The sequence below is a fragment of the Sebastes umbrosus genome, chromosome 7, assembly GCF_015220745.1.
Source record: "Sebastes umbrosus isolate fSebUmb1 chromosome 7, fSebUmb1.pri, whole genome shotgun sequence".
In the NCBI taxonomy this organism is placed as follows: domain Eukaryota; kingdom Metazoa; phylum Chordata; class Actinopteri; order Perciformes; family Sebastidae; genus Sebastes; species Sebastes umbrosus.
In genome coordinates, this window is record NC_051275.1 from 34,416,466 (window position 1) to 34,470,604 (window position 54,139).

At 37.7% G+C, this 54,139-nt stretch overlaps 2 protein-coding genes across 3 annotated transcripts; both read left to right on the forward strand.

Annotated features, from left to right (window-relative positions):
• The first annotated feature begins 7,147 nt into the window (after window positions 1-7,147).
• Window positions 7,148-18,915, forward strand: LOC119490962 (scavenger receptor cysteine-rich type 1 protein M160-like). The gene is made up of 12 exons (XM_037774515.1): window positions 7,148-7,216; window positions 11,264-11,308; window positions 11,386-11,685; window positions 12,999-13,313; window positions 13,412-13,714; window positions 14,141-14,455; window positions 14,523-14,828; window positions 15,580-15,894; window positions 15,977-16,282; window positions 16,492-16,821; window positions 17,847-17,941; window positions 18,132-18,915. Exons 1-12 carry the CDS (start codon window positions 7,177-7,179, stop codon window positions 18,237-18,239), a joined length of 2,778 nt encoding a protein of 925 aa, XP_037630443.1. The 5' UTR covers window positions 7,148-7,176; the 3' UTR covers window positions 18,240-18,915.
• Window positions 18,916-20,789: 1,874 nt separating this feature from the next.
• On the forward strand, window positions 20,790-47,754 carry zgc:162698 (uncharacterized protein LOC560165 homolog). 2 transcript variants are annotated; one of them, XM_037776039.1, is made up of 21 exons: window positions 20,790-21,010; window positions 23,398-23,470; window positions 23,630-23,727; window positions 25,159-25,275; window positions 25,369-25,425; window positions 26,918-26,980; window positions 29,090-29,146; window positions 30,596-30,731; window positions 31,055-31,119; window positions 32,483-32,666; window positions 32,770-32,869; window positions 34,197-34,290; window positions 35,467-35,544; window positions 38,409-38,517; window positions 38,614-38,672; window positions 40,641-40,744; window positions 40,863-40,936; window positions 41,201-41,262; window positions 42,426-42,478; window positions 42,571-42,601; window positions 47,065-47,754. In XM_037776039.1, exons 1-21 carry the CDS (start codon window positions 20,876-20,878, stop codon window positions 47,104-47,106), a joined length of 1,791 nt encoding a protein of 596 aa, XP_037631967.1. In that variant the 5' UTR covers window positions 20,790-20,875; the 3' UTR covers window positions 47,107-47,754. The 2 variants fall into 2 exon arrangements, with proteins under 2 accessions (XP_037631967.1, XP_037631968.1); XM_037776040.1 differs by having other exon boundaries at window positions 25,369-25,416; window positions 26,915-26,980.
• The last annotated feature ends 6,385 nt before the right edge of the window (window positions 47,755-54,139 follow it).

Consider the following 54,139-nt stretch of genomic DNA (forward strand, 5'->3'; position numbering starts at 1 on the left):
CTCCTATAACTTCTCATCTGAGAGCCAGCCGCTCCATCTCACTGTCTCAGGTAACTTCATAGACAATCTGAGTCAAACAGGGAAATGTGACACTGACAACGCACGCAGGCTTTAAAGTATTATTCATCTGAATCAGATAAAACGTCATGAGGTGCCAACTGTTTACATGCATGAGACAGCAATGTCTTCATGTTGTTGTTCAACACTTCAGCCCCCTAGTGTTGTATTAACGTATTGCTCTGCTAGTTGTAAACTAGTTGAAACCGACTTCTTCTCAACATGCAGCTTTACAGGACTAGTTTGTTTAATTCAGATAAAAGTTCTGCAGATATGTGTGACAAAATCATCTCATATCTCAGGTCCACTTACAGACGTCTCTTTTTCTGTGATACTATAGTCTGATTGCTATCAGCCTAATTTGTACCCGTATTCCTGTATACTGGAAGACTTGTGCACAAATGCTGTTCCATGCAAACACCCAACCCGGACAGCATTTAAACAATTACAGATGTTATATTGTTCTGCATGTACCAGTAGTGTGTGAAATGAATATTAGTATAATAGCTTACAATGCTTTATTTAGCCCCTTTTATCCTCCCAAAACATTGTATTCAGTTTCACTATTCTGTGTTTCTCAGTGCAAAATGCATAAAATGAACTCTCTTAATTGAATAAATAAGTCGCCTTTCTCTTACGAGCCAATCATTATCTTCATTACAATAATATGAAGAGGAAAACATTCCTAAATAAAAATCCTCAGAAATCTTTCAAACTTTATGACACTCTTCATCTTCATCACTTTCAATGTAAAGCAATATTTAGACGTGGCATGAATGCAAACAAAGTTCATATAAAGACACAGATGAACACAAGAGTGTCGGCACCAATTTCAGTCAGGAAACGTGATAGTTAACAGATTGTGAAGACAAACAGACTGAAAAAACACTTGTTCACTGTAAGATTTAGATGATAGAGCAGTCCACTCTCAGCTCTACATGATGTACTGTCACATTTAGTGAACACTAAATTAAAGTAGATGCATTTCAGATTGTCAGTGTCAAAAAATAACAATTAAAGATATTTTTTAATGGCATCTGTGTTTGTTTCCATCCATCCATCCATCTTCAACCGCTTATCCGGGATCGGGTCGCGGGGGCAACAGCTCCTGCAGGGGACCCCAAACTTCCCTTTCCCGGGCCACATTAATCAGCTCTGACTGGGGGATCCCGAGGCGTTCCCAGGCCAGTGTGGAGATACAATCTCTCCACCTAGTCCTGGGTCTTCCCCGTGGTCTCCTCCCAGCTGGTCGTGCCTGGATCACCTCCCAAGGGAGGCGCCTAGGGGGCATCCGTACTAGATGCCCGAACCACCTCAACTGGCTCCTTTCGACGCAAAGAAGCAGCGGCTCTACTCCGAGTCCCTCACGGATGACTGAGCTTCTCACCCTATCTCTAAGGGAGACGCCAGCCACCCTCCTGAGGAAACCCATTTCGGCCGCTTGTACCCGCGATCTAGTTCTTTCGGTCATGACCCAGCCCTCATGACCATAGGTGAGAGTAGGAACGAAGATTGACCGGTGGATCGAGAGCTTTGCCTTCCGGCTCAGCTCTCTTTTCGTCACAACGGTGCGGTAAAGCGAATGCAATACCGCCCCTGCTGCTCCGATTCTCCGACCAATCTCACGTTCCATAGTCCCCTCACTCGTGAACAAGACCCCGAAGTACTTGAACTCCTTCACTTCGGGTAAGGACTCATTCTCTACCGGGAGTAGGCAATCCATCGGTTTCCTGCTGAGAACCATGGCCTCAGATTTAGAGGTACTGATCTTCATCCCGACCGCTTCACACTCGGCTGCGAACCGATCCAGTGAGTGCTGGAGGTCGCAGACCGATGATGCTAACAGGACCACATCATCTGCAAAAAGCAGCGATGAGATCCTCAACACACCGAACTGCAAACCCACCTCCCCCCGTCTGGGCCTGGCTCCGGACGTGGGCCCCGGGTTTCCTCCGGGCCAGGTAACTCCTCCTCTGCCTCGTTTTATGTTTGTTTATTCAACTAAAATTTCCATTTAACTCCTGACAGTTATTTTAGTGTTAATAATATGTTTAATAAAAACAGAATAAATATTGAGCATTACTTTTATGTAATGGTTTAAAGGGACTTAAGGCAGCTTTACCTTTAATTAAAATGATCTGATGTGATGATTTTGAATCTGTTTCAGCCTCTCTAACCGAGTTGATCATCAGACTTGTTGTCCTCCTGCTGGGTATGATGTTACTCATCACTGCCCTCTGCTTCAGCTCTAAGGTACTGCACATCCTTATTCAGAGGACGGTTGGGTTCAATTGAGAATTTAGCAGAATATATTTAGTTAGAATAGTCCAGTCAGATGTTGAAAAGGTGTAAATGCTTAATGTAATCTCTACACCTCCCATGTGTAACTACTAGAGTTTTGCACAAACCCGAAACGAGACCCAAACCCGACCCAGACCCACTCGGTACCGCTGAATTTTGGGCCTGAACCCAATCCTAGACAGAGGCTGCATTTAAATGTTTTATTCTTCAAAGACAAATTGCTTTGTGGTACACCACAAATATAGATTATTTTAATAAATATTTTATATATGTTATATGTTATTCCTATATTTCACTATTTCATGTCTTAGATTATCATTGTTTTACTTGTGTTATTTTCTTTTTATACATATTTAATGAGCATTGTGGGAGGGAGCCTGAGATCTAAGATTTTCATTGCTGTTGGGACTTGTCACTCAAAGCCATTGAACTCAGTTTCCCAGAATCCTTGAGCCCTGAACTCCACCCATGGACTCAACACAAGCACACAGCTAAGCACAGGACTGTTTAACTTTGCCATTGTACATGTATTGATGTGATTGATGTATTCACTGAGCTTTATTGTTGTGATATCATCTTAGTCAGGATTTCATGTAGCTGGTTTCAGCACAGTTGATGAATTAGTTATGCTTCATCCAAACACAGAGTCTCACATGTACACTAACAGCCTCTCTTACTCAGCGCATTATCCTACACATATTACCATCATGTATACTCTGAACTGGCTTTAAACAGAGCTAGCTTCAAAGTTCACGCTCACATGTTGCTTTGTTCTGATCTGATCTGAATTTGACATTAATTCTATTGATATTAACAATTAGCTTTAATATTTGCTAATAACCAGACCTGCTCCTACCTGCGTCCCCAACATAATGGTGCCCCGTGTGCGGCGTATTATCTTTGGCAAATATTCATATTTGTGCAATATTAATTTAGAGCAGACGTTTTAGTCAAAAGCAAACATTATACAGTAGATTCCACAAAAGTGTTGCAGTAGAAGTCCTGCTGTACTTACAAACAAGTGCATTGTGGTGATAATTGATTTATTCAAATGCAAACAAAGCAATTTGAGGGATTTGTGTTAGTTATTGATAACTACCACTTTAAATGTCATAGTGTTACTTTAAGAACTCTGGAGGACTTGTAAGAATACTGGACACAGAGGCACGTGTTTTTTTTTTCAGATTACCTGTCTCATGCACTACTGTCAGGATATAGTGACCGTTTTATAAAAATAACTTGTTTTAATCACATTTACTCCATTTCTACCCACTGCAGCTTTAAATGATGTTAAAAACATCACCAGGGTGCAAGATGTCAGTATATGATTATCACTTGCAGCTTCGTGTCAGCAAAGGCTGGCACTGATGTTAAGAGAGAAACCACATGATGAAGAGATTAAAAGATGAAGAGGAAACTGCAAATCTAACCAAAGAGCAGAGCTGATAAGTCGTAACTCTTAAGACATGCTACTATAACTGATAAAAATAATTCTGATTGCTGACGCACGCTTACACACTCTGTTGCTTTGTTTAGTTTAGTTATTCAGTTAGATTAATATTGTGTGTTTCACCTTTATTAACTTGTAAATAAATGCTTGTGGCATATACACACTGGCCTGTTCAATGTTGCATCAGAGTGGATACTGCCAGCCTCTGCTGTGACAAGGACTAAATCCTTCAACTTTTACTAGCCATTGATATTGGTTATAGTTATTAATCTAATTATTAATCGGAGTTCCCAATTGATAGTTTAGTATACTTTATGAGACTATTTTATGAGACTACATTAGCATTTTCTCTTTGTTACAAAAAGTGGTGCCCCGAGGTGATTTAATGTAAATTAAATCAAATTATTCAATATAATCAATAATTACTTTGATAATTACTTATGACTTCTGATAGCTATATTAAATGCCTTTTTGAGCACCAACATGATTGTGGTGCCCCGTTATTATTTATATATATATATATATATATATATATATATATATATATATATATTTATAGGTGATTTTATAAATATTAATGTCATTCATTTTAATATTTTTGGCATCACTGGGCAAAAATTCCATAATGACCTTTCATCATTTTGTAATTCAGGTGTTCTGAGAGATAACTAGACTTCTGCACCTCCTCATAGCTCTGTTTTCAGGATTTAGAAAATCTATCCCGTGACGGGAGACTTTGACCAATCACAGGTCATTTCAGAGAGAGAGAGCGTTCCTATTGGCTGTGCTCTGGCTGGTGGGCGATGCTTGGTATTCCCTCAACTGATCTCAACATGGCTGCCGGGTCACAAACTTTCTCATTTTACAGCTAAACAGTACACTACAAGATGTTTCTGAAAACATCTGAGGAGAGAAATAGACATTACAGTAACAGATTATTGATTCATATTTTATCAGCGCTGCCTAGTTTGACCGTTTGGTCGGAGTTGGCGAGTGATTGACAGCTGCTCAGAGTCGGCAGACTCCAGATCAGCTCTGATCGGCTGTTTTCCTCCGGCCTGTGAAATCTTGCAGATGCCGTTAGGAGCACCGGAGGACACAGAGACACGTGTGTTTTTTTTCAGATTACCTGTCTCATTCACTACTGTCAGGATATAGTGACCGTTTTATAAAAATAACTTGTTTTAATCACATTTGCTCCATTTCTACCCACTGCAGCTTTAAATGATGTTAAAAACATCACCAGGGTGCAAGATGTCAGTATATGATTATCACTTGCAGCTTCCTGTCAGCAAAGCGTGGGCACTGACGTTAAGAGAGACACCACATGATGAAGAGATTAAAAGATGAAGAGGAAACTGCACATCTAACCAAAGAGCAGAGCTGATAAGTCGTAACTCTTAAGTTTCAAAAGCTTCAGTTTGAGTTCAGGACGACCCTTCACACTCTGAAGATGAAGCTTGACCATGTAGTCAATGTAACCTAGTCAAACTGTCAGAATTTGATGTTAATTCAAGAGCTCCTTTAATTAATTAAGATAAAAAACTCAATAATGTTGAACTCAGTAAGAGCCAGACATGCTACTATAACTGATACAAATAAATTCTGATTGCTGACGCACGCTTACACACTCTTGTTGCTTTGTTTAGTTTAGTTATTCAGTTAGATTAATATTGTGTGTTTCACCTTTATTAACTTGTAAATAAATGCTTGTGGCATAAACACGCTGGCCTGTTCAATGTTGCATCAGAGTGGATACTGCCAACCTCTGCTGTGACAAGGACTAAATCCTTCAACCTTTACTAGCCATTGATATTGGTTATAGTTATTAATCTAATTATTAATCAGAGTTCCCAATTGATAGTTTAGTATACTTTATGAGACTATTTTATGAGACTAAATTAGCATTTTCTCTTTGTTACAAAAAGTGGTGCTCCGAGGAGATTTAATGTAAATTAATAACTAATGACTTGTGATAGCTATATTAAATGCCTTTTTGAGCTACTGCACCAACATGATTGTTGTGCCCCTTTATTATTTATATAGCTAATTTTATTAATATTAATTTAAATTATTTTAATATTTATCTTTGATATTTGCTAATAACCAGACCTGCTCTCCGAGTCAGGTTTCTTTTCCTAGTTCCCACTGTTGTTAGTTACCTTGTGTCTTTTCTACTTTTTCTTTTCTTAAAGCTGACTCGGTTTAAACTGCTCAGAATTCCAATGTACTGAGGTACAAATGGCAAAAACACCCTCTTGAATCTGGAATTAATGCTCTGGACATCGTATTTAGCACCTTTAAGTTATTATTTGAATATTTTCCCCTTCAGGCTTCCTAAATGGTAGAAACACATCACACTTTTGCTGGAACACAGTCCAGTTCCAGTTAATAAATGTAACTGTGGTACCTGACATTTACTGATGTTAAAAATAGCACCAGGTTGCAAGATGCCAGTATATGATTATCACTGGCAGCTTCCTGTTAGCGAATCTACTGACGCTGACGTTAAGAGAAAAACCACATGATGAAGAGATTAAAAGATGAAGAGGAAACTACACATCTAACCACAGAGCAGAGCTAATAAGTCTTAACTCTTAAAAGGCTTCAGTTTGAGTTCAGGACGACCCTTCACACTCTGAAGATGAAGCTTGACCATGTATTCAATGAAGCTTGTTGAGGCCGACGTTCTTCACTTATTCAAAATCAAAAAAGAGATAAAAGAATAAGGTTAAATGTGATAATTCAGCACAGTTATTATATTTACATATATGTTTCCCATGATCACCATAGCAACCTACAGTATCACTGAAGAAATAGAATTACTGCAACAGGAAGCATTATTTTCAAAATAAAGAGCCTGGAAATTGTCTGTATGCAAGTACAAATATATATTTTAAGTGCTTTTAAATACAGTATGTTTCTGATATGAATGTGTAAGGGGGAAGTGATAATAATAATACTATTAATAATAAAACATTGCAATGAACTTTTAAATAACTGAGTGTTATCTGACGTTTTGTCTGTGAACAGGTTGTACCTCATGGATCATGTTTCAAACTGGAAGCAAGATTAAACCTATTTTATTGCCTTTGTTTCAGGAAACTTTCTGCCAAATGCCATGTGTCTTCTTGAGTATTAATATTAAGTTTTATTTGAATTTATATATTTCACCAAATAGATCTATAGTCTCAAAATAAGGTACTGCAGGCCGTGAGAGGCAACAGCCTAAACTACAGCGTTGTGATGACCTGATAGAGGTGAACAGGAAATATGTATCTCTCAGGGGGCTGGACCTGACTCTTGGTCTGATAAAGAGACAGAGACAGCAGATGAAGAAGACACAGTGACAGGCACATGGAGTGGACATGGATCACAGAGTGCTGATTGTGCTGCTCTGGACCTCAGGTAGGACTCTGATTTAATGATGGACGTTTGAAACTCTTAATAAGTGAGGCAGAGAGCTGAGAGAAGCTGTGTGCTTTCAGGATGTTTCTATACTTGGTTAGAGGCAGAGACCAAATAGCATGTGTTCACTCAGGTCTGAAACTCACGTTGTCTCTGATCCAGCGTGCTGGGTGTGGTGGTACTGATGTCTCTGAGTGGGTCATATTCTGAAGAACCTCTGGACAGGATGCACAGACCGACGGTCCCTATAATATTAATATTACAGGAGAAACATACTGTATTATAATCAGATCTAGAATCAGAACACAATGTACATTACTATATGATATGATCAATTAAAACTAGATAAAGATTTATTAAATCAAAAGGTATAAATACAATACAGATGACAGAGACATCAGTTAACAGGACAATTTTTGTTCAATATTAGGCTATTATAATATTAATATTCATATTATTACATATTATATCAAATGGTGTTATGTAGTAGTAAAATAAATGCAAACATAAATAAATTTACTTAAAAATGAAAAAAAAAAAATAACTACAAAATAATTAGAACAGACGAGTGAATAAATAAGGGACTTAATACAAAAACAAATAAAGAAGCAAATTTAAACAAATATCGATTTATGTCACATTTTATCAATTCATTAATGGCTAAATTTATTTTGTGATTATTTTTACTATTATTTATTGATTGATTTGAGTGAACAAAAAAAATTATATTAATGTATTAATAGTGTCCCTTTTATTTATTTTTCTTGCATTCATTTATTTATGCATTTGCATGTATGTATTTATTATAATTATTTCATATTATATAAAAGGGTGTAAAGTAGCTCTTAAATTCACTATAAAATCAGTAAACCCTTCCACTTATATTCTCAGTCCCTGTATATTTGATATTATAGGAATATTGGGGCGTGAAACTAAACGGAGTTAAAAACTGAAAAGTAAAAAACAGGCTTAATAAGAGATTAAACTTATATAGCGCTTTTAAAGATCTCAAAGACGCTTCACACTTTCGGGGGGAAACGGTGTGAGACAAACAGGAGACGAACGACAAACACAGGCGACATACAGAGGCCCACTCTCATACATACACACGGACAAATGGGTAAGGGGAGGCGGGCTACAAGTAAGCAGAGGACAGAAGATGGGTCTTGAGGCGGGACTGGAAGAAGCTGAGGGAATCGGAGTCTCTGCTGAGTTTTGGGAGGGAGTTCCAAAGCTCGGGAGCTGCCCTGGAGAATGCTCTGCTTAGTTTCTGGTGTTTTATTCATGACGTCCTCAGAATCAGCAGCTGTCAGTTCTTTCTCTGCACAGAGTGTTTGTTTCTATCTCTTACCTCCTAGAGTAGATGTTTAGGACGCCGCAGGCTCATGAAGCCAGCAGAACGGCCACATCGCAGTCAAATGCATCAGCAGCGCCAAACGCTTCATTTTATAATAGCTTTCATTTATTTGTTCATTTATTTGTTTGAATTTCTTTTAAAATGTATGTATTTGAATGCTCTGACCCCATGACTAATGTTGAGTGACAGCCCCATTATTTGCATAATGAGGCAGAAATGCATAAAGACATTTAAAAAGAAATGTGTAAAGAAAAGAATACAGAAATAAATAAGTTGGGGAAATAAATAAGGGGTGAAATGCAAAGGTGAAATCATGCATAAATAAATAAATAAATGCATAGATACATAAATAGATAGACATTTAAATATAAATATAAATGTGTATAGAAATAAATGCAAAAATAAAGAAATAAATGTAAAATTTAATAAAATGTAAATATAAAAACATAAATAAATAAAAGGGAAAATAAAACAGCACAGGAAATAAGTAAGAGAATTATTGCAAATATAAATAAATAAAAAAGCAAATTAAAACAGAAATATCAATTTATGTCACATTTTTATCAGTTAATCAATGGCTACATTTATTTATAATATTATTTTTCCTACATTTATTGACATATTTACTTGTCATGTCATGAGGTCAAAATATACAAATACATACATTTAGAAATAAATATAAAATAAATGAAAAATAAATATAAAATAAATGAAAAATAAATATAAAATAAATGAAAAATCAATAAATAAAAAATCAGTGCAAAAATAAATAAACAAGAAATAAACGCAAAAATAAATAAAGACATTCAAAATTAATAAAAAATAAATGCATAAATAAATACAACAGAAGAGTAAATAAATAATCTAGAATCAGAACAGAATGTATTTTACTATATGATATGATCTATTAAAACTAAGATAAAGATTTATTAAATCATACATTAAAATACAATACAGATGAGAGAAACTTCAATTAATAGGAATATTTTTTAATTATTCTCGTTCTTCTTCTTCTTATTATATCATATTATATAAAGGGTGTAAAGCAGGCTGTTTAAATTCACTATAAAATCAATAAACTCTACTATTTATATTCTCAGTCCCTGTATGGATATTATTTGATATTATAGGAATATTGGGGCTTGAAATGATAAATCAGGATGAGCCAACACACGGCTCGGCGTTGGGGAGGAGGGTGAGAACGAGGGTGCTGCAATTGATCAATACAATGTTCACCTACTGTTTGTAAAATAATCAGTGAACCGTTCATCATACTTCTTTTATTTTAATTTGTGAACAAACATAATTAATGAAACATTATTTAAAAGTTTTCTGAATCTGCTCTTTTGATTTACAGAATATGATTTTACAGGGCAAATATTTCCAGAAGAATTAAATGTTCAGATGAAGGCTTTGAAATGTGTAAATAATAAAATAATAATTTAACTAGAACAAGTTTTCTCTTTAAGCTTTTTGGGCGTTATCATGATGGTCAAACATTATGTTAAATTACATAGTTTTAGATCAAAAGCCTTCATTGTTTTCTTAATTCTTAATCTCCATTAACAGAAAACATTGTGGACTTCACTAATGTCTAAACCATGGCTACGTCCCTGTATGGAATAGTTATGGCTCGGTTACACATTGTTTTCACTAACTTTCAGCTTACTATGACCTTAATCAGAACTGAATGCCAATCACAATGTCACTGTGCTGTGTGGACATATTTATGTACCCAGAACTTTGGTATAAACACAGACACACACAAACAATAGTCTGGTATCACCCTCTGGTGGCTACAGCTAGAAATACAAGGAGGCCAAGATGTCTGTTTACTTGCTGTTAACAAAGTAAAAGCCCCAAACAATTACACAGTAATTCATTATTGTTGTTAACAACAACATATTTCACTATTTGTTACAGTATTAGTACTATTTTACTTTAAAATTCAATAAACAAATTAAACCGTAAAGCATTTATTTTCTTTTGACCCTGTTAAGATCTTCTGAAATATTTGAGAATCTGAAATCAAATAAAATATATTTGATTATAATTATATAAGAATATATCTATTAATAAACAGTTGTTTAGGGGAATAAAGGTGGAACTCTCATTTAATTTAACTATATTATTAGTTACAGGTAATTTACAGAATAGCTGGCTGAACAACTGTTGTGTTTGATTTAAGTCTATACACTATATGTATGTATATATACACACACACACACATATATATATATATATATACATATATACAGTTCATATATATATGTATAAGTATAAATATTAAGGTACACACACATACACACACACACACACTAGTCTAATTAATTAATTAATTAATTAATTTGTTTCACAGATTATCTGTCTCTCCACTGTCAGGATATAATGACAATTTTTTATCATATTTGCTCAAAGTTCCTGACTGCAGCTTTTCAGGAGTAACATTAAGAAGTAATCCACTCTAAATGATTCTCCAATTGAAGAGATTGGGGACAAAATCCACAGAGCTCCAATGCAACCTGACCTGATCCTGATAGGACCCTGCAGGGAAGCCCAACAAAACTACATTTGGCAAATCTGTGACAAATATTTAGAAATGTGTGACGGGATGCTTCTACTGCAACCTTTCTGCCTGACCTGTCCAGAGCAGGACAACTCATTATCACCCTTTGCATTATCTCTTTTAGGATTCTCCCCAGGTCTCCAGACAGAAGAACATGATGCTTTCAAAGGTAAACAGAATACAAATATACAAAAGAAGAATTACACAAGAGATTATTTTACTAATTACTCTCTTACCTGTGTTCAGTGATTGATGATATCCGGTTGGTGGGAGGATCCAGCCGCTGTTCTGGTGATCTAGAGGTGAAGCACCAGGGAGATTGGAGAGGAGTGAGTGACCGTTACTGGGACCTGAAGTCAGCAGACAGAGTTTGTAGACGTTTCGACTGTGGTTCTGTGGTTCGGACTTCCTCAACAACACGTCTATTTCAATCTACATTGATGATCCCACCTTCCTGTCTTAAGTCTGAATCTAGACTGAAGAAATGTTTAGAAGAATGGTCTCCAAATCAAAGTTTCCTTACCATTTTGAAGATCATCTGCTCAGGTAACAACATCAGTATCCACAACACAAAAACACAAATCCAAAGAAAGCTCATCAGTGGGCTTGTTGCTGGAGGCTCATGGCTCCAAACCTTCCATACTGATATTCCTCTTACAGCAGCCACCAGTAGGGGACTGTCACTGAACTGACCTTCTTCCACTAGTGGAGCTGGGTGGGACACCATGACTCTTACAAATGGTGCACACTTTTGGACAGTCTCTCAGTCCTCCAAGGCATTCCTGGTGTTGCACCTGGTTGTGCACACAAAACAATGTCTGATCTAGTGTGTGTGTGTGTGTGTGTGTATGTGTGTGTACCTCAAACCTCTGTTGAGGTAAACTAAGACTATCTTTAGAGTTGACAGAACAGGGGTCAATGGGTAAGAGGACAAAGTCTCAAAAACTGGGAAAGGAAATGTCAAATGCAGGAAAAGGAACAGTACTCAGAAACATGTACTGACAAACAAGGACTGAATGATCCTTAATGAACCAACACCTCTCATAATCTCAACAAAACTATCCTCACCAAATGGGCATACACAGTAGGACTACTGCATTGATTGTAATGTGTCAGTGTATTCTTTGCTATGCCCTCTCTAACTATGAAGCAGGGACTCTCTGTCTGTCTGTGTTATTTGTATATCTCGAGAACAACTCATCTGATCTACTTCACACTTGGTGGTTGTATTGCTGGGGACCCAAAGGAGTGCTTTTTCAAATTTGGTGCAATTTGGACATCAATTTTAATAAACAAACACACAGGCTTCAGGGCTCTGCAGATTGAGACGAGCATGCAGCTGAATCTGCAACGCAGCCAGTAACAATTCTCTGTCAGGTAAATGCAGTACTACAATGTTTTCCTCTGAAGTAGAAGTACACAGTAAGTACTATACAGTTGAGATATGTTTTAAGTGTTTTGGGGTCTTTTGTAAGATACTTTGGGGTATAATCAGTTAGAATATTAACATAATTCAGTATTGTTCATACAGAAACATCATAATAAATCTATATCTGTTAGAGGGTCAAGTCAGCCGCTGGTGTTTTTTCCCGTGAACCAGAGTGTATTTCACTAATGTTTCTGAGTCGCCATAACTTGGGTGTGTGACGCAACTATGTGATGGCAGGTGTTTTACTCAGGACCCAAAGAAGCTCAGAGTCGAGTGTGAAGTTTGGATGAGCGGTTCTCGAGAAAGCTGCAAGCAGCAACACCACAGACCAAACATTCAGCCCGTTCTAAAGGACATGTTTTGAACGGGCGCTGCACTAGTACTTCATCTCTCTGTCTGCATGTTTCTCTTTCTCTCTCTTCTTCTCCAGACTCTGTCAGGCTGGTGAATGGGAAGAGTCTGTGTTCAGGCAGACTAGAGGTGAAGTCCAACCAGTCCAACCAGTCGTGGTCCTCAGTGTGTGAAGATGACTTTGACCTGCAGGATGCTGAGGTGGTCTGTAGGGAGCTTAGCTGTGGGGCTCCTTCAGTCCTCCAGGGGGCGCTCTATGGAGACGTGGAGGCTCCAGTGTGGACCAAAGAGTTCCAGTGTGGAGGCCATGAGTCTGCTCTCCTGGACTGTGACAGCTCAGACTCAGATAGAAACACCTGCTCACCTGGCAAAGCTGTTGGACTCACCTGTTCAGGTAGAAGAGGAGCTGTAGCTTTGATTTGATTTGATTTGAGTTTCTATTTTAATAAATGTGACTTCATCTGTTTTCACCAATTACTCCTGTCTGCTCAGAGCTCCATAATGTCCGGCTGGTGGGAGGATCCAGTCGCTGTACTGGTGAACTGGAGATGAAACAACGGGGATACTGGAGACCAGTGGATGACAGAGAGTCTGACTGGAATCTAAAGACAGCAGATGAAGTGTGTAGAAAACTGGACTGTGGCTCTGCTGTTTCAACAGGGTGGAGAGAGAGTGACCTTGACAAACGTATATGGTGGATTAGATCAACTTGTCTTCAGTCCAAGTCTGCAGTTAGGGAGTGTATATTGACACACTCTGACACTTCCCGTTCCAACCTGGAGATCAACTGTTCAGGTAACAGCAGCAAATCCATCAGCTATAACTGTAATCTCTACAGTCTTTTCACTTACATTTACATTTCACGGATGTTTTCGTCCAAAGCAACGTACAAACAAGGTATCATCCAAGCCACAGTAGATCAAGGAGAAGTCATCAAGAAGAAGTGCTCCGTTTGACTTTCCACCTGACACAAGTGTCACGTTGTTGTAGGAGCATGCAGCAAGGCAGAAGTGCATAAGAAATGAAAAGGCAGCATTGAGTTAGAGATCTTATTCAGCCATCAAGGGAGAACACAGCAGAACAGTCTGGATTGAGGTTGTCTGCCTTGCAGTGCCGGTGGGACTAGTTGTTGTTCACTGGCTGATTGTAGAGAATGAGAAGGTCAAAAACCTGAATAAGAGAGTTCATGTTGTAATTATCTCTGTCGCTGTCTTTCTTCAGAATCCGTCAGGCTGGTGAATGGGAAGAGTCTGTGTTCAGGCAGACTGGAGGTGAAGTCCAACCAGTCCAACCAGTCGTGGTCCTCAGTGTGTGAAGATGACTTTGACCTGCAGGATGCTGAGGTGGTCTGTAGGGAGCTTGGCTGTGGGGCTCCTTCAGTCCTCCAGGGGGCGCTCTATGGAGACGTGGAGGCTCCAGTGTGGACCAAAGAGTTCCAGTGTGGAGGCCATGAGTCTGCTCTCCTGGACTGTGACAGCTCAGACTCAGATAGAAACACCTGCTCACCTGGCAAAGCTGTTGGACTCACCTGCTCAGGTAGAATCTCTATTCTAATGCAAGTTACTTTACTTCTTTTACTAATTACTCTCTCGTCTCTGTTCAGAGCCTGATGACGTCCGGTTGGTTGGAGGAGCCAGTCGTTGTGTCGGTACGCTAGAGATGAAACACAAGGGAGAATGGAGACCAGTGGCTGATGACTTCTTCTATAAGTGGGACCTGATGTCTGCAGCTGTTGTGTGCAAACAGCTGGACTGTGGTTCTGTTCTTTCAACAGGAAGAAGAGATGATTCGTACCAACGACATGCATGGATGATCAGTTCTTCCTGTGGTCAGTCTGAGTCTTCAATCAGGGAATGTGTATCAATACGGCCTGGTTATCCCTTTGACGTTCTGAAGGTCACCTGCTCAGGTAACACTATAAATGGCAATAACTTTAACAGGAATCCTTATAATCTCTTTCCTGTCTGTTCATTGGACTAGTAAAGAAATAGCTGTCATTTTGAGGAAAGAGAAAATTAGGTAATCTTTTATTTCCAAGCATATGTTGTCACGGCAGTACTGGTGAAAGGATTTGTTGTCGTGAGTTGAGGCCTGAACCAACACGGAAACAGTCCTGTTTTAAACAATGCAGGGAGCTGGGTTGGTGAGGTGTGTAGCTTCAGGCACTGATGAGACATGAAATACAATCTAAGAAGTCCCATTTTGTTGTGATGATCACAGGGAACACAGTAGTAATTCGGTGTTGATGTTACGGGGTAATCCAACGGGAATGAACTCTAGTACATATTTGATTGGACCCTGCAGTGTTTTGCCGGCAAAGATAGAGTCAGGTTCTACTTTTTTGCCGGATGACCCTGCAGTTTTTTTTTTGCCGAAATCCTCTGTGTTGGCACCCTGGCTGCACCACCGGACTGGCCTCATTCTAATGAATGAGGAAGCTGTGTTTTGTTCAGGCAGAGATAAAACTAAATAACTTAATAAAATAACATGACGCCGTGGGTTGGTTTTCATCCCCAATGTTTTGAGTCATCAGCCGCCACTGGTTGGCACTTATTATTTTATACATTGATTTAAAACTTTACTGATGTACTTCAGTGATTTTGTGCTGTTGAGAGCCTGGTTAGAGGTTTCTCTGACTTTCTTATTTCTCTCTTCTCCAGACTCTATCAGGCTGGTGAATGGGAAGAGTCTGTGTTCAGGCAGACTGGAGGTGAAGTCTCACCAGTCCAGCCAGTCGTGGTCCTCAGCGTGTGAAGATGACTTTGACCTGCAGGATGCTGAGGTGGTCTGTAGGGAGCTTGGCTGTGGGGCTCCTTCAGTCCTCCAGGGGGCGCTCTATGGAGACGTGGAGGCTCCAGTGTGGACCAAAGAGTTCCAGTGTGGAGGCCATGAGTCTGCTCTCCTGGACTGTGACAGCTCAGACTCAGATAGAAACACCTGCTCACCTGGCAAAGCTGTTGGACTCACCTGCTCAGGTAGAAGAGGAGCTGTAGCTTTGGTTTTATTAATGCAAATGACTTTATTTATTTTATTAATTATTCTCCTGTCTCTGTTCAGAGCCTGATGATATCAGGTTGTTAGGAGGATCCAGTCGCTGTGATGGTACGCCAGAGATGAAACAACATGGAGAGTGGAGACCAATGGTTGACTGGGACTCTGAATGGGACCTGAAGGTAGCAGCTGCAGCGTGTAATCGACTGGACTGTGGTTCTGCTGTTTCAACAAACATAAACACCAATTCTTCATGGACGGATCTGTGGGGGATCCGGCCTTCTTGTGTTGAGTCTCATTTGATGCTACGGGAGTGTTTAAGGATATCTAGTTACTCTGGAAGATTCAACAGCCTGGAGGTGATCTGCTCAGGTAACCCTGAACAGTGACAGTCACATCCTTAACTTTTTCAACGAGCAGTTGCTCACTAAGTCCTCCATATTAAATATGAATCCAAGAATCCTCCATTTCCCATGGCTCCTGCTAATAAACAAATCCTGTCATCTTACTGGGCTCAGTTTTCATCACTTTGACAAAACAAATAAAGATGATTCATGTTTCATCTTCCACTGTGTTAACAGATATCCTGACTCAGCCAAACATCTCCTTCGCTACCTTCATTGACGGGGTTTCTGAGGCCAATCAGCAGGGGCTTCAGGTGCTCATGGGCTCCAGCTTCACCATCAGCTGCTCCATCCTGCCACAGTACCCAGGAGGCTCCTTCCAGCTTATTCTGACCACCTCAGCTACATCACAGAACCACACCCTGCCAGCTGTCAATCACTCTGCCCACTTCCTGTTCTCTGCTGCAGAGCCCGCCCAGCGAGGGGAGTACCGCTGTGTTTATCACCTCTATGTTTTCTCCTATAACTTCTCATCTGAGAGCCAGCCGCTCCATCTCACTGTCTCAGGTAACTTCATAGACAATCTGAGTCAAACAGGGAAATGTGACACTGACAACGCACGCAGGCTTTAAAGTATTATTCATCTGAATCAGATAAAACGTCATGAGGTGCCAACTGTTTACATGCATGAGACAGCAATGTCTTCATGTTTATTGCTGCTGTTCAGAATAATTAATTTAGTTCATTACATTTTATTATGTGTTTATTTGACCACCTGACAATCTGAATCAGACAGTTTATACAATTATTTGACTGCATGAAAACACATTTAGTGTTAATGAGATAAAGAAAAGTCACTTCCATCCAGAAAAGCTGCAGTCTGCAGATTTGTGATTTTTGTTCATGACTATAGAGTGGATCAGTTTACCCAGGACTCTTTAAATACCATGCACACAGTAGAAGACAGAGGATAAGAAGTGCAGCTTTGTGAGGAATTCAACCACTAAAAGTCAGAAAAAACAAGTTTGATAGCATTAAAGCTTTATTATTAGCTTGTTGAACGAGCCACCAAACAAACATCCACGGGGGGAAAGTGCTCTGCTAACTCCAGTTTGCAGGCTAGATGACTAATCAGCTGCTCAGCTGCAGCACATTAAACAGCATGTTAACATACCTGCAGATATCTCTTTGCTCACTTTAGATGCTGGTGTGATCCTTTACTCTTACTGGCTTGTGAGCTACAGCACAAGTTGATGTTTGTCTCTGGTTCTCCTGCCGGAGCTCAGCCTGCCAGCTGCTGTCAATCAAACACTGACACGCCCCTCCAGGTGCTGAGAGGAAGTATGCACAGGGTGTGATCCACACACTGCAAACACTGCAGCAATAAGTCAGAATACAACCACAAAGACAATGAGGACTTGTGATTTGTGGACATGTGTCCTCTCAGTTGAAAGGAACAATCATACATTTAAAAAAATACAAGATGTAAAAGCTGAAAATAGTTTGAATGAAGCAACTTTAGCTTCAGAGGAAAGTGCTGCACACATGTTCCTGTATGAACTGATGTAATCATGATTGTGAATCTGTTCCAGCCTCTGTAACAGATCTGACCATCAGACTGGTTGTCCTCCTGGTGCTGATGGTGCTGATGGTGGGGTCCAATGCTGCCGTGTATTGCTACTGCAAGGTACTTTACACATCAATGTTAGGACTGTAGGGATGTAATATCCAACATTCAGTGTTTGGTGTACTTTGGGATCACAGCTTGGTATGTGTTTGGTACTGAGGGGAAAACAAAAGCTACATGCTACGTATCAAACTCAACACTTCCTACACTATTCTGTGACTTGAAGACATTTTCTGTCATGTCTCTCTAGGCCCCCAGAGGACAGAAACCAAGACGAGAGGACAACATGGAGCTGGATCACCTCGGTGGTGCTGGTGACTTGCTGGGTGAAGAGGCAGGAGCCCAGGGGACAGAGTAGGATCATCCAGATGGACGGCTCAGCTCTCACACAACAGTCACATCAGAGCAGCGTTCTGTAATTGATTCTAAACATGATGCAGTGAGGACAATGGGACATTTTGTTGTATTATATATAATCTGCTGAGTGAACTGTTGCAGCATCATATAATCTGCAGAGCCAGGCAAAGAAAAACTGTGTTCCTCATCCTCTATAAGAGTGATGAATACTACAGTTAAGAGACGAGGGCTAGGGTAAAGTGTTAGCATGCCTTATTCATGATTAACAAGTACTGTCACAGTACATAAAGTGGTGTTTTTCATTATTATATTCTTTGCATGATGAAAACAAGATGACGTTCTATCAGTTAAGAAAGCTAATGATAAGTATATTGTTGTTAATGTTTTGAAGGAAGCTCATTACATTAACCATGAGGAATACTTTGATGCTTCTGTCTGTGGTTTCTGTCTTTTGCTTAAAATAACTGTCAGATATAATTTTAATACTACTGAGTTTTCAGAGAAATCTATGAAGAATTTAAGAGCTAAAATAATCAACTTAATGTGTAAATAGTTAGGAGTCGATGGCTTTGAAGCCACTAAAACCAAATTACAAACATAATGTGTTGTTAATGTTTCTGAACTGTTAAATAATGAGCTTTTTAAAATGCATCACAATAAATGAAGCTTGCATCGACTGAGTGGAACTAGATTGATTCTTTTCTCTTCGGCCACCTCTTGGTTACTGAAAGTCTGCTGACAAGAAAATCACTCATTGTTGGCAGGACGTTGTAATATATAACAATTACAATATGATGCATTATTATTAATTACTCAACTTTTCAACATTATTTTAGAATTGTCGGCCGAGTTTTTGACTGCAATGATCATGAAATAATTATGCCCACTGTTTTGTAGTGGTCACAGTTAGAGACTACAAATCATATATATATATATATATGTATATATATATATATATACAATGTAGGCCTATTATTATCATCATATAGAGAAAGAAAAAAAGGTCTCCAATATTCAATAAATGAAGTGGGAGGATAGGGAAAATGTTTATCTATTTTTATCTGTTATAATAAATAATAATTATCATTTATCATATGTATTGAATTGGCAGTTGACACTAGTGCAACACCACATCAAGTACATCCTAACAGTGTTGTTTTTAATCAGCATAATCATTATTATTATCAAGATGCATCAATCATTTTTTATTGTGACTTTTACAATTACCATCAGTAAAAAATGTGAAAAAAAAAGAAGTTGTTTTTAAAAGTGTTTTCTGGTCTGGAGATCATGTCTGACTTGATATTTGTATTTGTTAAATAAAAAATAAAAAATTCAAATAAATAATCCTGAAATAATCATGGTTCTGTAGTGGTCACAGTTAGAGGCCTATTAGGAAAAGAGGTTCTCATGTTATATCCATGCAGTTTAATATTAAATAAATAAAGTGGGGGGATAAGAAAACATGTATTTTATTCATAATGTTTATGCATGCATTATCTATTTTAATGTATTATTATTATTATTATTATTATTATAAGTGTGCCCTTTGAAGTGGCCCGTCTTCCCAGGACAACACCTCCAACAGCAGATCCTGTATGAGAGCTGAGACCAGGACCATAAAACCTGAGACCTCAACTTATCTCAATGTACCAATCTTTCATTTGGATTAAATTAGTGCGGTAGTATTTGACATTGAAGATAATAAATGATAACATCTATGTTATTAATATTTTCTGATGCACAGCAGGCCTTTATTTCTAATTACAGTCAATTATGTAACAATATAATCTAAACTCAAAGGTCCACCTGCTAGCTCTATCGGTCAACAAGCACAAAGATGAAGACCTTGAGATGTGGTAGAAAGCTCCAAAAGCTGAAAGTAATTTAAGATTATATTATTTTATTATTATATCATCATATTGTTATGTAATATTATATTAGGTTAAAATGAAGGTCAAGAATAAACTCCCATGCACAAACACAAAATGTACATTTTTTAAATCAGACTTTTCCATTATGAATATTATACGTTACCGACTGCTGCTACTTAAAGGTGCTGTATGTAACTTTCAGAGAATCCCTGTTATTAATAACACCAGTGGCTGTAAATATGGGAAAACTTAACTAAAAAGCATCTATTTGTAAAGAGGCTAAAAACATGAAAAAAACATTCGGAAATAGGTGAAAAATATCCGAAACATGTTGAGAAATTAGCGAGAAATATATATATATAAAAAAGGAAAATTATTAGTAAAATATGTGAAAAAAATAGTTAAAAAAATATTCAAATATCCCATAGGCCTATATGAATATAAAAAATATCCCAAAAATGACAGTAAAAGATGTGAAAACTAAACAAATGACTCTATCGGTCAACAAGCACAAAGATGAATTATTTAATTTAGTGCCCAATCTGATGCCCATCTCTGCACCTTTTGTTAAAAATAAGGGATTTGGACTGGAATCCAGTCACCTCTGATATTCAAAAATGTGAAAAACAACATCTTTACAAAAATATGTTTAAACTTCCCACGGCCCCTGAAGGCATCATACGTCAGCCGGAACCCGGAAGTGTGAGAGCAGAGAGCGGTGTCGCGGCGGTTCTGGCTGTTTTCTGGGTTTCTTTTAGCTCTAATGGGTTCGTGTCGGACCGGACCGGGACTCTGGACCTCGGCGCCTCTGCTGGTGCTGGTCCTGGTGCTGATGGGGCTGGTCGGACCGGTCGGTTCCGTCTCCGAACCGGGGATCTGGACCCTGAACGTCGACAGCGTGAGTTTCCTGGTTGGATGCTTGTTGTGTTTTTATACGTTGAACAGGAAACATGTAAACAACGTGATAATCCAGCTGATCACAGGCAGCAGCACATCGATCATCCAGCTGATCACAGGCAGCAGCACATCGATCATCCAGCTGATCACAGGCAGCAGCACATCGATCACTATACATAATAACGACAAAACACAGGCAGCAGCACATCACTCACTATACATAGTAACGACAACAAGTGATTCATGAAATACAAGTATACACATCAAATACAATAAAATATGTGACTTATAAAATATCAATAAAATGTAATAAAATTAGGCAAATTAAATACAATAAAATATGTGATTGATAAGATATCTATTAAATCTAATAAATTTATACAAATTAAATACAATAAAATATGTGATTAATAACAACAATACAATTTAATAAAATTATACAAATGAATACAATAAAATATGTGATTGATAAGATATCTATTAAATCTAATAAATTTATACAAATTAATACAATAAAATATGTGATTTATAAAATGACAATAAAATGTAATAAAATTATACAAATAAAATACAATAAAATATGTGATTTATAAAATGACAATAAAATGTAATAAAATTATACAAATAAAATACAATAAAATATGTGATTTATAAAATATCAATAAAATGTAATACAATTAGGCAAATTAATACAATAAAATATGTGATTTATAAAATGTAATAAAATTATACAAATTAATACAATAAAATAAGTGATTGATAACATATCTATGAAATCTAATAAATTTATACAAATTGAAAACAATAAAATATGTGATTTATAAAATAACAATACAATTTAATAAAATTCAGCAAATTAAATACAATAAAATATGTGATTTATAAAATATCAATAAAATGCAATAAAATTAGGCAAATTAAATACAATAAAATATGTGATTTATAAAATACATATAAAATCTAATAAATTTATACAAATTGAAAACAATAAAATATGTGATTTATAAAATGACAATAGAATGTAATAAAATTAGGCAAATTAAATACAATAAAATATGTGATTTATAAAATATATATAAAATCTAATAAATTTATACAAATTGAAAACAATAAAATATGTGATTTATAAAATGACAATAAAATGTAATAAAATTAGGCAAATTAAATACAATAAAATATGTGATTTATAAAATATCAATACAATTTAATAAAATTCAGCAAATTAAATACAATAAAATAAGTGATTAATAACAACAATACAATTTAATAAAATTATACAAATTAATACAATAAAATATGTGATTGTGAATACAATAAAATATGTGATTTATAAAATAACAATACAATTTAATAAAATTAGGCAAATTAAATACAATAAAATAAGTGATAAATAACAACAATAAAATTTAATACAATTATACGTTGAACAGGAAACATGTAAACAACGTTATCCAGCTGATCACAGGCAGCAGTACATCATTCACTCAGGTACAACAGTACAACTCATATCTATAAAATCTAATAAAATTATACAAATTGAAAACAATAGAATATGTGATTTATAAAATGACAATAAAATGTAATACAATTAGGCAAATTAAATATAATAAAATAAGCGATTAATAACAACAATAAAATGTAATAACATTATACAAATTGATACAATGAAATGAGTGATTAAGAAACAACAATAAAACGTTAGCTAGCTGATCACTGAAGTGACACACAGGCAAGAGTATTACTACACTGTGGTATTACTACTTTTACTTACTGTGTGTCATGATATCTGCTGATTTATGAGAATTTATTGATCTGTAATAATAACAATAATAATTGTCATGAAATAGTTGAAACGATTTGTCGACTGATTGATTAATCAGTGATTAATAAAATAATAAAATGTAAAAACAAATATACAAATTAAAAGACGAAAAGTGATTAATGAAATAAAAGTATACAAATTAAATACAATAAAATATGTGATTGATAACAACAATAACATTTAATAAAATTATACAAATAAATACAATAAAATAAGTGATTAAAATAGCAATAAAATGTAATAAAACAATACAAATTAAGTACAATAAAAAAGTGATTAATAAAATGACAATAAAATGTAATACAAGTATACAAATTAAATACAATAAAAAAGTGATTAATAAAATGACAATAAAATGTAATACAATTATACAAAATAAAGACAATAAAATAAGTGATTAATAAAATAACTAACATGTAATAACATTATGCAAATTAAATAAAATAAAATACGTGATTAATAACAACACTACATTTTAATACAATTATACAAATTAGATACAATTAACAAACCAATATTACTTTCACCAGAAGAATCAGTTGTTTATGTTTGTTTTTTTATTCCAGGAAATTCTGAAGAAGCAGAACTTCTTCTTCTTCACTAAAACTCTGTTCAACAACAGCTTCATTCATCTCAAACGTAAGTAGAACAGTACGTGTGACAGTTTCATTCAGAGAAGATGGATATCAGTTTCATGTCCGTGAGTCCGGCACAGAGATAAGTGTGTTTGGCATAGCTTGTTTTTCTTTGTCTATTTTACTCCTGACAGTCCTGTTTTTTGTGTGTGTGTGTGCTTAGTGATGCCAGAGACCTGTAACTTGTCGTCACCCGTCCAGTTGAACGTGTCCTGGTATCTGAGGAACTCGCACTGCTACAATGAAGTCTTCAGCCTGGACGTGAGACACACTGTTTTCTACTCTCCTCTATGCTGTTCGTCTCTTCAGATGTTCAGATCCTAAACCAAACCTGAACTCTCTGGTCCAGATTTGTAGCTCTGGTTTTGATCTATAAAAATACTAATATGTATTTAGAAAGTGCCTGGAAGTATTCATGGATATATATTTTTATTTTGAACCCACACGGGTTCACCTGATATGCAGGAGACATCGAGTTGTTTGATATATTTCATATAAATAAAGAAAAATTATTGAAATATGTATCAAATATATCAGCATTTCTCTTCCAGAAAAGACAAACAATTCAGCAGTTTGATAATTAATGATAAGACAATAAAATGATAAAAATGTAAAAAAAAATCAAAATAAGTGATGAATAAAATAACAATACAATATAATAAAATTAAACAAATAAAATAAGTGATTAATAAAATTAAACAATTTAATGAAATTATAAAATTAAGTACAATACAATAAGTGATTACTAAAATAACAATAACATGTAATACAATTATACAAATTAAATACAATAAAGTGATTCATAAAATAACAATAAAATGTAACACAATTATACAAATTAAATACAATGAAATAAGTGATTAATAAAATAACAATAACATTTTATGGAATTATAAAATTAAATACAATAAAAAAAGTGATTAATACAATTTTATAAATGAAATACAATAAAATAAGTGATTAATAAAATAACAATACAATTTTATAAAATTATTAAATTAAATACAACGAAATAAGTGATTAATAAAAATAACTATAACATTAAAGTTATTAATAAAATAGCAATACAATTTAATAAAAATTATACAAGTTAAATACAATAAAATAAGTGATTAATAAATAACAATGCAATTTAATCAAATTAAATACAACTAAATAGGTGAAGGATGATTCATTTTAATTTGAATTAAAGTCAGATTGCAAGGGTTGTCAACATTTTGGGGCCAGAAAATAAAAGTTTATCTTAATTTAACTCATGTATTAAGTTAATTTCAGTTTTTAAAGTTAATATTTTCTCAAAACTGTCCAGGTTAATGAAGTTGAGCTGCAACAATTTTGATTAATCATTAACGTCATTTTTCAAGGGTTAAAAAATGTCTGGTTCAGCATACATATTGTGAGGAATTGTAGATTTTATTTGTCTTATGCGATGGTAAACTGAATATCTTCGGGTTTTGGACAAAACAAAAGAAACTAGTCTGCAGATATATTAATAATGAAGATGGTTGCAATGCAGTGATTATCAATACATAATAGGACGTGTATCATTTTTAATTCCTATGATGTTTAAATCACTGTTATTTGCTCATTATTCTATCTTATTCTTATCTTTGGATCCATCTTATACAAATGAGTAACACCTCTGTCCTGCCTGCCTCTTTGTCGTGTGTCTTATTGTTTGTCCGTCTCCAGACGGAGCACGCAGGAATTTACTTCAAGTCAACGGAGGTCAAACGAGGAGGAGGAAGTGGATATTATGTTTTTCATCAATATCCCGCTTTCACCTGCAAGCCACACACAAATCCCACGGTGATACACGCATACAGTGCAAACAAATAAGTACTAAAGGGAGTGTGTGTGGCGATTGTGTTTTAAAGTGCGTGTGTTTGTTCTACGACACAGTTCGGCCTGGAGAAGTTTGAGAAGAAAACACGACTGACAGAAGAGCCGCAGAAACAGGTGAGACACTTTTCTCTTTCTCTACCTGTCGGTTTTAAACCACGAAAAAAGAAGCAAATAGCCGCCAAAACTGACCAATCACAGTTCATGTTGACGTCACGACTATGGAGGACGGAACCTGGCAAAAGCAAAAATGTACTGAATGAATGAATAAATAAATAAATAAATGAATAAGGCAGAAATGCATACATAAATGTAAAAATAAATATGTAAATAAATTCATAAAGAAAGAAATACAGAAATAAATAAGTTTGGGTAAAAAAAATAAGGATGAGATGCAAAGAGAAAATTGTGCAGAAATAAATAAATAAATGCATAAATACATAAATAAATACATTTAAAGATTAATCAAAATAAATACATAAATAACAGGGGAAAATTAAAGAAGAGTAAATAAATAAGGGAATTAATTAAGACAAAAAAAATAAATAAAGAATATACAAATTATAGCTCATAGTGGGAACCTCCAGGCTGATGCCGGCTGGAAACGTATGTGAAATGTGTAAAGAAAAGAATACAGAAATAAATAAATTTGAAGGGAATAAATAAGGGGTGAAATGTCAGAGAGAAGGGAAAATCATGCAGAAATAAATAAATAAATAAATACATTTAAAAATAAATAAATAAAATATAAATGCAAAAATAAATAAACGAAAAAATAAATAAAAAAACAGAAATATCAATTTATGTCACATTTTATCAATTAATTAATGGATACATTTATTTTTAATATGATTTTTGCTACATTTAATGACATATTTATTTATTTATTTATCGAGCTATTTATTTATTCATTTATTTTGTCAGGTTCCGTCCTCTATACACGACAACTCTAAACACTGTTTTCAGAGGTGAGTCCAGTCACACAGGTGTTTGCAGATGTTTTTGCAGTCCTGATCTATGATAATAATCATCATAGCTCCCTCTGGCCTTTTTGTTTCCACCTCCTTTCTGTCAGACGAGATCACATCCTGCTGCTGAGCTCGGTTCCTGTTCGGAGTCGCACTGCATGTGATCGTTGACTGTATATTAACGATGTGTATACTGTATTACATTTCTGTTTACACGCACAATAGCAGTATTTAACTACTTATTTAAAGGGCTTTTTTCAACCTGGACCATGTGTTTTGTGTCTAAGTGACTAATTGGGCCAACAGTTTCTGAACTTGGTCCAGTATTGAGGGAAATCGCTGCAGACGGCAGCTGCTAAACGTAAATTAATTATACCTTTTTATCTGTTCTAAATGTCCCTTAAAGGGAGATTTGTCAAGTATTTAATACACTTATAAACATAGGAGTGGACAAATATGCTGCTTTATGCAAATTTATGTATATATTTATTATTGGAAATCAATTAAAAAGGTAATTTCAGACCCTGAGTAGAAAATAAGATCCTCTAACAAAACTAATATATTGCAGTCATCTTTAAGAATCCTTTTATTTATTATCACTATGTTAAGAATATATATACAATATTCTGTTTGTTTTTCAGCCAATCACAGAGAAGACATCAAACAGGAGGAAGAGGAGCAATGTGGACGCTCCACAACCAAAGGTGAGCGCATCCAACTCAGGAAGTAGAACACGCAGTGGAGAAACTAATACATGCAGAGTAGTCTACTGTAGAGAGTATAGAGTAGAAGCAACGGGGCGAAACTCTGCTGCGGCAGCATCGCTCACTTTATAGAAGGTTTAATAAATAAAAAAGTAAGTAAGTAGTTATAATAGTATGCATATTTATAATATTTTCATTGTTCAAAACAGGACGTTTCAGTACGGAGACATTAACCTCTTTTACCCGACGGACCCGGAACCGGGCTTCAGCTGAGCTGTGTGTTAAAACTCTGCCTTTAAGAACCTCATAAAATGCTGCGGTGGTCTTTTTATTCTGAATAGTTTCTAAAAGACGAGGCCTCAACGCGACTAAAACAACACTCAGAGTGGATTTTATCCAAACGATGTTTGTTTGGTAACGGTTTTTAATATTTTAGTTACAAAATCAACACACGAGAAATAGTATTTTTACTTTATAATATTATAATATTGAATGTACATACTTGACTTTGGATTCTTTTTTGTTATTTTATTTACATTGTTATTAATCTTATTTGTTATTATCTATTGATCATATTTCATTATTATAATAAAACTACTCCATTTGGAGTCAAAGTTATACGTTTTTTATTGATATTATACTGTGCACAGTGGTAGAATGTGATGATGCACAATGGTAGAATGTGATGATGCACAGTGGTAGAATGTGATGATGCACAATAGTAGAATGTGATGATGCACAATGGTAGAATGTGATGATGCACAATAGTAGAATGTGATGATGCACAATAGTAGAAGGTGATGATGCACAATGGTAGAAGGTGATGATGCACAATGGTAGAATGTGATGATGCACAATGGTAGAATGTGATGATGCACAGTGGTAGAATGTGATGATGCACAATGGTAGAATGTGATGATGCACAATGGTAGAATGTGATGATGCACAATGGTAGAATGTGATGATGCACAATGGTAGAATGTGATGATGCACAGGGTAAATGTCATGGCCAAAGGCTCCATTGTGTGCACGTAGCCTCCTGTAGTGGATATCAGGAATATTTTAGAACCAGATTCCCTTTCAAGAGGTAGAAAACCCATTTGGCACACTTTGGGTATCCAAGTGGCCAAATGGCGAGACCTCCTGGTCCTATCTTTACTAAAACCTTTGTAGAATCTATGTGCTTTGTGTTATTTATATCTGCTTTGGCACAGTTGTAGTCGAGGAGTTGCTGGTTGAATTCGGTGGCGTCTCTGTGCACGGCATCATTGCTATAACGGTGTTATCCACTGTCTGATCTAGAAAACATTTTAAGGTGAGGATAAAAATGTTTACTCAGGCATAGTAACAGTCACAATGTTGAATTCTCTGAGGTCTTACCTCTCCATATAGACCAGGATCATGCAGCTAGACCTGCTAGTTGTGGAGCTATTCTTCATTTATTGTAGTTATGTCTGTCTAGGAGAACCACACCATCCAGCACCCTATAGGGCTGGAGAGGTTAAACTTCCTGACAATAAAATAGAAATAGGTGGACGTCTGGTAGTCCCTTTCAGTCCTGAAACGGCGGCAGCGTAACTCTGCTGCTGAGCGCTGACGTTGCAATGGAACAATCGACTTTCACTTCTTATCAATATACGTTCTTTGGTGTAGTAGAACATGGGAACCTCCAATGAAACCAACGTTAGGAGCTCCAGTAGAACATTAATTTAACAGATATATTCACTCTTTCTGAGGAATAAAGAGCAGAGCGTGAAAAAGAAAGAGGGCAGTTGAGTAAATGGTTCAGGAGAACAAAGTTGGATTCAAGTGCAGTAGAACATTTACTAGAACACGCAGGAACACTTGTAGAATGTAGTTTTTGCCACTTACTCATATTTAGTTGTGCCATTCTTCTGTTACAAACAAAAAGACATTTAAATTAAATGAATGTAATTAGATCATTTTGCAGTTCCTCCGATGTTCTTATTGTTCCTGTTCCTACAGTAGAACATTCTGTTTACAGTTTTCTCTAACAAGATTTGTTTGAAGTTCTTCGTTTGATTTTAGATGTTGAATTATTAAATAAATGTTTGACTCACTGGTGATTTATCTCTCTCCGTCTCTCAGGCTGCTGAGGTACAGAAGAAAGCTGAAACAGGAAGCGCTGCCGTCCGTCCTAAAGAGGTCAGTCAGGCTAAACCTGATTATTACAGCCGGCTGAGACAGGAGGTTGCTGGTTTGAATCCCAGGATATACAGTATATATGGAGGTGTGGTATTACAGAACAGTATGTCTTAGGGATGGGAAAAAAAAATCCATTCACCTATATATCGCGATCATTTGAGTCTATGTGGAGGTAGAAGGAAGTTACCGCTTTTATTGTTGTAGTCTGAGTACCGTGACGTCATATTCGTTTCGTATCCGTCAACCAAAACAAACCGTAGCGAGTATAAAACGGCGGAGGGTCGTCGTGGATACGACCTGCACCCTCCCATGTTAAATCCAGCGTGGTAAACACTACACATCCAGTAAAGGATGGAAACACTTTGGGTTTCACACATTGACAGGAAAAGCAGAGCTAGACATCACGGCTAAAGCTGCATGCTAACTCTGTCACGGACAGGAAACGTTATCGTATCGCGGTAACGGGTTGCGGTCGAGCCGGCCGTCGCTCTCGTCTCTGTGATCAAATGGGCCGACACTACGACTGTAGAGCACCCAGATACTGACATTTGTGTTCTCTGCATTGAAACGGCCCCGATGGAGCTGATCATGGATGGATAAAGAGAACGGAGCTGACGGGAGAGCTAGAGACCACCTTGGAGATGTTAGAGGAAGTAGACACGTGGGACTACGTCCGCTTTTCAAAATAAGGTTTAACAAAGGGAACTGTATATACAAAATACATCTATGAAAATAAGATTGATTAGATTATATTCACCAGAAGTATAAAACATTACATGTCCCTTATAAATTAAAAAGAAAAAAAACACTTTTTTGTGAGGGAAATGTCTTTGAAAAGGAAATAAATAATAATAATAATAATAAATAATGTCTGACAATGACTGATATATTTGACTTCAGGACATCTCTGACTACATATGTGCTAAAAATAAAACATTTTTACTGGATTAATTTAGATATTTTCCAAAGTAAAAGTCTCTAGAAGTGTATGATTAAACTTTTTCCCCTTCATGGTGTAGTGGTAAAAAAGTTAACAAAAACCACAATAAATCTGAATATTGAATCGCAGTACCGTGATAGGGATAGTTTCGAATCGGGAGATGGGTGAATCGTCCCAGCCATAAAATACATGGTGAAAAACCCCCAATAAAATGCACAATAAATACATAAAGTGCCGGCCTGGTAGTGCACACAGGACACCAAACACATGTCTGCAGTTGGGCTTATTTATTGCAGTGAAAAATGAGGCCGCAGTGAGTCAAACCTGACGGCAGCGAAGAAAACATGAAACTGTTTGGGGGTTAGAGGGTTGATTGACGGAGTATGTTTTGGTCTTAGTGTTGCATTTATGTGCCCTGTGTTTTATGTGTAATATATATATGTGCTGTATAACCAAGTGATTGATTGATTGATTGATTGATTGATTGATTGATTGTCTTTGTTGCTCAGATGGCTGCTGCTTCTCACTCGGTCGACGTGGTGGCTCAGAGCTGGGAGGACGGACCCTACATGTTCATCCTGAATATCAAAGAAATCAAAGACAAGAGCCAAGCCGCCGACCCCCCCGCACCCTGGAGTCTACAGCGTCAGTCACACACACACACACACACACACACACACACACACACACACACACACACACGCGCACACACACTCCTTTGACAAAGCTAGTGTACTGTATTACCTGTTCAAGCATTAGTGATGTCCTGTTTCCACTGATGGAAAGCTGATAATGTGTTTAATTGTAACAGGAGGTTCCTGAGACCAGATGCTACATAGAGATTGTGCACTATTGATCGAATATTAATCTTTGGCTTCCCACAATTAACCTCTTAAGCCCTAAAGGGTGCTGGACAACTGTTTTCTCGTAAAGTTATGACTTTAGTATCGTAATGTTTGTGTTTGCAGTGCAGATCAGCATGAAGGGTCCTCATCACGACTACATATCAGCTACTGAGTGGCCTATGATGGTGGTAAGAACACACACACACACACACACACACACACACACACACACACACAACACTAAATAACACAAAGAATAAACAAATCTAACTTCCTGCCTTCAGATATTCAAAGGATAAGTCTGGTGTGGTTGTAGATTTTTTTAGTTATCGTCCAACAACATGTTGGAGATTTGTCAAATCTTATCAACATGGGAGAGGATAAATATGCTGCTTTAAACGTATGTATATATTTATTATTGTAAATCAATTAACAACACAAAACAATGACAGATATTGTCCAGAAACCCTCACAAGGTGCTGCAAAATGGAAGTTTGGAGCGTTATTTAACCTCCTTCCCGACAAGCTTTCCGCAATTCCTCAGGTATTCCAGTTTTGTATGATTCCCGTATCTTCACTCTAGCTTTAATGGTGTTAAAACAACGTCTAAAATAACAAATATACCCAAAATGAATCAGGACTAGCATTTCAACCATAAGGCTTATGGGGAAACTAAACTATATTACTATTGCAGAGTAAAAGCAGATGCAAAAAAAGGATTTTTTTTAATCCTCGCCTAAAGTCTAAAATGTAAATTTCAAAGGCAATATCAGCGTTATAACAAACATCCCATGGACAATGATGCAACTGAATGTATTCTACTACTCTTAACTACTACTACTTTACTACTTTACTTAGGTTTTTCTAGCATATGATGCCAGTATCTAGCTTTAAAACTGAGCTTGCTACAACCTAAAAATCGCAAGTTGCGCTAATGCGTTAGAGAAATTAGTGGCGTTTTTATCTGTCAAAGTTATCACGTTATAACTTTGACAGCCCTACTTTTTAGCTTAAAAATATGTTTAAGTGTGCAATTACTCTGTAACCCTCTGAGACCCACAATAGACCTAAATATACGACTTTATAAATGACTTTATTTTCGTAATATTACGACTTTTTTCTCGTAAAGTTATGACTTTATTCTCGTAATATTATGACTTTTGTTTCTCGTAAAGTTAAATAATAAACATGCTCGATTATATCTCATAAGTTGTTACAGCATTTTTGGTTTGATACCGTTTGTTTCACAGATTCGTGACTAAATTGAACCATTTTTTTATCACTTGAGAGTTGATAAAAATGATCAATAATCCCTCCAGAACACCACATTAAGACACCGAGAACCTTGAGGAACACCATAGAAAAAGACATGTTTTTCCTCTCTAAAATGTAGCCCAACTTTGGAGTGTTATTTAACCTCCTTCCCGACAAGCTGGCACGACAATGAAGCTACTAGAGCCTCTGAAAGACAGCACAGTCAGTCGGGATCGCGGGTCTCAGGGGGTTAAGGTCACAGTGGTCAGTAGTCTCTCTCTCTCTGTGTGTCTCCAGTTCTACATGGTGATGTGTATCGTGTACGTGCTGCTGGCGGTGTTGTGGTTGGTGCTGTCGGCGTGCTACTGGAGGGATCTGCTCAGGATCCAGTTCTGGATTGGAGGAGTCATCTTCCTGGGCATGCTGGAGAAGGCCGTCTACTACGCCGAGTTCCAGAGCATCAGATACGACGGCCTGTCGGGTAGGAGTGGGGTTTTTCCTTTTCTCTGGACTGATGGGAGGTGAACGTTCGACGCGGCGGAGCGTCGAGAGATAATAACCCGCTGTAATGTGTCCCGCTGCAGTCCAGGGCGCCGTGGTGTTTGCTGAGGTGCTCTCTGCGGTGAAGAGGACTCTGGCCAGGGTGTTGGTGATCATCGCCAGTCTGGGATACGGCATCGTCAAGTAAGTCTTCTCCTTCTCACAGCTCTCTTGTTAGTTTTAGCATCATAAGGTTTTCTTGTATTAATCAGAATGACAAACTAGAGACCTAGAGCATTCAGAGGGATGGATGGATAAGACTAGAGACCTAGAGCATTCAGAGGATGGATGGATCAGACTAGAGACCTAGAGCATCCAGAGGATGGATGGATTAAACTAGAGACCTAGAGCATTCAGAGGATGGATGGATCAAACTAGAGACCTAGAGCATTCAGAGGATGGATGGATCAGACTAGAGACCTAGAGCATTCAGAGGATGGATGGATCAGACTAGAGACCTAGAGCATTCAGAGGATGGATGGATCAGACTAGAGACCTAGAGCATTCAGAGGATGGATGGATCAAACTAGAGACCTAGAGCATTCAGAGGATGGATGGATCAAACTAGAGACCTAGAGCATTCAGAGGATGGATGGATTAAACTAGAGACCTAGAGCATTCAGAGGATGGATGGATCAAACTAGAGACCTAGAGCATTCAGAGGATGGATGGATCAGACTAGAGACCTAGAGCATTCAGAGGATGGATGGATCAAACTAGAGACCTAGAGCATTCAGAGGATGGATGGATCAGACTAGAGACCTAGAGCATTCAGAGGATGGATGGATCAAACTAGAGACCTAGAGCATTCAGAGGATGGATGGATCAAACTAGGGACCTAGAGCATTCAGAGGATGGATGGATCAGACTAGAGACCTAGAGCATTCAGAGGATGGATGGATCAAACTAGAGACCTAGAGCCTTCAGAGGATGGATGGATCAGACTAGAGACCTAGAGCATTCAGAGGATGGATGGATCAAACTAGAGACCTAGAGCCTTCAGAGGATGGATGGATCAGACTAGAGACCTACAGCATTCAGTCCCTATCTCTCTAAAAACAAAGAGGGTGGAATGGTAAGGGCTTAAGTCTGTAAAAAAAAAAACATGTAAAAAATGATGTGTCACCAGTTATTCTGGTGTGACGGAGCTCTAAAGCTCGTTTAAACTCGTGTTAGACACCGTGGCTCAAAGGCGTTTTATGCTCAACACGTTGTTTGTTGCAGTAATGTCCGAAACGTCGGAGGGCGTACAAACAAAATATTCTGTGAAGAAGCAAGAAGTCAACGAGTGTTACCGGCAAAAATCACCTTGTAATAAATGTATTAAAATGAAACGAAGGTTGAAAGGATTAATATCCGGTAAACAATGTGATTCGGCTGCAGAATATTTACTCAGATGTAGATTTCTAAGAATCGTCTTCTGTCTGTGTGTCTGTGTGTCTGTCTGTCTGTCTGTCTGTCTGTCCACCAGGCCCAGGCTCGGGGCGCTGCTCCACAGAGTAGTCGGAGTCGGTCTGCTCTATTTGATCTTCTCCATCGTCGAGGGCATCCTAAGAGTCAACACTGTAAGTGTGTGTGTGTGTGTGTGTGTGTGTGTGTGTGTGTGTGTGTGTGTGTGTGTGTGTGTGTGTGTGTGTGTCTAACCCAGGGGTTAGCGACCTGCGTCTCTTCAGCTCCTCTTCAGAGGCTCCATGTGGATTATTGAAAACGGAAATGAATAACTGTTCTTTGTTTACATTTTCATTTTTATTTATCATTGTTGTAGGTCTATGGTACGATGGTAAGACGGAGTATCAGGGCCACTTTGAGGAAAAAAAATAAATCTGAGATTTAGAGAATAAAGTCATAATATTATAAAGTACTAATTTTACATGTTATTTTCTTTTTTCTCGGAAAGTTATGACTTTATTCTCGTAATATTACGACTTTTTTTCGTAATATGACTTTATTCTCGTAATATGACTTTTTTCTCGTAATATTATGACTTTATTCTCGTAATATTATGACTTTATTCTCGTAATATTATGACTTTATTCTCGTAATATTATGACTTTATTCTCGTAATATTATGACTTTTTTCTCGTAATGTTATGACTTTATTCTCGTAATATTATGACTTTTTTCTCGTAATGTTATGACTTTATTCTCGTAATATTATGACATTTTTCTTGTAATATTATGACTTTATTTCTCGTAATATTATGACTTTATTCTCGTAATATTATGAATTTTTTCTCGTAATATGACTTTTTCTCGTAATATTATGACTTTATTCTCGTAATATTATGACTTTTTCCTCATAATATTATGACTTTTTTTCTCGTAATATTATGACTTTATTCTCGTAATATTATGACTTTTTCCTCGTAATATTATGACTTTTTTCTCGTAATATTATGACTATATTCTCGTAATATTATGAATTTTTTCTCGTAATATTATGACTTTTTTTCTCGTAATATTATGACTTTTTTATAATAATATTCTGACTTTATTCTGTAAATCTCAGATGTTTTTTCCCTCAATGTGGCCCTAATACTCCGTAGTACATTGTCTCTTTGGCCCTCACTGCATTAGACTTATATACTATATACTTAGACTTTAAACTGTGTTACCTTCATCACAATGATCAAATATTAGCGTCTCCAGACAGAATTCTTTTTTTTCTTTTCCTAAAATGGCTCTTTAGATAGTAAAGGTTGCTGACCCCTGGACTAACCTGTCTCTCTCTCTCTCTCTAGGATCGAGGCAACAACAACAGCAGTAAATTTTTGTGTGACATAGTGCTGGCCTTCACTGACTCCTGTGTTGTCTGGTGGATATCCTTTAACAGATAAAATCAGAAGGCTGAACTATTCCAGGTTTTTCTATCGCACATAACTGACACTAAATCACATCTTCTGTTCAACAGACAGGTCTGTGTTCACTGTGTGTCATTTTAATGTGCAAGACATAGAGAGTGCAAATTCTGAGCACAAAGTTTGTGCCGTTAAATATAACCACAAAGCAGGCGAGGGGAAGTCCGCGATGCAGAGAGGAGGTGACTGTGTACTGTGGGCTGTCGCAATAACCACAATACTGCGCTGTTGACAAGGGGTGCAGTTTACTAGCACAACAAGTCCTCGTCATCTCTGCTTTGGAGCTTGGCTCCGCTAGACATGCCGTTCTTTCTGCCCCCCCCCCCCCTAGCTGATTCTCTGTGATGACGTTGCACAAAACTAGGGCAAAGTTAACGCGATAATAACACGTTAACGCAAACGTCACACATTGGAAATATCTGAAAAATGACTGAAAATTGTCAGAAAAAAAATCTGAAAAAATTCTGAGAAATGTCCAAACAATGTCAACATTTTCTTTTTAAAAAAAAATCCGAAGAACATCCGAAAAAAGTCAGAAAAATGTCCGAAACTTTTTCCAAAAATGTCCAAAAAAACGTGGAGAAAAAAAAGTCCAGAAAATGTCTGAAAGAAAGGCAGAAGAAAAGTCCGATACTGGTATCATATGAAACTATAAAACCTAAAGAATCCATCGGTACCAACCATATCAGACTAGCTTGTAGCAAAGGAGGTTAAATAACGCTCCGAACTTACGCTAAATTTTGGCGAGGAAAAACTGTCATGTCCATTTTCAAAGGAGTCCCTTGACCTCTGACCTCCAGATCAGTGAATGTAAATGGGTTCTATGGGTACCCACGAGTCTCCCCTTTACAGACATGCCCACTTTATGATAATCACATGCAGTTTGGGGCAAGTCATAGTCAAGTCAGCACACTGACACACTGACAGCTGTTGTTGCCTGTTGGGCTGCAGTTTGCCGTGTTATGATGTGAGCATATTGTTTTATGCTAAATGCAGTACCTGTGAGGGTTTCTGGACAATATGTGTCATTGTTTTGTGTTAATTGATTTACAATAATAAATATATACACACATTTACATAAAGCAGCATATTTGTCCACTCCCATGTTGATGAGAGGATTAAATACTTGACAAATCTCCCTTAATCATCTTAAATCTTAAGGTACATTTGTAACAGATAAAACAATGTGCGTTTAACTATTTGAATGGACTGACAGCCCCGACAGAAACCCGTCTATAGAGTGTGGTACGCTGTGTCCGCTTTTTCTTCCTTTTACTCCTTCTGTTTGCCTCCCTTCTTCCTCCTCTTCCTCCTCTGTCATACAACCGTTCACCCTTCTCCGTACTTTCCCTCTTTCTCTTTATCTGTTTATCTTCACCCTTTCTTTTTCTGCCCTGTAGGCCGAAGGTGATGTAGTTCTCCTGGCTGCTATTCCTCTGGCTGTGCTCGACTCTACCCTCTGCTGGTGGATATCCGCAACTGCATCTTCCCCTTTTTAGTACAACTGTTTGTCTCTCTTTCTCTCTCTCACACTTTTTTTTCATTTCCTCTATTGTTCTGCTTTGTTCGTCTCTGCATTTAGTATTTTGTGTCCAGCAAAACCCCTACGCACGCACTCAATGCTTCTATCATGTAATTAATAGGGCTGGGACGATTCACCCATCTCCTGATTCGATACTAAATGATCACGATATTTGGAAGCCGTTTCGATATGTATTGCGATTTTTGTTTATTTTTTTTAACACTAGGGACTTTTACTTTGGAAAATATCTAAATGACTCCAGTGATTTTCAGCATTTATGTCGTCAGAGATGTCCTGAAGTAAGGGACATGTAATGTTTTATACTTCTGGTGAATATAATCCATCAATCTTATTTCCATAGATGTATTTTATATCTACAGTTCCTTTGTTAACACCTTATTTTGAAAACCGTACGTAAACCCACGTGTCTATTTCCTGTAACATCTCCAAGGTGGTCTCTAGATCTCCCGTCAGCTCCGTTCTCTTTAACCATCCATGATCAGCTCCATCGGGGCCGTTTCAATGCAGAGAACACAAATGTCAGTATCTGGGTGCTCTACAGTTGTAGCGTCGGCCCATTTGACCACGGAGACGAGAGCGACGGCCGGCTCGGCCGCACGTTACCGTGATACAATAACGTTTCCTGTCCATGACAGAGTTAGCATGCAGCTTTAGCTCTGCTCTGTCTAGCTCTGCTTTTCCTGTCAATGTGTGAAACCCAAAGTGTTTCCATCCTTTACTGGATGTGTAGTGTTTACCACGCTGGATTTAACATGTTAGGGTGCAGGTCGTATCCACGACGACCCTCCAACGTTTTCTGCTTTCTCGTTTTGGCTCGCTGAGGTTTGTTTTGGTTGACGGATACGGAACGGATATGACGTCGGTAACTTCCTTCTACCCCTGTATAGACTCAAATGAAGCGAATACATCGATTCTGGCATCAAAAAATCTATTCTAAAATCATAAAAATCACGATACATCGGTGGATCGATTGGTTTTCCCACCCCTAATAATTAACCAAAGTTTAGAACAATTTAATATAGGTTTGGCTTTATTTTCAAGTGTTAATATTCATAATTGACAATCTTAGAATTTGGACATTTCTGCAGATGTATAATAATAATAATAATAATAAGTAGGGATACAATGTGCAGCATCTTGTCTCTCATGCAAACGCAAACCTGACGAACCACAGGAGTTTGGGATGGTAAATATTTGATATTGGTAAGAAATGAACAGTGATATTAAACTGGAGATGGTGTTTATCTAACGTGTGGTCGATGTTCCTTGACTGTGTCGTCACATCTTTGTGAGTCTGGCTCAGACGATGAAGCTGCTGAGGCTGAGGAGGAACGTGGTGAAGCTCTCTCTCTACAGACACTTCACCAACACGCTCATCTTCGCTGTCATAGGTACAACCAAATAACTCTCGTTTGTCTCGAAGGTTTTTGCTGAAACACATTTCAACGTCTTTAAAACTCGTATATATATATATTTGTGTTTTTCAGCGTCTGTCATCTTCATCATTTGGACCACCAAGACCTTCATGATGTCTAAATGTCAGTCTGTGAGTACTCAACCATTTTCTGTGAACTGTGTCGGAGAAGTTTCAGCGGTAAAGCTTCTCTCAAACTCTTCTTGCATGTGTTTAAATCATTAATTTCTTTTTTTTTTTCATTTAATTTAAAAGATGAACATTCATTGGTTAAATTGAGAGGCGTTTCTATTTGAAAAAAATATATATATAACAGAATAGAGATGGACCCGTCTTTTAATTAAGGAAAAGAGAAATGTTAAAAAAAGTCAGAAAAGTGTCAGAAAAATGTAAAAAAAAATGTCAGAAAAATGTTTTCGAAAAAAAAAGTTAGAAAAATGTTTTAGAGAAATGTTAAAAAAAGTCAAACAAAAAGGTCAGAAAAATGTAAATGTAGTCTAAAAAAAGGTTTTTCGAAAAATGTCAAAAAGAAATGTCTGAAAAATATCTGAAAAAGTCAGAAAAATGTAAAAAAAAAAAAAGAAAAAGTCAGAAAAATGTTTTAGAGAAATGTTAAAAAAAAGTCAAACAAAGGTCAGAAAAAATGTAAAAATAAAAAAGAAAAGTCTAAAAAAAAAAGTCAGAAATATCTTTTAAAAAAGTCAGAAAAATGTAAAAAAAAATTAAAATAAAGTCTAAAAATTTTTTTTTCGAAAAATGTCAAAAAAAAGTCAAAAATATCTGAAAAAAGTCAGAAAAATATTTTAAAAAAGTTAAAGAAAAAAAAGGTCAGAAAAATGTAAAAAATAAAAAATAAAGAAGTCTTAAAGTTTTTTTGAAAAATGTCAAAAAAAGTCAAACAAAAAGCAAATTTTTTAAAAAAATATCTGAAAAAAGTCAGAAAAATATTTAAAAAAAGTCAGAAAAAGGTAAAGAAAAAAAAAAGTCAGAAAAATGTTTTAGAGAAATGTTAAAAAAGTCAAACAAAAGGGTCAGAAAAATGTAAAAAATAAAGAAGTCTTAAAAAAGTTTTTTGAAAAATGTCAACAAAAAAGTCAAACAAAAAGGTCAGAAAAATGAAAAAAATAAAAAATAAAAGTCTAAAACAATTTTTTTCGAAAAATGTCAAAAAAAAAAAAAAGTCAGAAATATCTTTTAGTCAGAAAAATGTCAAAAAAATAAAATAAAAAAGTCTAAAAAAAGTTTTTTCGAAAAATGTCAAAAAAAAAAATGTCTGAAAAATATCTGAAAAAAGTCAGAAAAATATTTTAAAAAAGTCAGAAAAATGTTTTAGAGAAATGTTAAAAAAAGTCAAACAAAAGGGTCAGAAAAATGTAAAAAAATAAAAAATAAAGAAGTCTCAAAAAAGTTTTTTTGAAAAATGTCAACAAAAAAAGTCAAACAAGGTCAGAAAAATGTAAAAATAAAAAAAAAGTCTAAAAAAAGTTTTTTCGAAAAATGTCAAAAAAAAGTCAATATCTTTTAAAAAAAGTCAGAAAAATGTAAAAAAAAATAAAATGAAAAAGTCTAAAAAACGTTTTTTCGAAAAATTTCAAAAAAAAAAATGTCTGAAAAATATCTGAAAAAGTCAGAAAAATGTAAAAAAAAAAAAAAGTCAAACAAAAAGGTCAGAAAAATGTAAAAATAAAAAAAAAAAGTCTAAAAAAAGTTTTTTCAAAAAATGTAAAAAAAGGTGGAGCATGAGGAGCCGAAAGATGGTGACGAGAGGTTAATGTCGCGCTGCCGTAAAGTGTTATGGGTGCCGTTGTTATCCGAGCCGTTTTGTGAGTACAGTATCGGACCCGATACCCGATACTGGTATCGGTATCGGTGCATCCATATTGCCAACACACAGCCATAATATTTCAACTCCCTTCTTCTAATACATTTTTTTAATTTTTATTTATTCTCAGGCCAGCGGAGAAATAAATGTTTTTTATCTTCTGTCTTTTTTCTTCCTGTAAATGACGATTTTTGTAATGCTTTTGAAGTGTTTCCATTAAAATTCTCTCTCTCTCTCTCTCTCTCTCTCTCTCTCTCTCTCTCTGTGTGTGTCGGTAGGACTGGAGGGAGCTGTGGATAGATGACGCGTTCTGGCGCTTCTTGTTCTCCATCATCCTATTGGTCATCATGTTCCTATGGCGACCATCAGCCAATAACCAGAGGTAAGGGGGGGCTGCTTTCTTTGTTTTTTTACACACTTTTTCTCTTTTTAACTGTAAAATAAAGCCGGGTTCTCTCTCTCTCTCTCTCTCTCTCTCTCTCTCTCTCTGTGTGTGTCAGGTATGCCTTCAGTCCTCTGTTGGATGAAGAGAGTGAGGAAGAGGAGAAGGAGCCCATGATGAACGAGGCTTTCGGTCAGCAACCTTCCTCTGACTCCCTTGCCTTCTCTCCTTCCTCACCTGTTGCCTCCTCTCTCAAATCCTCAGTGCTCTCATTTTTTATGTATTTATTTATATATTTATTGAGCTCATTAGGGACGCTCAACATCACTCAACCAGTTGTTAAATTATCAATTTAAATTATATGCATCATGGAAAGTCCTAAATGTAATGTGTAATATATATTATATATATATAAAATCTAATAATGTAATGTTTTTTACTCCTGTGTGTCTCCAGAGGGGATGAAGATGAGGGGCGTGAAAAATGAGACCAACGGTTCGGCCAGAGCAAACAAAGTGGTGAGTACCAACAACAGCAGCCGTGTTCAATGAATTCAAACTATTCTTGGTCTTCAGCAACCTTTTACTTTCATTTATTCTATCCAAACTGATTTGATATGTTATTTATAGGGCTGTCAATCAATTGAAATAGTTAATCGTGATTAATCACACATTTTGTTTATCTGTTCAAAATTAACCTTAAAGGGAGATTAGTCAAGTATTTAATCCTTTTATCAACATGAGTGGACAAATCTGCTGCTTTATGCAAAATGTATGTATATATTTATTATTGTAAATCAATTATCAACACAAAACAATGACAGATATTGATCCAGAAACCCTCACAGGTACTGCATTTAGCATAAACCAATATGCTCCAATCATAACATGGCAAACTGCAGCCCAACAGGCAACAACAGCTGTCAGTGTGTCAGTGTGCTGACTTGACTATGACTTGCCCCAAACTGCATGTGATTATCATAAAGTGGGCATGTCTGTAAAGGGGAGACTCGTGGGTACCCATAGAACCCATTTACATTCACTGATCTGGAGGTCAGAGGTCAACGCAGCCCTTTGAAAATGACCATGACAGTTTTTCCTCGCCAAAATTTAGTGTAAGTTTGGAGCGTTATTTAACCTCCTTCATGACCAGCTAGTATGACATTTTTCTGACTTTTTTTTTGACATTTTTAGACATATTTCAGACTTTTATTCTAAAAAAATTCTGACTTTTTTGGACATTTTTCAGACATTTTTTTGGACAAAAAGCCTCACACATTCACATATCTGAAGGTCAGAGGTCAAGGGACCCCTTTGAAAATGGCTATGACAGTTTTTCCTCGACAAAATTTTGCGGAACTTGGGAGCATTATTTAACCTCCTTCCTGACAAGCTAGCATGACATGGTTGGTACCGATGGATTCATCAGGCTTTCTAGTTTACTATGATACCAGTATCCTCACTCTCATCAGCCCGCTACGACCTAAAAATCACAAGTTGCGTTAATGCGTTAAAGAAATTAGTGGCGTTAAAACGAATTTGCGTTAACGCGTTATTATCGCGTTAACTGCGACAGTCCTAGTTGTTTTCTTTAAACATAGAAAATCATTAGTTGGATTGAACTCAGTCATAAATTCTTGAAGGAGGAAACACATCAGCTGACTTTGTTGTTGTTTTTCCAGGATGAGGATCTGAAATGGGTAGAAGAGAACATCCCTTCATCTATGGCGGACGTGTAAGTCAGCATGTTGGCTCTCATTATAGCGTATCAGAAATGATCATAAAGGAATATTATTCAAATCTGATGCCTTTCCTTCCTTCTCACAGCGCCCTGCCCCCCCTGCTGGACTCTGATGAGGTAAGTCGTCTTTCTTCATTACTTGGCACTTAAAAGGGGGTTTTCTTGAAAATCTGCTAACAAGATGAGACCCACACATTTGTTTATCATATTTGACATGGTTGGTACCGATGGATTCATCAGGTTTTCTAGTTTCATATGATACCAGTATCAGACTTTTCTTCTGCCTTTCTTAAGGACATTTTTAGACATTTTTCAGACTTTTATTCAGACATTTTTGGCAATTTTTTTCAGACCCTTTTTGAAAAATGTTCAGACTTTTTTCTGACATTTTTCTGACATCTTTTCACAAGATGAGACCCACACACTTGTTCATCATATTTGTAGTTCTGATTGTCAGCAGCAGGGGGTGGCAAACAATCAAGGCAGAGAGCAGCTGTTGCTACGGTTACGTCACACTGTTGTTTATCCTCTCCTCTGTTGTCATGGCGAGCAGAACAATGTGACTGCTTCTGTGTGTGATTGGGATGTTATTGCTGCTGCAGCCATTAATGATCATCTTGAAGATTAAAAATACAGAAAATATAAGAAAGCAACATAACAGAATCTCTTTTAACATATTATATATATTTAATATCTGTTTGTTATTTAGTTTGTCTTCTGTCGGCTGTTTTTCGTACCATTTTCCAAATGATTTACTCTTTGATCTCCGAGCCGAACCTTTTTTTTAAATGATCCGGCAATCAACGAAGTGCCTCTTATGTAGAATCAACTTCTTATGTAAACTGCCGTATGAACACTGAGAGATATTAAAATACATAGAAAGCATTAAGTATTTCCTTTATGGTTGTAAGCGGTGAAGGATGGAAGAGTCAAAGAGGACAAAGGAATTTAGATCGGCTCAGATTAAACCGTTGCTTCCTTCAGATCCATCAGCCGTTCTAGTAATTAAAGGTTGTAGCAAACATCAATGATTTTTAACACGCGAGTGAGCGCTAACAATGTGACAAATCTCCCTTATTAGATGATGATATTAAGTGGAAATGATTGCCTGAAACGCCCCTACTATAAGGCAGATTATGTAATGCACTCTTGTTATTTAAGAGGTAAATTAGAGAGAAATCTTGACCCCAACCTGCACATTATCCCCTATAATGACAAATGATGTAATTCATCACCACTAAGGAGGGAATTAAAGAGAAAGTGCTTTACCCTGCCGCCGCCTCGATGCTCAGATATGCTCTCAGTGTTATTAACCTGGATTCTGATAGCCTCGCTCGCCATCCCTCATCCTGCACATGTTTTAGCTAATACAGAGACTCTGATTTAATTAACCCCCTTTTTTTTTTAGAGGGGAATGGGATGTTCAGCGGTAGATAAAAAGTCAACAGTAGATGTCACATAGAAGTGGTGTACATCATCTGAAAGCTGGGAACCTGAAGATTAATTTGAGATGCAGCTCAGCACTGTGTGTCAAGAAATAAACCATCCCCATGCTCTTTTATGTCTCATAAGTTGTTGCAGCAATTTTTCTGGGTTGATACCATTTGTTTCACAGATTTGGTGCTAGAATTTAACAATTTTTTACCACTGGAGAATTGATAAAAATTATCAATAATCCCTCCAAAATACCACATTAAGACACCAAGACCTTGAGGAACACTATAGAAAAAGACATGCTGTGATTTGGGATCAAAAACTTTTGGGACATTTGGAGATTTCTGCAAGAAATTGCATTTTTTCGACGATGGGATGTCGAGCACTTCTGTTATGTAAACTGCTCAGTTGCTCAATTGTTAATCTAGCTAGGAAAGCCATCCATCCTCTGAATGTTCTAGGTCTCTAGTCTGATCCATCCATCCTCTGAATGCTCTAGGTCTCTAGTTTGATCCATCCATCCTCTGAATGCTCTAGGTCTCTAGTCTGATCCATCCATCCTCTGAATGCTCTAGGTCTCTAGTCTGATCCATCCATCCTCTGAATGCTCTAGGTTTCTAGTTTGATCCATCCATCCTCTGAATGCTCTAGGTCTCTAGTTTGATCCATCCATCCTCTGAATGCTCTAGGTCTCTAGTCTGATCCATCCATCCTCTGAATGCTCTAGGTCTCTAGTCTGATCCATCCATCCTCTGAATGCTCTAGGTCTCTAGTCTGATCCATCCATCCTCTGAATGCTTTAGGTCTCTAGTCTGATCCATCCATCCTCTGAATGCTCTAGGTCTCTAGTCTGATCCATCCATCAGCTTTGCAGCTGAAACATTTCCATCTAAAACGGTGAATTACTTTTGCAACCAAGAAGCACAGCGAGCTTTCCTACAGACCAGACGTCCTCGTTAAAACTGGACAAATTGGTTTCTTCGTGTCGAATGTGATCTCCTCTGTTTTGAGGTTTTCATCCATCATGTCTCCAACAACAAAATGAATCGTCTTAACAGTGTCGGCCTCCTCGCTGACGGTGGGGGGGGGTGAAGGAAAGGGTGATTCAGAGAGTCTGAAACACTGAGGCGTCAGACTGCCACTGATTAAAGATGGAGGGAGGGAAGAGGACAGTAACAGCAGTAAACAGTGGACCGCATCAGTCACCTCACTTTGAGCATCCACTAGGAAAACATAAATATATTCATCCCTGAGGTCAGACAGAGGTTTCTGGAGGGACATTTTAAACCTGCAGAGTTTGGGTTTACAGTCAGAGACGCAACAGCAAACATGCTCTCTTTTTTAAAGCTGTTGCATGTTAGCTAATCGAACATGTTTTTTAACATTAGAGGAATTGAAATGAACTGTCAGGAGCTTCTTGTGCAAACAATGACAGAGGTTTTCCAGAGAGATGTTTGGGGGTTTTCTATGCCAATGTTTCCTTTTTCCAACGAGCGGACTGTGGGTCCAGAACAAGCCCCCCAGGAAGAGCGCCGGTCGTCTATCCAGACTTTTGTAGTGGCCAAACGGCGGTACTGCAACTTCCGTGTCCGTCACGTGATGCCATTGGGCCCAAAAATACTTTTTCCCATAGACTTACATTGGGAAAGAGACGTCTGTAACTCAGATGATCTTTTTTTTTTTTGTGATTCAACTTCCCTGTATGACACTCTGATAGTCCTTATTTAAATCATTCAGTTTTTAAAGTTGTAAAACGCACTAATAGCTGAATCCAGAGTTATTTCCCTTCCTCCGTTCATGTGAATGAGACCCAGACCGAGGATGGAGCGCACGCCGTGACGACGGCGTGACGTTGGGATCCCGTGACCGAGTCATGTGACCGAGCGGACGCTACTCCGCCAATCCTCTCGGACGTGTGCTTTCAGTCGCACGCCGTAGCCTACTTCTTGCCTTGCTTTGCTTTCGATGACATCAAGCTCGCTCTGCCCCTACGATCGATTTATTTTTAGAAATTCTTAATTTTATATTTTATAAAACAGAATAGGGGCAACAGTCTGGAAACAGGAATGTTTTTCCGTTCTTATCCAAACCTGGAAATTACTAAAATCAAATTCCATCCTTTTCCATACTGCGTAGGAACCCTGTACAAAGGAGAATACAACAATAGGCTTTATACCATGGTGGTTATTTAACCCCTTAAGACTCCGCCGGCGGGCCAGGCCACTATTCTGTCTATCGGAGGTTATCGCAGGCTGGGTTTTCAAGCCAGAGGGGAGATACTGGAATCACATGAAACTAGAAACTAGGGAACTAAGAAAACCTAAGGAATCCATTGTTACCAACCACGTCATGCTAGCTTGTCGGGAAGATCGCTAAATAACGCTACACAGTTGGGCCAAATTTTGGCGAGGAAAAACTGGCATGGCCATTTTCAAAGGGGTCCACCTCTGACCTCCAGATGTGTGAATGTAAATGGGTTCTAAGGGTACCCACGAGTCTCCCCTTTACAGACACGCCCACTTTATGATAATCACATACAGTTTGGGGCATAAAATTATTATTCACCATTAATTATAAAAAATAAATAAATAATTCTAAAATGACCTTTATTGTTATACACAATTTCTATGACTGAAAAAGTCTGAAAAATGTTCAAATAAAAGTCTGAAAAAAGTCTGAAAAATGTCTTAAAATGTCCGAAAAAAAGCCTGAAAAATGTCCAAAAAAGGTCTGAAAAATGTTCGAATAAAAGTCTGAAAAATGTCTTAAAAAAGTCTGAAAAATGTTCGAATAAAAGTCTGAAAAAAGTCTGAAAAATGTCCAAAAAAAGTCTGAAAAATGTCTTAAAAAAGGTCTGAAAAATGTTCGAATAAAAGTCTGAAATATGTCTGAAAAATGTCCAAAAAAAGTCTGAAAAATGTCTTAAAAAAGGTCTGAAAAATGTTCGAATAAAAGTCTGAAATATGTCTGAAAAATGTCTTAAAAAAAGTCTGAACAATGTCCAAAAAAAGTCTTCCAGGAGAGACTTTAAATGATAACACGTCTCCTTCTTTTCTAAGACGGCCACCTTCGAGTGTTTAGAACCAGTTTCTAGTATTATTATTGTTACAAAGTTTCTCAGTACGATGGTGTGTTTTCTGTTGCAGGAAACCTTGACGACTAAGTTTGAGATGTCCAAGATGGAGTAAAGCAGAAGAGGAAGGAAGGAAGGAAGGAAGGAAGGAATGAAGGAAGGAAGGAAGGATGGAGGGACGGACGGAGGGAACATGGAAGTGTTTGGAAAACCACGAGTCTGGTAAACAGACGTATAAATGATTGTGTCGGTGTATACAAGGTGCATTAAAAGAGAAGGATGGCTGATTAAACACGTGAGGAGGGATAGAAGAGCTGATGGATGGAAGAGGGAAGGTGTCTGTATGTGATTTAACCCCTGACTTTATGAGCTTTGTAAGCCTTCATTGTACAGAACACTGGGAGTCAAATCCATCACAGCGGCACACAGATTCTTTTTATTTTTATTGCCTGTTTGTATTTATATTTCTATACAGTATATTTTGACAAATCTTGATGCTAACGAGGTTCTCTGCTATAAAGCGGCTTCTTTTCACCGTTCGCAAGCGGAAATTTTGTCTCATCGGACATTTTGTGTGTGTTTTTTTTTTCACTGTTCTGTTGCCACGACTGTTTGTTGGGTTTTGTGGAGTTGATACTTGTGATTGACGAATATATAAACTGCTTCTCTTACTTCTTGGAGTTGTGAGGTTTGTCATCGCTCCGTATTGTTTCAGCTTTGGTTCCAGTGTAATTTGAACCATTAAAACTGTTGACAAGTGGGATAAGTTCACACAGACTGTGTATAAAAATGATTTTATTTTATTGTTTTACTCTGTCTAAATACTCCCCTGGCTTCATTATTGGCATTTCACGTCACTTTATGCCTATCTCCCGATTCTATTCTATCACGATACTTAGGTGCCGATTTGATATTTATTGTGATTTTTAAGTATCGCGATTCAATATTAAGATTTATTGTGATTTTTGTTTTAACACTAGACCATGGGAAAAAGTTGAATCATCCACTTCTAGGGACTTTTACTTTGGAAAATATCTAAATGAATCCAGTGAAAATGTTTGATTTTCAGCATGTATGTAGTCAGAGATGTCCTGAAGTCAAATATATCAGTCATTGTCAGAAATTAGTTATTATATTCAGCAACCCAAAAATCAAAGAATAAAGACATTTCCCTCAAAAATGAATGGTATATTCTTTTTAATTTATAATGTTTTATACTTCTGGTGAATATAATCCATCAATCTTATTTCCATAGATGTATTTTATATATACAGTTCCCTTTGTTAACACCTTATTTTGAAAAGCGGACGTAGTCCCACGTGTCTACTTCCTCTAACTTCTCCAAGGTGGTCTCTAGCTCTCCCGTCAGCTCCGTTCTCTTTATCCATCCATAGACGAGGAAGTAGAAAACGTTGGAGGGTCGTCGTGGATATGACCTGCACCCTCACATGTTAGATCCAGCGTGGTAAACACTACACATCCAGTAAAGGATGGAAACACTTTGGGTTTCACACATTGACAGGAAAAGCAGAGCTAGACATCACGGCTAAAGCTGCATGCTAACTTCCAAAATAGGCCAAAATATGTCCGAAAATAAGTCAGAATAAAGGCTTAAAAAATGCCCAAACATTTAGGAAATATGTCTGAAAAAAGGCAGAAAAAATGCCAAAGTATGTGAAATATGCCCCAAAAAATTCCCAAAAAAGGCTGAAATATGTCCGAAAAAAACCTGCCTAAAAAAGGCAGAAATTTGTTCAAGCAAAAGTCCGAAATATGTCAGAAAAAAGGTCGATATGTCTGAATAAAAGTCTGAAAAACGAAAAAAATGCCTTTTGATGAATGCCCCGATGGAGCTGTCCATGGATGGATAAAGAGAACGGAGCTGACGGGAGAGCTAGAGACCACCTTGGAGAAGTTAGAGGAAGTAGAAAGGGGGGACTATGTCCGGTTTAACAAAGGGAACTGTATATACAAAATACATCTATGGAAATCAGATTGATTGGATTATATTCACCAGAAGTATAAAACATTATAAATTAAAAAGAAAATACCACTAATCTGTGAGGGAAATGTCTTTATTCTTTGATTTTTGTGTTGCTGGAAATAATAAATTCCTGACAATGACTGATATATTTGACTTCAGGACATCTCTGACTACATACATGCTGAAAATCAAACATTTTTACTGGATTCATTTAGATGTTTTTCAAATTAAAAGTCCATAGAAGTGCATGATTCAACTTGTTCCCCTTCGTGGTTTAGTGTTAACAAAATAGAAAAAATATCAAATCACAATACATATGGAATCAGGAGATATCGCCCCAGCCCTAACCTTCAACGTCTCCGTGGTTTGCATGAACGTACAATGCCAACATTTGTTCCTGCCGACTGGGCTGCACACAAACATGTCCACTTGCAGTATCCGCTCATCCACATTACTCCTGTCCCGGCCTCATGTGTAACGTTTCCTTTGACAGCAGCCGTTATCGCTCTGAGTGGCCTGTACAGCCAGCAGCCAGCTCTCTCTCTCTCTCTCTGTGTGTGTGTGTGTGAACATATAGACTACCCTGTGTGTGTTTCAGCCAGCTAAGTGTTGACAGTGACTTGTCTGAATGGACTAAACGCTCCATACATCATCCGGTTCAGCCGCAGGGAAAAGTCCCCTCTCCGTCTCTGCTGTCGGCTCCCATCAGCCTGCGGCAGCTCGCCGTTCTGCTCGCTGCTATCAGGATCATCTCATACAATGTGACGGGGCTGTTTTTCAGGTTTGAGACTTAAATCACAGCTGATAAAGTTTAATATCTGATTCAGTATTTATATTTTAGAAAGCTGCAGGGATGATGTATTTTTGTGGCCAACCAGGTAGTTAGCATCACCACGGTTCCCTCGACAAAAAAATGGGATTGATCCATTGGGTTTTGGATTATTGCAGAAAATAAACTCTGCGGCAAACAAACGTTTATGATACTTATATGTTTTGTTCAGCAAGATAATCTCCACAAATGAACACCACTTTAAAAAGGTAACGTTGGGCTATAAACGGACCACACCACAGTCACATGACTTCAGCGTCACCACCACTAAACTAAAGGAGGACTAGTGTTCTCCATGATGACGATTAGTAGTCTCTTTTAGCCACTCGTTAGCAACCTCCTTCTTTAAGACATGTAAGAGCTTCAAAATTCACGAATAGGGTCGCTTCATTTTCATTGAAAAACATATTAAAGGGACTGTTTGTAACTTTTTAAGCGTATAAATGTACCGGGTCGGGACACATGCGCGCTTGCATATGCGCGTTCGCGTGTGGCCGCTGCCTCTCCTCCTCTGCCTGCTCGCCTTCACTCAGACAGAGCGCGCGTTCTCGCACAGCTCGCTCCACCTCTAGACGTGAACGCGCGCTCACTCCACACTGCAGAAGATTTAGTTTAGCTCTGAGAATATCTAGTGAATGTACAGTGGACGTTTGTGCAGAAATAACTGCTGCAGCTCCTCCAGACCAACAGAGGTTTCCCGTGTCTTGTGAAGTGATGGAGCTCTTCAGAGAGACACGTTATCGTCTCGTTACCGACCGGGTGCCGGAGTCTCCCTGCTCTCTCCGGCTGCAGGCGGAGGGAGACGAGAGACACGCTGCAGAGCCCCGCTGCATCAGCCTGCACTGAGGCAGGAAAAGCCAACACTAGGGTCAGATCTAAATCATGTTCATGGAGAGACCTTCGTCTGGTCAGCTAACATTACTGCCAAGCAGCTGAAATATAGAGTGATATTGTGCTTTTAGCTGACGTGTGTCTCCTCACTGTTTTGAGTGATGCTCGTTCAGGTATATTTAGAGCGAGCAAGCGCGAGTCCGACGCTGACTTTCGATGATTTCACGGCCACAGGTGTCGCTGTTAAGAAACATTTCTGAAAGTTACAAATAGTCCCTTTAAATGTATTATGGTGTGATTTCCGCGGGGATCTGTACCAAACTAAGATGTTTTGTGGCCAATGCGAAAACGCAAATGTCCCGCTCTGGAGCCACTTGGAGCAGGCTCAGTGCGTAGAGTGTGGGTGTACGTGGGAAGTGAGTGGAGAAGCAAGAGAGAGAGAGAGCGGCGGCAACAGGAGAGGGTAACGTCATCAACTCCGGTCCAAGTAGGAAAAGTTGACAGTGTTTGGTTTGTCCGTTCTGGGCTACTGTACAAACATGGCGGTGCAACATGGCGACTCCGTGAAGAGGATCCGCTCCCTACGATGATATAGACGACTCATTCTAAGGTAACGAAAACAACAACAACTCAGAGCTCTGTTTATTTAAATGTGAAAGTGTAATAAAAATATTTAGTCCCTAAAATCAATGAATAATTGTGATTAATAATCGTGATCTCAATATCGATCAAAATAATCGTAACTATAATTTTGGCCATAATCGTGCAGTCCTGTGGCGGTACTGAGTTCCCCAGACTTTAGTTGTTCAGTCAGAAGACTGAAAAACAGTTCCCATCCACATAATAATATAAAATAAAATGCCTTCTTAATAATAATAATGAACAAATGCCTCTTCAATAATGAACAAATGCCTCTATATTAACAAACAATTAAGGAAACTGAAATATTGGTTTTGCTTTTCCTTTTACCCTCCTTTAAAGTTTTCCCAAATAAAATACACTAAAAGAAATGGGTATAAAGGGTTTCATTGAAAATCAACAAATGAATAGAATACAAAAATACAGCCTGCAGGCGTTAGGCTATTGTAAGGCAAGCCAGCTGTTGCACAAATAGTACCTAAACGTCCCAGTGCAGGTAACCCAATTGGTTGGCACTTAACTTGTTTCCCCAACTAGGAGTCAACACTCTCAACAAACAAAACACAAAGATCACAGAATCCCAAAAGGGCCCAAACAGACCAGAGTTTCTGGTAAAGCTGATAACACATGTTGCATTGAGTGAAGGAGAGATCAGAATGACACTGGGTGTGCAGTTTCCCTCCTCTTTTAAGCCCTACAGAAAGGGCGTCGTTACACCCTGATTGGCCAAGAGGGGAATGCACCAAGCTGCTCTCAACTATCATTTAAGAGCCAGTCCCCACACCCTGCGCAACAGGTGAACTGAATAACCCTCTAATCACTCAACCAAAAAAAACACCAGGGAAAAGGGAAACAACAGCAAGCACCAGAGAATTGGCAGCTGCCACACTCCCTCCCCCATATAATAAACACCGCCTCCAAGGTGTTTTACACACATCCTTTAGACAGTTATTTACCTTTAATACAATGTCACAAAAAAACCCATAAATTCATCCTCATCACTAGTGTCACTGTCCAGAAAAATGCGCATGACCGCCTCTCTCTCCTGAGCCTCCACTTCAACAGAGGTTGGGCGACACTCCTTCAAATCACACACATTAACCACCCTTAGATCCTTTCCGGTGTCCTCACGCACAATCCTGTAATTCACAGGGCCTACCTGCTCAACAATGCGGTACGGACCAATCCATCGTGGGGCCAGTTTAGCTGTGTAATTTTTGGAAGCCTTGGAGACGGGATGGGCTTTCATCCAGACCCTATCCTTCATTTCATATGTGACATGTCGCCTGTTTTTGTTGTAGGTATGAGCCTGTTTCCTTTTTGCCTGTGCCAGATTGGACTCTACCAGAGCTTGGACATTTTTCAGCGCACGTGGAACCTGAAAAGAGGGCTCAAAAGCTCTGGCAAAAAGTCCCTTCAAAGATCCTCTAAGCAGCAACTCAGCTGGGGAAAAGCCGGTGGCTTCATTGACTGCGGAGTTCAGGGCAAAACGCAACTCCGGTATGAAACGATCCCAACTCTTATGCTTCTCTCCAACATACGAAGCTATCATGCTTTTTAGTGAGCGGTTAATACGCTCAGTCATGTTAGTCTGTGGATGATAGGCAGTTGTGAGTTTATGGACAACCCCCCAGCTATCACACAACTCTTTGAAAACCTCTGATGTGAACTGAGGTCCCCTATCTGATAAGACATGTTTTGGGACACCCCAACGTATAAAGATGTCCTTCCGCAGACATTTGCTGATTGTGGAAGCAGTAGCATTACGTAAAGGAAACAACTCAACCCAACGACTATAATAATCTACCACAACAAGTAATTGGGTGTTTCCCAGGGAACTACGAGGCAGAGGGCCCATGAGGTCCAAACCAAGCATTTCCCATGGCTCCGTTACCTTTGTCTGCTGGAGCAAGCCAGCAGGCTTCCTGGACTCAGGTTTATATTTCTGACAAATAGTACAAGATCTTACATATTCTGCGACATCTGTCCATATTTTCGGCCAGTATGCAACTTCACGAATCCTTTGCTGGGTCTTATATCGTCCAAAATGACCACTCAAAGGGTTATCGCGGTATGCACGCAAGACGACTGGACGAAGTGACTGTGGAACATATACCTGGTATAGGTCACCACGGTCAAGATGTTTGGTTTTCCTGTAAATCGTATCCTCCAAAATGACAAAACCGGAGTCTGCTTCACCGCCAGGTTTGTCATCAGTGAGCAGTGCCTGATATATTTTCTGGATGTCTGGATCACTCCTCTGGGCTTTCCAGACATCCTCATCAGTCAGAGGAAAAGGTACAAACTTCTCATCCCGTGTCAGGGAACGAGTGTACAATGCAAGGGAGGCCGGACCAGTGGCCCGCGACAATTTTGCTCTGACCTCGTTAGAGAGCGGCTGCCATAAGCGATAACCTCTTCTCTAGAGGAAGTGTTCGATCTCTGAGCCAAAACTGCCCCTAGACCCGTAGAACTTGCATCGGTGTAGACGACAAATGTGTTACACATATCAGGGTGACCAAGGACAGGAGGAGAGGTCAGATGGTCTTTAAGACATTGAAATGCCTTCTGACCACTTAAACACGACTCCTTTCTTTTTCAGCGCATTCAGGGGCTCCGCAATCATTGAAAAGTTAGGGACATAACGGTGGTACCATCCAGCCAGACCCAAAAACCTTTGAACTTCCTTGAGGTTTCTAGGCACAGGGTAGTCACAAAGTGCTTCTGTCTTTGCTGGATCTGCCTGCACTCCCTCCTTGCTCACTACATGACCCAGGAATTTAAGCTCGGGACAACAGAAGTGGCATTTCTTAATATTGAGTGTAAGGCCAGCCTGCTGGAGGCAATCAAACACTCGCTGGACGT

Excerpts from the sequence above, each read along its gene's own strand:
- LOC119490962 (XM_037774515.1), top strand. The coding sequence starts at position 7,177 with ATGGATCACAGAGTGCTGATTGTGCTGCTCTGGACCTCAG. Across the intron at positions 15,895-15,976 it reads TGTTGGACTCACCTGCTCAG|AGCCTGATGATATCAGGTTG; the intron begins GTAGAAGAGGAG and ends GTCTCTGTTCAG. Across the intron at positions 17,942-18,131 it reads CCGTGTATTGCTACTGCAAG|GCCCCCAGAGGACAGAAACC; the intron begins GTACTTTACACA and ends ATGTCTCTCTAG.
- zgc:162698 (XM_037776039.1), top strand. The coding sequence starts at position 20,876 with ATGGGTTCGTGTCGGACCGGACCGGGACTCTGGACCTCGGCGCCTCTG. Across the intron at positions 26,981-29,089 it reads TGGACGCTCCACAACCAAAG|GCTGCTGAGGTACAGAAGAA; the intron begins GTGAGCGCATCC and ends TCCGTCTCTCAG. Across the intron at positions 42,479-42,570 it reads CCTTCATCTATGGCGGACGT|CGCCCTGCCCCCCCTGCTGG; the intron begins GTAAGTCAGCAT and ends TCCTTCTCACAG.